Genomic DNA, 72,089 nt, shown 5'->3' with positions numbered 1-72,089 from the left:
GACAGTGGAGCGATATGTTGACATTTGCTAAATTAAGCTTCAGATATAACCTCCAGTGTCCTCTGTTGCAGAGGACAAAATAGGAATCATAGAAAGTTACAGCTCAAAATGAGGCCATTCGGCACATCATGCCTGTGCTCGCTCTTTGAATGAGCAGTCATGCTTAGCCCCAACAGCCACCATTTTGTTATCTAACCCTGGAAGTTCCTCATCCCCAAGGACCTGTCCAACTTCCTTTTAAAATTATTTATGGCATCAGCTTCCACCACCTTCTCAGGTGAGCGTGTTAGATCCTGACAACTCTCTGAGTGAAAAGGTTTCTCCTCATCTCCCCTCTAGATCTTTTGCTAATTATTTTAAATCTTGTTATTGACCCACTCACCAGAGGGAATAGCTTTTTTTTAAAATTTACTCTATCAAATCCTCTCATCATCTTGGAAACCTCTCTTCAGTCACCATTTTCCCTTCTCTGTTCCAAGAAAACAGTTCTAACTTTTTCAACCGCTGCATAAATGAAGTCCCTCATCACTGGTAATATCCTGGTGAAGCACCTCCGTCCCCTTTCTAGGATCATTCCATCTTTCCTGAAGGGTGGTAACCACAATACTCTAGCTGTGGCCTAACCATTGATTTAGAAATTTCCAGGGTGATCTGTTTGTTTTTGCATTCTATGCGTCTATTTATAAACCCAAGTAACCCATATTTTTTTGTAACCACCTTATCAACTTGCCTTGCTATCTTTAAGGAATTGTGTATTGGGACATCAAGGACTCCCTGCTCATTTACACTTTCAAAATCATGTTATTTACAGTGTAATGCCTTTCTATATTAATCCTCCCAAAGGGCATCACTTCACACTTCTCTGCATTGAACTGCATCTGCTCCATATCTGCCCATTTCACCAAAATACTAGAAGTTTTCTACACAAAAGTAGATTGAATGCAGTAGCAGATTTAAGGGTTGAAACTACTGGAGGCTTTTCCCAGCACCTTTGGGCCCCTTGACTTTTAAGTCAAAATGAATTCATCATGGAGGAGTTACAGACATTTTAAATATAAAATAAAGTAAGCAGGCAGAATCCAATACAGGGTCCAGTTATTTAACCCAGACGCACAATGATAATTTGTGAGCAGAAAGTATATGACCTGCAAAAAAACCTTTAAGATGCTTGAAAGATGGTCTCAGCTCCAGACTGATTTCAACAACAAACACCAACAAAACTTTGTAAAAGTACAGGGGTAGTGAGGTACCTGCAGATATAAAGTAAAGAATGGAAGACTTGCATTTCTATAGCAACTTTCCTGACCTCAGGATGTCCCAAAGCACTTTATAATCTGTCACTCTCACAAGAAGTGCAGCGATGAAAATACAGAAACCAAACTGAAGAGTTATAGAGAGATACAGCACTGAAACAGGCCCTTTGGCCTAACTGTGCTGACCAATAACCACCCATTTATACTAAATCCTACATTGAACCCAACCACATCCTCACCTTCCCTCAATTCTCCTACCACCTACCTACACTAGGGGCAATTTACAATGGCCAATTTACCTAGCAACCTGTAAGTCTTTGGCTGTGGGAGGAAACCGGAGCACCCGGCGGAAACTCACACAGCCACAGGGAGAACTTACAAACTCCACACAGGCAGTACCCAGAACTGAACCCAGGTCACTGGAGCTGTGAGGCTGCGGTGCTAGCCGCTGCACCACCCTTGTAAATGTTGACTTTTCCTTTAAAAAAATGGACAATGTACTGGAAAATGGCTGCTGAAGGACAAACAACCTGGCCCTGTACTTTAAAACTGTCTTACTGTCTGTTAAGGACAGAAGATACATTTCAAGCTACGAGGTGTCAATTACACCCATCCTGAACCTGTCAAGAGACATTTTTGAATTGAATGGATTCTTCTGAAACAAAGAAGGTGGTCCACTGTGGGTCACCACGTCCCTTAACAGAGGCAACGGGCTGGATTATACTGATCGCCCGGTGTCGGGCTTCATATTGCCAGTAGTGACAACATCTCGATGCAGTCCCCGCCACCACTCGCCAGCGGCATCAAAATTTAAATATGCAATTGTATTTAAAGTAATGAAATAAATACTTACCTGCTCCCGCAGTTGGTCCCGGTGCCATATTGGTGACGGCGGCCGGCACTTCGCATCTTCAGATTTCCGTTCGGAGATTTGTCTGGGGGTGGTGGGAAGGGGTAAAGTTCATAGTTTGTGAAATTTGGTGGGGGGGGAAGGTCGGGAGAACAAGGTAAAAAATCTTTGTGGGGGACAGGGCAAGTAATAAATTTGATGGTTATGGGAGGGGAGGTGGGAGAGGGTCGGGATAATTTTATTTAATTTTTTACACTCATGTTTCTTTCAAAATTTAAATTACATTGAAGGGCTGGAAGCCCTTTAAAAATGGCATTGGCGCCTGCGCAGTGGCACCTGACTCTGTCGCAGGGGACAGACCGTCTGCCCCCTCCATGTCATTGGGAGGGGGGGTGGGTGATTCGCCCCAGCCATGTAAATGAGCCGCTGCATTTAGTATCGCGGCGGCTCAGCGGAATAAAGCCTGTGCGTGCGGGTCGCCATCTTTGTAGCTCGCTGCCGAGATCGGCAGCCAGCTTTTAAAATGCAGCCCGACATGTGGGAGATTTTGACCTTAAAAGGTAGCTCTCTGGAGAGAGAGGGAGAGAATCAGAGCAAACATCACAAAAGCCTGTCCTGTTGAGAACTGTAAGAGATCCAGCAAAAGCCAAAGAAGGAGACCTGCTGTGAATTCTACACTTCAACTTGTGCAGCAGAGAACTGGAAGTAATCACAGCCTCCTGAGTGGAGCCTCAGCCACCAGAAAAAATCTACAAACAACCCAGGTCTGCAACTTTAAAAAATAAATTGTCCTCCGAGAAGATTCAACAGGTTTACCGTGAACCCTGAATGCCTACCTCACTTCAAACCACTAACCCTTTTCCTCTCTATCTATCTATTCTTGTGTGTGTGTGTGAATCGGTGCATGGGTGTGGTTGCGATCATTTCGGGAATGAATATTGCTCAATAAATAGTTAATCTTCTGTTTTAAACCTACAAGAAAACCCGTCACTGTTTGTTTATTTGACCCTAGTAACAAAAACACTTGGTGCAGTCAGTTGGTAGGTGAACAGTGGGAACCATCCACACCCCTTTCCACATGGCTGTAACAAGCCAATGAAGTATTTTTGAAGTGCAGCTCTTATTGTGATGTAGGTGATGAATGAAAGGGTTGTTTGTTCTTTATTTTTTTTCAATGCTTGGAAATAAGTTGTACTGTTTGAAAACTTTAAATCTGAGCCTCCCAAAATAGCATTTCCTGGTGCATATTTATCTGATTTCCACACCTGTGAAATGCTCTTTCTGGGTGTAGTTAGTGCTGAGTCAGGGTAGTTTCATGAGATGGACCCTGAAAACTGGATTGCAACAGCCCAAAACAAAGGGGAAAGTGTTGGGAAATCAGGGATGCCATTAAAGGGTGAGTTTGTTACATTATCGTGCTTGGGATTCTTTTGTGGGTTGTTCGGAAAATGAACTTCTGCCAGAAACCGTAATTCTTATCAAGAACTATGTTGGCCTACACCTAACAGAATTCTTCACATTTATTGCAATTGTAATCTCCTACTGTGGCTCGGTATCATACTTGGTTATATAACGCTCCTGCAAAGTGCCACTACGTTGAAAGCGCTATATAAATATAATTTGTTGTTGTTGCTCTCAGGATATTTAATGAAAAGGACCATTGGGCAAGATGGGGGGTGCAGGTGGTTTGGTGGGATTGTGAAATCAGCCCCAGTTCCCGTTTCTAGTCATTGTCTATTCTTCTTCTACTTCTTTGGACTCCTTATCTCGAGAGACAATGGGTAAGCGCCTGGAGGTGGTCAGTGGTTTGTGGAGCAGCGCCTGGAGTGGCTATCAAGGCCAATTCTAGAGTGACAGGCTCTTCCACAGGTGCTGCAGAAAAATTTGTTTGTCGGGGCTGTTACACAGTTGGCTCTCCCCTTGCGCTTCTGTCTTTTTTCCTGCCAACTGTTAAGTCTCTTTGACTCGCCACACTTTAGCCCCGCCTTTATGGCTGCCCGCCAGCTCTGGTGAACGCTGGCAACTGACCCTGATGAATTGATCCCTGATGAAAGGGCAAAGGCGACATCAGGCTTAATTCAGACCTGCAGTTAGATGCCCTATTCAAATGCTGGCGTCAGAGGGTACATACTCCAGGCTGTTCTGGAAAAGAAGTGAGAAAAATGAGCAGAGAAAATAAAAGTCAAGGTTTTTATCAGCAGTGAATTAACCTCTTGATTGCTGGTAGATCCTGGGATGTTTCAAGTTCCATGGACCAGACATTCCGTGAGCTCATACAGCGTGACACTGAAGCAGAACGTTCTAACTGTAATGAAAGTGTGAAAAGAATCAGCCTGGATTTGTTCCTGCAATATGAAGACTGTAAATCTAATGGAGCTGTTATCCCATTCATGCCATGTGAGAGTAGATTGTCCTTGAATGCAGAAGAAGCTGACATGGGAGGGACCTGCTACCCCCCAGAATGCCATTAATTTGCATCTACCCGATGCTGCTGCTACTAACAGATGCTGGTCTTCTGATTTAGGCAACAATGCTAAAAACAACTCTTCCTCAATCTCCAGGACCTTGAAAACAGGACAAACCAATGTAAGAAATAAACATAACAACATAAGAAATAGGAGCAGCAGTAGACCATATGGCCCCTCAAGCCTGCACTACCATTCAATATGGTCATGGCTGACCTTCAGTCTCAACTCCACCTTTCCACCCGTTCCCCATAATCCCTTGACTCCCCGAGAGAACAAAAATATGTCTATTTCAGTCTTAAATATATTCAACGATGGAACATCCACAACTCTCTGGGGTAGAGAATTCCAAAGATTCACAACCCTCTGAGGGAAGAAATTTCTCCTCATCTCAGTCCTGAATGATCGGCCCCTTATCCTGAGACTGTGTCCCCAAGTTACAGATTCCACAGCCAGGGAAACAACCTCTCAGTGTCTACCCTATCCAGCCCCTTCCGAATCATATATATTTCAATTAGATCACCTCTCATTCTTCTAAACTCCAGAGTGTTTCGGCCCAATTTACTCAGCCTCTCATCATAGGACAACACTCCCATCCCGGGAACCAATCTACTGAACCTTCACTGTATTGCCTCCAATGCAAGTGTATCCTTCCTTAAATATGGAGACCAAAACTGTGCACGGTATTCCAGGTGTGGTCTCATCAAAGCCCTGTACAACTGTAGCAAATATGAAGAAGGAAAAGGGGGGCCAGGGTAGATTTACCACAATGATACCTGGAATCCAAGGGTTAAATAACGAGGAGAGATTATACGAAACAGGTTGTATTCCCTGGAATTTAGACGGTTAAGACGTGATTTAATCAAAGTTTCTTTGATATTCAGGGGAACATTAGAAGAAACTATTTTCACTGGTTGGGGAGTCTAGGACTAGGGGAATAGTGTAAAATTAGAGCCAAACCTTTCAGGAGTAAAATTAGGGAACAGTTCTACATACAAAGAGTGATTGAAGTTTGGAACTCTCGCGCAAATGGCAATTGATGCTCGATCACTTGTTAATTTTAAATCTGAGATTGATAGATTTTTGTCAACCAAAGGTATTAAGGGATATAGGACACATATGGGTATTGGGGAATTAGACCAGCAATGATCTCATTGAATGGTGGAACAGGATCGAAGTGCAATTCACCTCCTCCCCTTCCTATGTTCCTGTAAAAAAACTTGCATTTATATATCACCTTTCACAATCCCAAAGAGCTAAAAGCCAACAAGATGTGTTGGAGTGTAGCCGCTTTTGTAATATAGGGAGAAGCACAAATAAGACTAAGTTACCTGGGTTCCTTCGACCAGATTGCTGGGGGAATTGGGGAGGGGTGAAGGGAAGAATACTCAGCTCAAAGGTAAGATTACTGGAGACCTTTCTTCCCAAATAATAGTTACAGTAGTGTAATTATTAATCACAAGTCAACAACATCAACTTGCATTTATGTAGCGACTTCTATGTAGTAAACCATCCATAGAACTTCGTAAGAGTGATTATCAAATAAAATTTGACACTGAGCCACATAAGAAGATATTAGGCCAGTTGACCAAAAGCTTGATCAAAGAGGTAGGTTTGAAGGAACTTAAAGGAGGAAATTCCAGAGCCTAGGGCCCAGGTAGCTGAGGCCATAATTGGAGGAGCACAGCTACCTCGGAGGGTTGTAGGGCTGGAGGAGGTTACAGAAATTGCGAGGGGCAAAACCATGGAGAGAACAGAAAACAAGAATGAGAATTTTATAATCGAAGCATTGCTGGACAGGGAGTCAATATATATCATGTGTATAGGACAGTTTGTTTGATATTGTGAGGCTTGAGGAACAAAGATTTATGGCTATAGACTGAGTCAATTAATTTTGATTTCTGTCTATAGGATAGTAATTTGAAACATGATGTGGCTCGTACCCCTGATTAGGGAGGATAAAAAAAAAACAACAGCCATAGTTCATGCTCAAAAGATTAGGGCCGTTTTTGTTAGAACAAGAGGTTACGTAAGGTGATTTGATAGTGGTGTTTAAAATCATTAAGGGTTGGAACAGGGTCAATAGAAACAGACTTACCAGTGATTGAGGGGTTTAGAACAACAGGCCACAGATGAAGATTAAATGTAAGAAATTTAGGACAGAGCAGGAGGAACTGTTACACCAAGGATTGTGGAATAATCTAGTGGAGTTAGTGACTGAAACACAGACCATATCAACACTTCAGAATTGGTTAGTTAGATGGTCGAAGGAAAAGATAATAAAGGGATATGGGAACAGAGCAGTCAAGTGGGTTCGGCAAAATGCTTAAGTGGAGATTAACAATAACATGGACTAGTTGGGCCAAATGGACTGTTGAAGTACTATAATTTCTATGCAATGCTATTTGGTGATCGTAGCAGGCTTTGGAGTAACAGGTGATTTTGGACCTCCCATTCCTAAAGCTCTCCACCACTGGGGATTTTCTTCACCTCATGTCTGAGTCTCTTAGATCCTCGTTAGAGACTGATTGTTGTGATGAGCCACTATCTCCAGGATCTTTGTCTCATGTGACTATCAGGCTAGTAAAATGCGAACTGGATGAAGCTTGGTCTCTTTCTCACCCAGTAATTCCTATATGTTCTTATCAAATCCATCCTGATGCTCAAATGGAAAGGAAGAGGCAGCACGTGTTCAGTCTAAGTCCCTCAGTGAGTGCACACAGGCCGGATCTGGTCTGGTCTGGTCGGGGCAGGACGGAGCAGGATCATAGACCTGCAACTTCTGACTTTTCAGTCCCTTAAATCTCTAGACAGAAAATCAGGAGCTGCACTCTGGCGATTTCCACACCGCTGCTTGTTTCAAGTGCTTGTTCCACTCAATAAGTGAATCCGCCCTCTTATTTGCGCTCAAGTCCGGTAAGCCTAGAAATGGACATGAGGGATTTTAGGGGTGCAAGTAACACTGATGTTAGCTGGTCTGCCACCTCACTGGAGGAATCAACTCAATATGAGATCATGCCTCAATTAACATAGCAGTTTAAGGTCATGTTAAAGCCTTTCTTTTTGTCACGATTTTCAGGCTAATATCTCTTGGGATAGCATGAGTCTTCAGAGGAGATAATCCTTTGATATTACACTCAGGGCTGAAGCTGTTGGGCAACATCCTGGGTCTACAGCTCACCAAAACCCAAGCTTAGCATCATCTGACCTCATCATCTCTCCTACTCTTTTTGACCTTGGTGGAGACCCACATTGCTGGCCTCAACTTCTCAACGATAGAATGTTCCGCAGTGATCATCCCTGAGAAACATCAACAAAGGCAGCAACAGCAAAACGCAGAATGTCAGCGGTGGCTTTTATAATGAAGGGGAAATCCTGCAGCAAATTGGCCACGTTTACAGGAAGTTATTTAATATATCTGCTGATTAATTTTGTGGTCAAGTAATGAATTTGTTGGATTACATGGTATGACGGGAAAAGGTTGTATTATGAATTTGAGTATGGCACAGAATACTGCTTGGGTTCACCAGTCACTCCTTTAAGCGACCTGCTTGGCTAATTTTTTTAACTTAAGTTGACTTCCGTTCTCAAATCTCCTCTTGTACTATAGCAGAACATGTGAGTGGAATCACAAAAGTCCCTTGTAATTTGGACCTACTCTGCATGCCCTAGGTGTTGTTGGACGAATAATCACTTGCATTGGTATGGTATTAACTAACTGTGTTTACTGCCAGGCCCTCTTAGACATTCCATCAAAGAATGACACAGTGCAAATCATTTCCTCCAGACCCATCTTTCGTTTCTTTACTTTCTCCTTCTGCCTTGCAACATCATCCCTTTTGTCATTTAATCTCTCCTGCCTTCCAACCTATCACAACCCTTCCCTTTTGTCCTACCTAGCTTTCTTTGCCTCTGTGCCTGCTTAAAACCTATTACATTTGTAACTTTTTCCGTCAACCTGAAACATTAACTCTGTTTCTCTCTCCACGGATGCTTCCAGATCTGCTGAGTGTGTCAAGCATTTTCTGTCTTTTTTTAGTAATAAAAAAGAACTTCAACTCATTCAATTGTCTTGATTCAGTGTCCAATGATCATAGGCCTCTAACTCAAGGCTGTTTTTGGAGTGCTTGGCTTGTCTGGGGCTGATACAGCATTTTTTCGAAATAGCCTGTTAACTTCTCTGCATTTTGTAGCTTGGCATGTATGAAGGAAGTTGTCCAGCTTACCAACCATGCCCATTTTGTGCTTTTATCTGGTCTTGTTCCCACTAGGGCACACAGCAGCTGTGGTTGTATAATCTAGACCGGTGACTTCCTTTTAGTCTCATTAGCATTGTTTTGCATCAGCAGTAGGGAAATGCATCGGCAGCCATCCCAGACATTTTCTTACCTGTTTCTTTTTATTCTTTCATGGGATGAGAGCATCGCTGGCTATGCCAGCATTTGCTGTCCATCCCTAATTGCCCTTGAGAAGGTGGTGGCGAGCCGCCTTCTTGAACCGCTGCAGTCCATGTGGTGTAAGTATACCCTCTGCTCTTAGGGAGGAGGTTCCAGGATTTTGACCCAGCAACAGTGAAGGAACGGTGATATATTTGCAAGTCAGGATGGTGTTTGGCTTGGAGGGGAACTTGCAGATAGTGGTATTCCAGTGCGTCTGCTGCGTTTGTCCTTCTAGGTGGTAGAGGTCATGGGTTTAGAAGGTGCTGTCGAAGGAGCCTTGGTGAGTTGCTGCAGTACATCTTGTAGATGGTACACACTGCTGCCACTGTGAGCTGGTGGTGGAGAGAGGGAAAGTTTAAGGTGGTGGATCAGGTTCTGGTCAAGCAGGCTGCTTTGTCCTAGATGGTGTTGAGCTTCTTGAATGTTGTTGGAGCTGCACCCATTCAGGCAAGTGGAGAGTACTCCATCACACTCCTGACTTGTGCCTTGTAGATGATGGGCAAGCTTTGGAGAGTCAGGAAATGAGTTATTTGCCTCAGAATTCCCAGAATTCCAGCATTTATATGGTTACTCCAGTTACGTTTCCAGTCAATGGTGACCTCCAGGATGTTGATAGTGGGGGATTCAGTGATGGTAATGCCATTGAATATCAAGGGGAGATGGTTAGATTCTCTCTTGTTGGAGATGGTCATTGCCTGGCACTTGTGTGACGTGAACGTAACTTGCCACTTATCAACCCTAGCCCGGGAGTTGTCCAGGTCGTGCTGCATCTCGACATGAGCTGCTTCAGTATCTGAGGAGTCACAAATGGTATTGAACACTGTGCAATTGTCAGCGAACATCCCCACATTTGACCTTATGATGGAGGGAAGGTCATTGATGAAACAGCTGAAGTTGATTGGGCCTAAGACACTACCTTGAGGACCTCCTGCAGTAGTGTCCTGGGACTGAGATGATTGACCTCCGACAACCACAACCATCTCCTTTTGCACTACAATGGATGGTAGAACCCTAGGGAATAGAGAAGGTCAGAGGGACATTGGTGTAGTTTTTTTTGATTTAGATTTGATTTAGAGATACAGCACTGAAACAGGCCCTTCGGCCCACCGAGTCTGTGCCGACCATTAACCACCCATTTATACTAATCCTACACTAATCCCATATTCCTACCACATCCTCACCTGTCCCTATATTCCCCTACCACCGACCTATACTAGGGGCAATTTATAATGGCCAATTTACCTATCAACCTGCAAGTCTTTTGGCTGTGGGAGGAAACCGGAGCACCCGGAGGAAACCCACGCAGACACAGGGAGAACTTGCAAACTCCACACAGGCAGTACCCAGAATTGAACCCTGGTCGCTGGAGCTGTGAGGCTGCGGTGCTAACCACTGCGCCACTGTGCTGCCCATAGATCACTGAAGGCAGCAGCACAGGTAGATGAGGTGATTAGGAAAGCCTATGGGATAATTGCCTTTATTAGCCGAGGCATAGAATATAAGAGCAGAGAGGTTACGATGGAGCTGTATGAAATGCTAGTTAGGCCACAGCTGGAGTACTGTGTACAGTTCTGGGCACCACACAATAGGAAGGATGTGATTGCACTGGAGAGGGTGCAGAGGAGATTCACCAGGATGTTGCCTGGGCTGGAGCATTTCAGCTATGAAGAGAGACTGAAAAGGCTAGGGTTGTTTTCCTTAGAGCGGAGTAGGCTGAGGGGAGATATGATTGAGATATACAAAATTAATGGGGCATTGATATGATAGCTAGGAAGAAACTTTTTCCCTTAGCGGAGGGGTCAATAACCAGGGGACATAGATTTAAGGTAAGGTGTAGGAGGTTTATAGTGGATTTGAGGGGGAAAAAAATCACCCAGAGTGTGTTTGGAATCTGGAACACACTGGCTGAAGAAGTGGTAGAGACAGGAACCCTCACAACATTTAAGAAGTATTTAGATGAGCACTTGAAACGCCATAGCATACAAGGCTATGGGCCAAGTGCTGGAAAATGGGATTAGAATAGTTAGGTGCTTGATGGTTGGCACAGACACGATGGGCTGAAGGGCCTGTTTCTGTGCTGTATAATTCTATGACTCTATGACTCAACCAGCAGAGAGTTTCACTCCTGATTCCCATTGACTTCAGTTTTGCTAGGGCTTCTTGATGCCACACTCGGTCAAATGCTGCCTTGATGTCAAGGGTAGTCATTCTCACCTCACCTCTAGAATTCAGCTATTTTGTCCATGTCTGGACCAAGGCCATAATGAGTTCTGGAGCTGAGTGGCCCTGGTGGAGTCCAATTTGAGCATCAGTGAACAGATTGTTGCTGTGTAAGTGCCACTTGATAGCACTGTCGATGACATCCTCCATCACTTTACTGATGACAGAGTAAGCTGATGGGGCAGTACTTGGGCCAGATTGGATTTGTCCTGCATTTTGTGGACAGAATTCGTACTTTGGCAAGTTTCCACATTGTTGGATAGATGCCTGTGTTTTAGCTGTACTGGAGCAGCTTGGCTAGGGGCGCAGATAGTTTAGATTAGAGATACAGCACTGAAACAGGCCCTTCGGCCCACCAAGTCTGTGCCGACCATCAACCACCCATTTATACTAATCCTACACTAATCCCATATTCCTACCAAACATCCCCACCTGTCCCTATATTTCCCTACCACCTACCTATACTAGTGACAATTTATAATGGTCAATTTACCTACCAACCTGCAAGTCTTTTGGCTTGTGGGAGGAAACCGGAGCACCCGGAGGAAACCCACACAGACACAGGGAGAACTTGCAAACTCTACACAGGCAGTACCCAGAATCGAACCCGGGTCCCTGGAGCTGTGAGGCTGCAGTGCTAACCACTGCGCCACTGTGCTCTGGAGCACAATTCTTCATTACTATGGGCGGGATGTTGTCAGGGCCCATAGCTGTATCCAGTGCCTTCAGCCATTTCTAGCTATGACGTGGAGTGAATCGGATTGGCTGAAGACTGGCATCTGTGATGCTGGGGACCTCAGGAGGAGGCCGAGATGAATCATTCACTCAGCATTTCTGGCTGAAGATGGTTACAAATGCTTCAGCCTTGTCCTTTGCAATGACGTGCTGGGTTCCTGCTTCCTTGATGATGGAAATGTTTTTGGAGTCTCATCCTCCGGTTACTTGTTTACTTGTCCACCACCATTCATGTCTGGATGTGGCAGGACTGCAGAGCTGTCTGTAAATGAGAAACATCCTTAACAAATAATCTGACTGACCCATCCTTTTATAGCACTTTATCTGCTTATTCTGATGGTTCCACTGTGCAATGGCTAAATGGTATTTACCAGACAATGGGTTACCAATACCTCACCACATAGTTACCACAGCCAAGCATTGAGACTGTATTGAAGATCACTGGGGCAGGTGATGTCACGGGGCAGCTGATATCATGGGAGCATGTGGCACCATGCAAGCTTCTCACGTTCCAATAATAGTCCTCCACTGGCCCCAAAACAGAAACTGAACGAAGAAAATGATTGAAAGTAAACTTAAGTAATGGACAACTTTTCAGCTTAGCAACAGCAACCATTAGTTTAGTTTAGTTTAGTTTAGAGATACAGCACTGAAACAGGCCCTTCGGCCCACTGAGTCTGTGCCGACCATCAACCACCCATCTATACTAATCCCAAACTAATCCCATATTCCTACCTATTGTCGGTAAACAAAAACCTCCCCTATATTGTATGAACATTGCCTATTAAGCAGGAGAACAAAGGGAAGGAGGTTGAGTGACAAAGGAGTGGTGAAAGAATGGTATCACCAGATAACTTTTAGTTTTGAGCCACAGTGACATGTTTAATGATCTAAAGCTGCCAAGCAAGTTCATTCACTATGGCTAACTCTGATAGGCTACAAAAGAATGATTGTTCTGTTTCAGTTAAAAAAAGTAATTGAACCTAGTCCAGAACTGAGGTAGAATGCTGCTCCATTTCAAAGAGAGCACTGATTTAAGTGTCCAAAATTCTTCCAGATATAACTCAAAACGTCAACACCATGTTATCACTTTTGATGAACTGAAAGAAATATTCCGAGGAGCTTGAACACTGTCCAAGAAATATCTTTCAACAAAATTCCAACAACCTTTTGTATCTCAGTTTCTGGCAGCAACCATCCATTTGGACTATTGAGCACGATATAGAGACAGAATGCTAAAGTACAGAAGGAGGCCATTCAGCCCATCATGCCTCTGCCGGCTCTTTGAACGATCTATCCAATTCGTCCCACTCCCACCCAGTCCCCACTCTTTCACCATACCAGCAATTCTTTTCCTGTTAAAGGGGATGGTAGCATAGTGATAATGTTATTGAACTATCATCCAGAGGCCTGGACTAATAGTCCTGAGATATGAGTTCAAATCCCACACGGCAGCTGGGGGAATTTAAGTTCAATTAATTAATAAATTTGGAATAAAATGCTAGTCTATTTAAAAATGATCGTGAAACTACTGGATTTTCATAAAACCCATCTGGTTCACTAATGCTTGTCAGGGAAGGGAATCTGCCATCATTACCTGGTCTGGTCTACATGTGATTCCAGACCCACAGCAATGTGGTTGACTCTTAACTGCCCTCTGAAATGGCTTAGCAAGCCTCTCAGTTGTATCAAACTGCTACAGATAGCACACTGGATGTACCTAAATCACATGGACTGCAGTGGTTCAAGAAGGCATCTCAACACCATCTTCACAAGGGCAATTAGGATGGGCGACAAATACTGGCCTTGCCAGCGATGCTCACATTCCAAAAACCTATATAAAAAAAGCACTTTGCTCCTTTCAAAGGGTTAAAAACTTACAAGGTGAGTGCCGCTTGACATAGACAAATGACAGCTCAAAATGCAAACTTTAATAATCACGCCTTCCTCATATTGCCACACTATTTATTTTTCACTGGAGTCCCTCCAAACACTTTCAAATTAAAGGAGCAAAAAATACAGAAATAGATTTGCGGTGAGAGCTTCGTGACAGCTTTGACTGTTTGTTTTAAATTCAAGAAGCACTTTTGTTAGAACCTTGAAAAGGAGTCCGGAGTTCTCAGAAGCTTTTGTGCTTTATTAATATTAGAACAAAATCCCATTCCAAAGATTTAAATGAATTTTTTTTTTTGGTCATTTGCAAAGTGTTAAAAAAAGAACAGTTTTGGGCTGAATTGTTCTGAATCTACTTCCATCATTTGAGTGTTTTTCTTAATCACCAGGGTGTAGTTCCAAATTTGGTTTTGACATTTCATTCTCCTGTAACCCACGCTCTTAATGCGCGGATCCATCATGGATACGAGCACAGCAGAGCCAACAAGAACAACATTTTCGGCCTGGGATTATGTCCTGTTTGCTGGGATGCTCCTGGTTTCCACTGGGATTGGCATATTTTTTGCTACTCGCCATGGGGATAGACAGAAGAAAGCGGACGATTTCTTCACTGGGGGTCGACAGATGTCAGCCCTGCCCGTGGGTCTGTCCCTGTCAGCCAGCTTCATGTCCGCAGTTCAGGTGCTAGGAGTTCCAGTTGAAGCATACAGCTACGGGATCAAGTTTGTACAGATGTGCCTGGGGCAAACACTGAATGCTGTACTGACTGCCTACTTCTTCCTGCCTATCTTCTATCGCTTGAAATTGACCAGCACCTACCAGGTAAGCCTGTTTAAGAGCTGATGGAATTGGCAATTGTTTGAGTCTTGATTACAAATTCCTGCATGAGAGTTACTTCTACAAACCCATCAGCATATATGAAAGAAAGAATTTGTATTTATATCATGCTATTCATGACCTCAGGAGTTCCGGAAGCCCTTTACAGTCACTGAACAACTTTTAAAATGCAGTCGACGTTGTAATGTAGGAAACACAGCAGCCAATTTGCGCACAGCAAGCTCCCACAAACAGCAGTGCGATAAATAGTTTGAGCAACTGTTTCAGGTGTTGGTTGAGGGATAAATGCTGGTCAGGGACAGTGTGGAGAACTCCCCTGCTCTTCGCCGAATTGTGTTCTGTCCACCTGAGAGGACAGGCGGGGCCTCAGTTTAACATCTCACATGAAAGACGGTATGTCCGACAGTGCAGCACTCCCTCAGAGCTACAGACAAGTGTCAGCCTAGGTCAGGGGTCTACAACCTGGGGCTCTGGATCCACATGTGGCTCTTTAACATCTCAGTTGCGGCTCACAACCTTTTCCAGTTAAATCCCATTAACATGAAAAAAGCCTAAAAAAAAATTAAGTCAAGAAAAGTAAAGTGGTGTTTTTATTGTGGGATTAAAAGGTTAATCATTATAATGCACGTTACAGTTTCTGATGATTATTTTAATGAAAAACATCATTGTTCTCTAAATAAACTGGTTTGAGTGGGATAGATGGTTATAGATAATGCCTTTGATTTGAGGAACAGGTTTCATGGCTGTCACCAATATTGTTTGTAATATAGCGGAGATGATAAATTATTGTGAATGTGCTATAAGAAGCTTTTTTTATCATGAGAATCAATAGCTGTAAAAATTGTCTTAATTCTACACATCTTAAGTTAAAGTTTGTTTTAAAGGTGACTTTAGTGACAAAATTATAGTTAAAAAAGTCAAAAATGTGATAATTCAGTTATGTCTATTTTAGTTTTGATTTTTTTTCTATTGATACATAAATTCAATACATGTATTTTATTTATTATGTATGAAAATTATGCATTCTACTGTAGACACTTTGCAATTTGCCAAGTATTTGTTTTAGAAATGCTGAATTTTCGTCTTGTGGCTCCCGATAGTTTTTTTTATTTTAGGCAATTTTTTTTTTAAAAAGAGCTCTTCAGGTTCTGTGCTCAAGACTCTGGGAGTAGGATTTGATCCCACGAGCTGCTCAAAGACGCAAAAGTTATTATCAGGTTTCACAGATCCAGCATATAACTGAGAAAAAAAACTATATTTTATTCACCGATTATAACATTTCCAGCCCATTAATCAGTTTACTATTGACTGTGAAAGATTAATGTTATTTTGCTGAGCTCTTTTGTGTGTGTTTGGCTAAGACATAGTGTTGAAGCGTGGATATAATGATTTACTTTCATAGTACCTGGAACTGCGTTTCAGCAAAAGCCTCCGGCTGTGTGGGACCATACAATTCACAACTGCCACGGTAAGAGTTTCACCGCGTCTTCTTTTTAAAATGGCTCCGACACTCCCCTGGGGAACTGAGGCTGAGGCTCGGAGGGTTCTGAGTTCAGTCCTGCAGATCACACTGTGGTTTCTTAGAATGACTACCAGCATTGGTGGAGAGGGGCATTTGGGAGACATGGGGAGAATTTTAACCCACCAAAACTGGTAGGTCTGGGTCAACTGGCATGTAAAATGTAAAAGGAAATCGGAAACCCACCCCCCAAACTGCCCACTTCTGGTTTAACCTGCTGGATGCCGCTTAGCTGCTTTACCCATCCAACGTGACCTTACACCCCCACAGCCCTTCCGAACACCCCACAACCTTTCCAATTCCTCCCTCTAACCCTTCCAATCTTCCCACAACATTTCTGAACTTCCCACGACCCTTACGATCTCCTCTCCACTCTTCTGATCTCCCATACCCCTCCGATCGTTCCCCTGTTTCCCCCCGGCTCTTCTGATCTCCCTGGCCTTTCAATATTCCCCGACACTACAGATTTAAAGTGATTGCCAAAAGAGCCAGAGGCGACATGAGGAAAAACTTTTTTTAGTTAGGATTTGGAAGGCACTGGCTGATGGGGCAGTGGATACAGATTCAACAGTTGGCTTCAAAAGGGAATCGTATAAATACTTGAAGGAGAAAGAAATTGCAGGGATATGGGGAAAGAGTGGGTGATGGGACTAACAGGATTGCTGTTCAAAGGAGAAGCACAGAATCGATGGGCTGAATGGGCTTCTTCTGTGCTGTACCATTCTGTGGAGTGTTAGTAGGGCTGGAATGTTGTCAGTCTTCCAACATAGCTCTGCTGGAAGACCGGACGAGCCCCCAGGAATGCAGAAAAAACTGGTCATGTTAGATCTCCACCAACACCAACAGATTCCTCCTTGCATTGTGGGTGGCAGTATTTCCACAGGTTTCTTAAGGTGCAACTAACAGCTGATGGCAGATCTAAGGGTCAGGGACTCCCCAAGATGGAAGTTCCTGCTCCTGGACCAGGAACAGAACCCAACATGTTGGTGTTGGTGAGAGTAAAGTGAGCAGAGATGTACTTACGGCCTCCATAGGGATGTCTGCAGGTTCCACTGGTGCTGTCTAGGCCAGATGCACCCAAAATGATGCTTTGCCCCATTCTAATGAGCTGCCCCAACCCCTCACCCCACAAAATTCAAATGGGTCAGTGCTCAATGACATTATTGGACATGATCCCAATACAACCCTTCAAATCATAATCTGAGAAATTTTGGGGTCGGTCTTTGTCCCTGTTCTTTTTCTGAGCAGTTTCTTTTGAATTGATATAATGCACATGGACCACACCCTTCCTTACACTCAGATCGATTTCCTGATCTTACAATGAGCTCATTAAGTAAATGCATTTGACACATAGGAAGCTGACAGAAAGTTGGTTGTATAGGAACATTTAAAGGGCAGAGTCATCATGAGAAAGTGGAGAGTGTTCTTTTGAGGTGAGGGGACTGAGGTGCACATTATTCTGACAGCCTGGCTCTATATCTAAACTGTGCGATAGCTGATTTGGAAGTGATTGTTGCTGATTCTGTGTCAATAGAACAGGAAGTGGCAAAGAGTGATCTTAACTCAAGATGTAACTGGATTGAATGTTCTGATAACAATAAGGGTAATGAAAAAGTACCAAACAGTTGTGTATCAGAAAATACAGTGAAGTGATCAGAAGCACACTGTATTGCAATGTACAGCACCACCAACCAGGTTTCTGCCCAAATCCTTCACGTTGCGAGTTCCTATTGCCATGTGAAGGTTGGGTAGAAGTCAAGCTCTTCCCAACAGGGGGATAGAGGAAAGAGAAGTGAAAGCTTTTCAGGGCATTCATCTGCACTTCAAAGGCATGTTTCAGAAGAGTTTTGACGGAGGTTTAGAAGGAGATTGCCCCTGACCCTTGTCAGATGATGAAGGTGCACATTGCAATGACCAGAGAGATGGGCTTCAATAGGTCATCTGGACTCTTTCTCACCACTGATTTATCTTTTGCCCTCCCCTCTTCTTAAAACAAGCTCTTGCTAACAGAACTTCACACCATCGAGTCTCTATCTGTTGAAACCCCAATACCATCCATACCTTTTAATTCCATCGATTGACTCTTGATTTTCTTCTTAACACTGCAGGTCCTGTACACTGGCGTTGTCATTTATGCACCGGCACTGATATTAAACCAAGGCAAGTAGTCACTCCTTTGTTCCTCTTTTGTGGAACTTGCAAATGCGTGTGAGCTGTACTGGGCTCTTCAAACCCTTTTCTAATCAGATAGGGATACGGTGGGGTATCTGTTCCCTGACAAATCCCTTCACCTCTCCACCTCTCCTCTGGGCCTATCTCTTTGGCCAAGCTTTTAGGTCACCCCTCCTAATATCTCCTTTGTCTCAGCATCCATTTTAGTTTGAATGCGCCTCTGTGATGCGCCTTGGGATGCTTTTGCACATTAAAGGTCCTATATAATTGGAAATTGTTGCTGAAACAAATCCAGTGCCAGCAGAACCTATTGGTCTGATTCAAAAAACATTCTCGGGGATGTAAGCATCACTGGCAAAGCCGTCATTTATTACCCATCTCTAGATTCCCTTGAGAAAGTGTTGTCGGGCCTGCTTCTTGAGCCACTGCAGTCCATGTGGTGAGGGTGCTCCCACAGTGCTGCTAGCTCAGGAGTTCCAGGATTTTGACCCAGCGACGATGAAAGAACGGCCGATTTATGTAAAGTTTTTGGAAGAAAATAACCATTATCTAAACCTCTATTTTGGTTCTGAAGGCTAGTGAAAACAGATAGACTTTTATGGATAGTTCCCTACATTAGGGGAAGAAAGCTGGGGTGACAAAACTGGCATGGAAGGCCATTATATGTAAGGTTGTTCTATAAGGAAGTGCGATCCATTGTTTAATTTGTTGTTTGGACTGTGCTGAGCCATTAATATCTGGTATAGTCTCATCCTAATATGGCGTGTTGTCTTTCAGTTACTGGTCTTAATATCTGGACATCTCTGTTATCCACTGGAATCATCTGCACATTCTACACAACTGTGGTTAGTACAGAACACTTACTCCAAAATCAGCAGCGCTGTGTTAATGGTCCTGATATTCTGCTACTCTCACACTTTTAGATCCTTGTTTAACCTAGCACCTTCATCGTTGACTCTGTAAATTGCAGGCGCCCTCGAAATAGTCTTTAAAGAGATCAGCAATTCTCAACCAATGGTACAATGGATTCAAAATTAAAATCTTTCACTGTGATGTAACTATCTAATGTCATGGCCCCACTATTCTTCCTCTTTTCCCTCAATTTGTTCCCTCAAGTATTTATCCAATTCCCTTATGAAAATTACGATTGAATCTGCTTCCACCAGCCGTTCAGGCAGTGCATCCCAGATCACTAAATACTCATTGTATAAAATAAATTCCTCCTTCTCTCCCCTCTGGCTCTTTTTCCAACTGTTATCACTCTGTGTCCTCTGGGGTTACTGACACTGTAGCCAATGGAAGCCGTTTCTAACAGTTCAATAGTTTTTATTGATTCTGAACTGAATATGTTGGCCTTAGCCATCAAGAAATGTAGAGGTGTTACTTTGTCACTACCCATGTTCTCATGTTTAAAGGCTTCCACTTTTGTGCCTGCAGGGAGGGTTGAAAGCTGTGATCTGGACTGACGTCTTTCAAATCATCACCATGATGTCTGGCTTTGTTGCTGTCATCATCCGGGGCACCTATTTAGCTGGAGGAACTGGTAGAGTCCTGGAGAATGCATATAATGAGTCCAGGATCAATTTTGGAGAGTAAGAAGATGTCTTTGCTATTGAAGGTCATTACTGGGGCACCTACCATCCCAGCAAACCCTAAATCTCCACAGTCATTGAACTTGGCTGAGCAAGTTTCATCACTTCTTGACTGGCACAGAAATCAAAGTTGAGGAAAAAGGGCTGTTTTGGCACTGGATGTCCTGCTTTTAAGAATTTATTTTGTTCATTTGCTTTTTTCTCTATCTGAAGGCAGCATCTCTTGTTGGGTTCTAGAAAACCTCCAGTACCTCAAGCAACTGATAAAGGACCACATGGTAGGCTCATGTAGTGATTCACTTTGGTAGGAAGAACAAAGAGAGGCAATATAAAATAAAGGACACAATTCTAAAGGGGGTGCAGGAGCAGAGGGACCTGGGGGTATATGTGCACAAATCATTGAAGGTGGAAGGACAGATTGAGAAAGTGGTTAATAAAGCATATGAGATCCTGGGCTTTATAAATAGGGGCATAGAGTACAAAAACAAGAAAGTTAGTTCAGCCTCAACGGGAGTATTATCTCCAGTTCTGGGCACCACATTTTATGAAGGATTTGAAGGTGTCGGAGAGGGTGCAGAAAAGATTCACAAGAATGGTTCCAGGGATGAGAAACTTCAGTTACATGGATAGATTGGAGAAGCTGGGGCTGTTCTCCTTGGAGAACAGAAGATTAAGAGGAGATTTGATAGAGGTGTTCAAAATCTTGAGGGAACTGGACGGAGTAGATAGAGAGAAACTGTTCCCATTGGCGGAAGGATCGAGAACCAGAGGGGAATTTAAGGGGAATGGCAAAAGAAACAATGGCAACAGGGGGAAAAACTTTTTCATGCAGTGAGTGGGTTGGGATCTGGAATGCACCACCTGAGAGTGTGGTGAAGGCAGATTCAATCGAGACCTTCAAAAGAAAATTGGATAATTATCTGAAGAGAAAAAAGTTACAGGGGTACGGGGAAAAGGTGGGGGAGTGGGACTAGTGGGCGGTTCCCCACTAGTGGGGGAAGAACCCCCTTCCCCCTCGCCAGAATCTGGCTGATTGGCCCTGGTGAGACCCAACCCCACTTACCTTCTTCTCCGGCCTCAATAACAACAACTTATATTTTTATAGCGCCTTTACCATGATGAGATGTTGCAAAGCGTATTATAGAAGCATTATAAAACAAAGTGTGACAGGAAGCCACAAAAAGAGATATTAGGTCAGATTACCAAAAACTTGATCAAAGAGGTCGATTTTAAGGAGTGTCTTAAAGAAGGAAAGTGAGGCGAAGAGTTGTAGGGAAGGTATTCCAGAGCTTGGGGCCTAGGCAACTGAAGGCATGGCCACCAATGGTGGAGCAGTTATAATCAGGGATGCACAAGAGGCTAGGATTAGAGGAACACATATATCTCAGAGGGTTGTGGGGCTGGAAGAGATTCCAGAGATGGGGAGGGGGAGGCCATGGAGGAATTTGCAAACAAAGATGAGAATTTTGAAATCACAACGTTGCTTTACCGGGAACCAATGTAGGTCAGCGAGCACAGGGGTGATAGGGGAATGGGATTTGATGCGAATTAAGACACGGGCACCAGAGTTTTGGATGACCTCAAGTTTAGGGAGAGTAGAATGTGGGAGACCAGCCAGGAGTGCATTGAAATAGCTAGGCCTCCGTGGCTGGCTGGGTCCAGGGCCTGCTGCAGTCCCAGTGGTGGCCACCATTCCAGATGGCGCCGCTGAGACTGAAGAACTGCCAGCCCTCTGATTGACCAGTCGCTCAGCAATTAATTGCCTGAGGCACACAAAATAGTGTCACGACTTCCATGACTTTCCAGCCGGAGTGCTGGGCCACCACCTCCTCATTAACCCCCATTATGTCAATTGTTGCAACTCAACTGAGATTAGCCCAGGAGAGACAAGAAATTGAAGCTGAGACATTGTCATCCATATGGCTTGCAGCACATTGCACAATGCTGTTACCAATCAGCCAATGAGCGAAGGCTCTTAGAAACGCTTAGCATGTTTCATAAATTGAACATGCGACAGCTATTGACATCTAGTGTTAGAACATGAGTATGGCGCCAATTTTTGTTTGCATTGTATTGACAGTTTGCCTAATGTGGAAATTCTCTGTCAGTTTCTATGGTATCTGATTGGAAAGGTAATTGTTTGTTAGACACTTGAGCATTTAATTAGAGTGAAGGATGCTGCATGCACTGCAAAATATCCTGTTATTTAGTGTTGTACTATTTGGCTGTTGTACGACTTGGGGATAAAGCTTGTCACCAAATAGATGAACCTCTTTCACCTCTAGCCTCAAATTTCTTGATCTCCCTCCATTACAAATTTTCCTGTTACAACTATCAGCGTTACTGTGATAAACTTTCCTCTATTGTTCCTGCTCAGAGGAATACCGTCTGTCTACAGCCTCACTGTGTTGAAGTCAAGTCTCATGGCAACTTGTGTTCGAATTCATTTCTTCCCAAAGCTCTTGAAACTCTGTAAATCCATATCTCATTTGGTCGTTCATTCCTCTTCCAATCCACAGGCTTTCTGAACCCAAGCTTGGAGGATAATTTTAAGCCTAACTTGCCAAGCAGGAATGTGGTTGGTTCGTGTGTGATGCTCGTTCTATACCTCACCTGATTACTCCAATTGAGAGTAAAATCCGATAGGACACAAAAATTGGCATCAAATCTGAATCTGCCCTTGTTCTCGCCATGCGGGTTAGGCTAAAATGATCATCTCAAACCCAATTTGGTTCATACTTTATTTCACTGATTTCACTGGCTGACTTGAGCACTCCCTTGACTATGCACATCTTGGCTGCAATGTGTGCTATCTACACGATGCACTGCAGGGACTTGCCAAGACTTCTTCATCAGCACTTCCAAAACTCACAACTTGCACCATCTAGAAGGGAACACCATCAGGTCCAGGTTCCCCCCCCACCCCCAGGCCACACACCATCCTGACTAGGGCACATAATCGACCATCCTTCATCAAAATCCTGGAACTCTCGGCTTAACAGCACTGTGGGAGTACCTCTGCCACATTGACTGCAGCAGTTCAAGAAGAGGCAAAGTGGCAACCAGGGACGGGCAGTAAACGCTGGCCTTGCCTGCGGTGCCCACATCCCGAGAATGGATAAAACAAATCCTGGAGAGGTCCGATGCTAGGGGTCCTGGCTCTTCCCTTGAAAGATGAAAAGAAAGTTAACATTGGGTGCAACTGTCCAAATTGTTGTTGCTGTTGGAAAACCCTATTATGTTAATTTAATTTTGCACTGTATATTGATGGAAGTTCTCTATTTAGTTTTGATCCAGATCCCAGGAAACGCTATACATTCTGGACGCTTATTATCGGGGGGACTGTGTTGTGGCTGTCCATGTATGGAGTCAATCAGGCTCAAGTCCAGCGCTACATCGCTTGCAGAACCGAGTCTCAAGCACGGGTGTAAGTTTGAATGAGAACCACAAACTGAGCTGAGGGAAGCTGTTGAATGCCATGGTTGGGGAGGTGAAGGGAAAGACGTATTGGAGTCCAACGAAAGGGCAGCCATATTCCTCTCACTTTAATCGGCTAGTTTGAGAGATTTAGTGCCAGGGGATATTGGTGCTCATTAACTCATTTACCACAGTTCTTGTGCAAGCTTCTGAAGGGGAAGGACAGAATATTTTTGTTCAGGGTTGACATATAAAGTTCCGCAAGTCAAACCATCCCAAAAGGTGTCCTGTGCGTTGGAAGAAGGTTCCGGAAAAGCCTGGTGGGGCAGTCACTCCGCTTCTCAAAACAATAGGTGCAATTGAGAGTCAGCACTCGGTTTAATGCTGAAGACATGGAGTCCAGGATGCAGCTACAGTGCTCCTATGTCATGACAAGCTGATATGGAGCATGGGAACAGGTAAGTAATTTTGACCATCCCATGAGCAACTGCATGAATTACCTTATAAATAAGTTTTAAGCTCACTTTAGTGCATCACCCGATGTGGGAGTGAACCATCAGGACCCCAGTCTGCAACCCAGAGTTGTGTTGGTGGATCTCAGCTTGGGTGGCAGTTGTGTGACCCTGGGGCAAAGAGGAGAGGAATCAGCCATGGTTCTTTCTTCTGGTTCCGAGTGGAAACTGTAAGGGGGAATTTTAACTGGGAGAGGGATTTTGGAAAGTGGGTGGTGAGCCAAGCGTTCTGGAGGTTGAAAGGTTTGTAAGAAATCTAAGACGAGATAACAAACTTCTTCAGACAAAGGGCAGTGGAAATCTGGATCGCTCTCCCGCAAAAAGCTGTTGATGCCGGGAGCTAAAACTGAGATTGATAAATTTTTGTTGGGCAAAGTTAGTAAGCATTATGGCACCAAGGCAGATAGATGGGGTTAAGACACAGTTCATCCATGATCTAACTGATTGGCAGAAACAGGTTTGAGGGGCTGAATGATCTCCTCGTGTTCCTATGTTTCTGATTGGGGTTACGATCTGACTTAAGACCAGTTGGCCTCGGACTGATCCAGGATGGCACAACGATTATGTCTTGTGCCTTAGAACAGGCAACAACACTTCACCTACACTTCCTATGGGGATTCTCCTGATCCACTGCCGTAAACTTCAGGGGAAGTCCAAAGGATTCCCTGGAGAAATGGTGCAGGAGATGGGGCGAACCTCTTGTGGGAAGTCATATCCACACAAACCAGAGCAACACCTTGACCTACCCAACACAGTGCCTTGGCACACTCTGCCAGTTCTCAATGTTCGGAGAGTGTGTGCTAAAGAAAGAGAAAGCGAGAACTTGCATTTATATAGCGCCTTTCATGACCTCAGGATGTCCCAAAGCAATTACAGCCAATGAGGTACATTAGAAATGTAGTCACTGTTGTAATATAGGAAATGCAGCAGCCAATTTGTACACAGCAAGATCCCACAAACAGCAATGAGATAACTACATAATCTGTTTTTTTTAAGTAATGTTGGTTGAGGGATAAATGCTGACTGGGACACTGAGGAGTTGTTCTTCTTTGAAATAGTGCCATGGGATCTTTTACACCCAATGGAAAGGAAAGTTGGGGTTGGAGCATCTGTTCTGCCCCAATATTAAAAATATTCCATGTAAACTTTTGAAATCCAACTTCGCAGCAGTTGGGAGTTGCAGTGCAGTCACTAGGAATCAAACTCAGAGGATGAGATGGTCTCCCATCAATGTTGCCCTATGAGATGAGGAGAAATTTCTTTACTCAGAGGGTTGTGAATCTTTGGAACTCTCTACCCCATACTCAGTCATTGAGTATATTCGAGACTGAGATCGATAGATTTTTGAACACTAAGGGAATCAAGGATAGGGCAGGAAAGTGAAGTTAATGTAGAAGATCAGCCATGAACTTATTGAATGGCAGAGCAGGCTCGAGGGGTCAAATAGCCGACTCCTGCTCCTATTTCTTATGTTCTTATAACTGGAAGCAGCAGCAACACGCTGGCTTGTGACACTATCCAGGTATTACTCATTCTCTGTATAAAATGCTGACAAAGTATTCCTTCAAAGGCTGGCTGGGCTGTTCTCCTTTGATTCGCTTTTGTTGCTAACTCTCACTGAGCAGGGCCATTAGCTCCATGTGTGGGAGAAGCTGTCGAGGCCAGCAACGTTTGACCTGTGCATCAAGTGTCAGTCTAGGACTAAACACTGAAGTTAGTGGAGGGAAACGAGCTGCAAAAAGCACTTGCCTGTCTCAGCAGAGACCTCTCTTTAATTCTCTGAGAGAGTCCTTGCTGCTTCCTCAACCGTCACCTTGGGCTATGATTTAAAAGCATTGCAAAGAGCATGGAAACAATTTGTCTCTTCAAGGGAACGTGACTCCCTGTTTCCATTTGCCTCCTCGTCTTTGAGAAGGGAATGAATAACAATTTTAACAGAAAGTATCCCCTTATTGTCTCCTTTCTCTCTCATGGGACGCAAACAGGAGCAAACAGCGATCCCATGGCTATAGACTCTGGGGTGAGCAGATGCCTCGACCATGGCTGTAAGGTCTGGGGGTGCAGACATCTCGAACAGGACAGCAATACAATCAAAACCATTTATCTTAGACAGTAATAATACTGTTTAAAAAGAAGAATAATTGCGCTGCTCCTTATTAGACGAGGAAGAAGAACTAGTCACAATCAAGCACTGGTGTGCAGAGGCAAAGTCCAGGAGCACTGTTCCTGACGTCACCTCGAGAGCAACCCACAACTTGTTTCTTTTAAGATGTCAATCGGAGGTTCATTTTTGAGCTGTGCCCTCGTTCACCGCGGCTGATGGGAACTGTAAGTGGATCTTGAAGTGCGGAACAATTTGAATGCCTGACTCTGCTTGCGTTGATTTACAGTGCTATGTTTGTGAACCAAGTCGGTCTATGGATGATTGTAACGAGTGCAGGAGCCTGTGGAATCATTATGCTTGCCTTGTACAGGGGCTGTGATCCCGTCAAAGCTGGGCACGTCTCCGCACCTGATCAGGTGAGTCAAGCGCAAAACGAAATGGCTGAATGAGCAGCAGAGAGAGGAATGGTTTTCTCCAGAGTGTTCGAATGTTTACATAAGAATGAAACTTGCATTTATACAGCACCTCCCCCCACCAGCTCTGCTTCATAACCTCTTCATCAACCAAACCCACCCCCCCCACCCCCCTTTATGTCAAGTTGTGCAAAGGAATGTATGGTCACTTTGGCAAAGGACAGGAGGGCAGCCGATGCCCACAGAACTCTACCCCAGCTTCAGGGGCAATGCCATCAGGGGAGGGGTGCATAAATGGGAGGAAATTCACAACTATATATATTATACACACAGATATACGTAGACACACACTATGAATCTTCTATGCACGCGATGAGTCAAAACATGCCGAGTTTTCCTTTTCTTCAAAGTGACGTGTCTCTTGACAACCTTCCCATAAAACATTGTCTAGCGTTGTGTGTCCTTGATGCTACTTTATGTAAGACTCTCTTTCTACTTTCAGTTGATGCCATACATGGTGCTGGATATTTTTCAGACGTACCCTGGAGTTCCAGGCTTGTTCCTTTCTGCTGCTTTCAGTGGGACATTGAGGTACTAATGGTGGGATTTAGGGGCTGCTAAAATTATTTGTTATAGATGGAAGAATTTATATTAAGCCTCATAATGGTCAGCCCTCTTGAAATTCATTCACACATTGTGGCTGATGCTGGCAAAGCTGGCATTGAGTGCCCATCTCTAGTTGCACTGAGAAGGTGGTGGTGGGCTGTCGTCTTGCTCCTCTGCAGTCCTTGTGGTGATGGTAGGCAATTCCTGGATATTCATCCAAAATGTATGAAGACTTGGAAGGGATTAGTCTCCCCATGATCTTGCTGCTCTGCTCCACAGTGGTAGAATCTGCGAGGAACGAGATGGTAATGCTCACATCAATGGGTAGGAAGGTTGTAGCCCCACTCCCGGACTTGAGCACACAATCTAAGATGACAATCCAGTAATGTACTGAGGGAGCGCTACATCACAGGAGGTTCACATTAACTGAGAAAAGCAGGGAGGTCTCCCAGTGTCCAGGTCAACAATTTTTCCCTCAACCAACATTATCAAGAACAGATTCATTTCATTGCTGTGTGTAAATTGGCTGTACTGTTCACCTCAAAGAGTGACTACATTTCAAAAGTAATTCACTACATGTTAAGTAGTATGGAATTATCTGAGATTGCGAAAAGTATGATATGAATGTCAGATTTTTTTCTGTCCGCATGCCAGATACTTCATTTGAAGCACAAAAACTGTTCTATTATGCAGCCAATAACATCCCGCAAAAAGCCAGGAGGTGAATGACAATTCTGGTGCTGTAGATTGAGGGATGAATGTTGTCCAGGACAGCTTCTTGTTCTTTGAATTGTCCCATCTGATAGTTAGCATTCACCTGACCAGCTGACAGGATCTCAGTTTCACACCTCATCTGAAGGACTGCTTCTCCAATATTCACACTGGGACATCTGCCTATTTTACTCACTCACATGCTTCACAGCCAAACGCTCATGACCCAAATGTGCTATTAGCCAAAACAGGCCAGCACTACATAAGGACCACAGCTTACAATGCCATCTATTTTACAGCACAGCCTCCACTAGCATCAATGCAATGGCTGCAGTCACATTGGAGGACATCATCAAACCCAGGATGAGAATAATGTCTGAAAAGAGGCTGATCCTAATATCGAAAGGATTGTGTAAGTATCTGTCCGTACGTTCCGATGTATCTAACCTGTAGCATCCCAGGTAATGCCAATAACTAACGACCATTATTTGTAATGGCAGATCTACTTACCATCACTCTGTAGTGCAGTATGCTGCATAAGAACATAATAAATAAAAGCAGGAGTGGGCCATGGAGCCCCTCGGGCCTACTCCAACATTCAATAAGATCGCAGCTGATCTTCGACGTCAACTCCACTTTCCCACCCAATCTCCATGGACCTTAATTCCCTTAATATCAAATATTTATTGATCTCAGTCTTGAAAAACCTCTTCGAATGAGCATCCACATCGTCTGGGATAGAGAATTCCAAAGATTCACAATCCTCTGAGTGAAGACATTTCTCAATCTCAGTTCAAAATGGCAGACTTCCTGTCCTTTTTTTATTCATTCATGGATGTGGCGACACTGGCCAGGCCAGCATTTATTGCCCATCCCTAATTTCCCTTGAGAAGGTGGTGGTGAGCTGCCTTCTTGAACCGCTGCAGTCCATGTGGGGTAGGTACACCCACAGTGCTGTTAGGAAGGGAGTTCCAGGATTTTGACCCAGTGACAGTGAAGGAACGGCGATATAGTTCCAAGTCAGGATGGTGTGTGACTTGGAGGGGAACTTGCAGGTGGCGGTGTTCCCATGCAACTTGCCCTTGTCCTTCTAGGTGGTAGAGGTGGGTTTGGAAGGTGCTGTCGAAGGAGCCTGAGTTCTAGACTCTTCAACCAGGGAAAACAGCCTCTCAGCATCTACCATATCAAGCTCTCTAAAACTGTTCTACATTTCAATGAGATCACCTCTCATTCTTCTAAATTTCAGAGCATATAGGCCGATTCTTCTCAATCTCTCCTCATAGGACAAGCCTCTCAACCCAATAATCAATCTAGTGAAGCTTTGTTGCACGCCCCCTAAGGCAAGTACATCCTTCCTTAGGTAAGGAGATCAAAAAGGTACACAGTTTCTCTGAATTCCTCAGCGCAATCCTCTAGCAGGACATTGTTTGAGAGTATGAATGCCTTTGAGGGAGTCTCCAGCACCTCCAGCCTTATTATGCTAAGCTTGGCCTCACGTCATCACTATTACTTCATCTACTCATCTACTTTCTTGCTTGTGCCTATCTTGATGATGTTCGTGCGATGGCCCATGACCCTTCACCTAAGTTCCTCAACCATAAGAAGAACTACCTTTCTTTCCAATTTTCTCCCTCTTTCTTTCCTGACAGTGGCAATGTATACAGGAGCGTTGTACCTGCCCTGGGAGTGTTTGATGGGGCAGTGCAGAGGGAGCTTTATTCTGTATCTAACCCCGTTTTTTTTTTTTGGAGCTTTACTCTGTATCTAACCCAGGACAGTGTAGAGGGAGCTTTACTCTGTATCTAACCTGTTTTTTTTTGGGAGCTTTACTCTGTATCTATCCCCTTTTTTTGTTAGAGGGAGCTTTACTCTGTATCTAACCCCGTTTTTTTTTTTTTTTCCCAGTTATCAACAGTTTTATTTGTTCTTTTTTTATTATGACCTTTTATTTTCTCAAAAGTAACTCACTAAATTGTGCCTAACGTTTTATCATTTTAAAATTATCCCAAACTCAAATAGCAGTGTTGTTGGGCTGACAGGTTTTCTCAATGTTCAATTTGTTCTCCCAAAAGAACCCTTTTTTTTTTGATACTTGAGAACCACCTAGACTGCTTTTCAATAGTTTTTTTTCCAGTCAATATTTGATTATTCCCTTTAACTGCAGGCAAATTTTCCCTATGAGTGCTTGAAATGGCAACTCATGTCACTTTATTTTACTGATTCAAATGATGCCCAGGCTTGGTGGTTTTACATGGTGTTTTACATCACGACAGAAGTGCTAGTTTAGAAATAACTTCTACATCTCTCCTTCTCAAGCACTTTGTCTTGGAAGATAACAAATGGCCTGAATGGGTTAAAGGCAAGTCTTTTAAAGGCAAAACATTTCATCCAAATCATCACCATGCTGTGACATTTGATGTCCGCAGATAAGTTCATCAATTCTTGAAAAACCTGCTGAATTTCTTGCTGCAGTATCAGTACTCATGTGGTCCTAGAAACCATTGTCACCTGAAACATTAACTCTGTTTCTCTCTCCGCGGATGCTGCCAAACCTGCTGAGTATTTCCAGCACTTTCGGCCGCGCCGCCCTCTGTCACGGTTCAGGGCCGGAGAGCTCTAACCCCGTGCTGTACCTGTCCTGGGAGTGTTTGATGGGACATTGTAGAGGGAGCTTTACTCTGTATCTAACCCCATGCTATACCAGCCCTGGGAGTGTTTGATGGGGACAGTGTAGAGGGAGCTTTACTCTGTATCTAACCCCCGTTTTTTTTTTTGTTTGTTTTTTTTTGTAGAGGGAGCTTTACTCTGTATCTAACCCCATTTTTTTTTAGTGTAGAGGGAATTTTACTCTGTATCTAACCCCCGTTTTTTTTTTTTTGCCATTCACATCTCATGCCACGTTGTTTGTAAATGTTTGATGGGACAGTGTAGAGGGAGCTTTACTCTATATCTAACCCCATGCTGTACCTGCCCTGGGAGTGTTTGGTTCTGACACTGACTGAAATGAGAATGTGTATCATTTCCCAGCACTAACATCTCTCATCTTGAATGGCATTAAACAAAACCTTCCACAAGTACTCATCAATATTCACAGCACACAATGTTCTAGTAGTCCTAGTCTTCAGGAATGAATAGCCAACACCTAGCAAAATGGCAACATTCCAGGAACTTTTCTAAGGCCACTGTATAAAATATTACTAAGATTTTGGCTCAAACCTATGTTATTTTCTGACACAGTGGTGAAAATATGGGACTCGATTATGAAAGAAAACACCCAATTATACTTTAACTGTAAAAAGGATAAAGAGGCATTCGAGAGAGTGCAAAAAGATTCATAAAGATGATACCAGAATTATCAGGAAGGATTGAACAGCTATAGAGTCATAGAGTCATTTACCGCACAGAAGAAGGCCATTCAGCCTGTCGAGTCCAAGCCGGCTCTCCACGGAGTTATGCAGTCAGTCCTACTCCCCGGCTCAATCCCCTAGCCCTGCACGTCTATCTCTCCTGGGTGATCATCCAACTTCCTTTTGAAGTCATTGAGTGTCTCCGCTTCCACTGCCCTTGTGGTCAGCGAGTTCCAGGTCATTATCACCCACTTCGTAAAAAAGATTTTCCTCATATTCCCCCTGCATCTTTTGCCCAAAACTTTCAATTTGTGTCCCCTAGTCCTTGTACCATTTGTTAATGGGAACAGTTTTTCCTTGTCTAACTTATCTAAGTCCTGGGCCCTTTTCTTTAGAAAAGGGAACAGCGCGGAGTGATCTGATAGAGGCCTTCAAAATTTTGGAAGTGTTTGATAGAGTAGATGTGGAGAAGATGTGTCCACTTGTGGGGGAGATCAGAACAAGAGGCCATCAACAGAAGATAGTCACTAATTAATCCAGGAGGGGGGATTCAGGAAAACTTCTTTACCCAGAGAGTGGTGAGAAAGTAGAACTCACTACCACAGGGAGTGGTTGAGGTGAGTTAAGGGGAAGCTGGATAAACACATGAGAGAAAAAGGAATAGAAGGATGGGAGGAAGGCTTATGTGGAGCCATAAACACCTGGTTGGACCAGTTGTGCTGTAAATTCCTTGTAATTCGGGGTGAGTATACAGGTAAGCTTTTAATTTAATTTAACTTAAATCAAACATAGCATCAAACATCACAGGCAAGCAGGTAGGTGATTGGTTTGGGAAGAAACTACCTGTTTGCTGAGTATCTGGTAAGTGATTAAGGTCCATTCTAATCCTAACATTTAAAATAGTAAAGGAATGAGTGGTAGGCTTAATAAAATATATATAAAGGAAAATAAAATAAATAATTGAATAAAACAATTAAGTAGTTAATTAAAACACATTAAGGATGGCAGGGCAGGTGATGTGTAACGGCTGCAGCATGTGGGAGCTCCTGGACCCCAGTGTGATCCAAGGAAAACACGTCTGCAGTAAGTGTTTGCGGCTCGAAGAGCTTCGGCTCAGAGTCATTGAACTGGAGTCCGAGCTGCAGACACTGCGACACATCAGGGAGTGGGAAAGTTACCTGGACATTTTGTACCAGGAGGCGGTTACACCCCTTAGGATAGGGTCTTCTGATTTGGTCAGTGGTCAGAGACAGGAGAATGTGGCTGCAACTGAGGCAGGTAAGGGGACCCAGAGGACAGGAGTGCAGGAGCCTCAGTCTTTGCAATTGTCCAACAGGTTTGGGTGAGAGTGGGGGCTGCAGGGTGGATGAGTAACCTGACCATGGCAACATGGTACAGGAAGCCATTCAAGTGGAGGGAGAAAAAAAGGAATGTAGTGGTAGTAGGGGACAGTATAGTTAAGAGGATTGACACTGTTCCCTGCATCAAAGAGCAAGAGTCCAGACGGCTGTGTTGCCTGCCCAGTGCCAGGGTTCAGGACATCTGCTCAGGGCTGGAGAGGAACTTACAGTGTGAGGCGGAGGATCCAGTCGTTATGGTCCATGTAGGTACCAACAAAATAGGCAGGACAAGGAAAGAGGTTCTGCATAGTCAATGTGAGGAACTAGGTGCCAAATTAAGAAGCAGAACCTCAAAGGTAATAATCTCTGGATTATTACCTGAACCACATGTAAATTGGCATAGGGCAAATAAGATTAGAGAAGTTTATGTGTGGCTCAAAGACTGGTGTGGTAGAAGTGGGTTCCAGTTCGTGGGGCACTAACACCAGTATTGGGCTGTACCATTGGGATGGTTTACACCTGACCTGTGCCGGGGCTGGTGTTCTAGTGAGCTGCATAATTAAGGAAGTAGAGAGAGTTTTAAACTGAATAGTGGTGGCAAAGTGATCAAATTTGAGAAGATATGGTAAATCAAATAGAGACAAGGCCAGACAGAAAGGTATTAATATGGGAAATGATAAACAGACTGTGACAGGAAGGGACAGAGTGTACAACTCTAAGAGTAAATCAGTAGATAAGGCTTGCAGTTACAAAAATAATAAAAGGACAAACTAACGGCTCTGTATCTGAATTGCACGTAGCATTTGAAACAAAACAGATGAACTGAGAGTGCAAATAGAAATAAATAAGTACGATCTGATAGCCATTACAGAGACATGGCTGAAGGATGACATAGTTTGGGACCTGAGTATTGAAGGGTACATGACATTTAGAAGGACAGGAAGCTAGGAAAAGGTGGAGGGGTAGCTCTGCTAATTAATGATGGTATTAGGGCAATAGAGAGAGATGACCTAAGTTCAGGAGATCAGGATGTAGAAGCAGTTTGGGCAAGAAGTCACTTGTGGGAGTGGTGTACAGGCCACCTAATGTTAACCACACTGTAGGATGGGGTATAAAGGAAGAAATAATGGCAACTTGTCAGAAAGGTACAGCGATAATTATGGGGGATTTTAACCTACATATAGACTGGAAAAATCAGATGGGTAGAGGTAGCCTAGATGGGGAGTACATAGAACGTTTTCGGGATAATTTCTTGGAACAATATGTTCTGGAGCCAACCTGAGAGCAGGCTATACTAGACCTGGTATTGTGCAATGAGATAGGATTAATTAATGACCTCATAGTTAAGGTGCCCCTTGGTAGCAGCGATCATAATCTGATTGAATTTTACATTCAGTTTGAGGGAGAGAAGAGTGGGTCCAAGACTAGTATTTTAAATTTAAATAAGGGCAATTATGAGGGCATGAAAGCAGAGCTAGCTAAAGTGAATTGACAAATCAGGTTAAGGGGTAAGGTTAAGGAGATGCAGTGGCAGACATTTAAGGGGATATTTCAGAATACACAGAATAGATACATTTCGATGAGAAAGAAACATTCCAAGGGTGGGACCTGCCATTCGTGGTTAACTAAAACAGTTAAAGATAGTATCAAACTTAAAGAAAAAGCCTATAATTGCGCAAAGATGGGAGGCAGGTCAGAAGATTGGACAGAATATAAAAAAACAGCAAAGAATGACTAAAAGATTGATAAAGGAAGGTAAAATTAGAGTACAAGAGAAAGCTAGCTAGAAATATAAAGACAGATAGTAAGAGTTTCTATAGATATTTTAAAAAGAAAAGAGTTAACAAAGTGAGCATTGGTCCTATAGAAAGTGAGTCTGGGGAATTAATAATGCATAATAAGGAGATGGAGGATGAATTGAACAGATATTTTGCATCGGTCTTCACTATTGAGGATACAAGTAACATCCCAGTATTAGCTGTAAGTCAGGAGATGGAAGGGAGGGAGGAACTCAAGAAAATTACAATCACCAGGGAAGTGGGACTGAACAAATTATTGGAGCTGCGGGCTGACAAGTCCCCGGGTCCTGATGGACTTCGTCCTAGGGTGTTAAAAGAAGTGGCTAGTGAGATAGTTGATGCGTTCGTTTTAATTTTCTAAAATTCCCTATGTTCGGGGAAGGTTCCGTTAGATTGGAAAATAGTGAATGTAATTCCTTTATTCAAAAAGGGAGGGAGACAGAAAGCAGGAAACTACAGACCAGTTAGCTTAACATCTGTCTTAGGGAAAATGTTAGAAGCTATTATTAAAGACATTATAGCAGGGCGAATTCAAGGTAATCAGGCAGAGTCAACATTGTTTTGTGAAAGGGAAATCATTTTTAACCAATTTGTTGGAGTTCTTTGAGGGAGTTACATGCCCTGTGGATAAAGGGGAACCGGTGGATGAATTGTACCTAGATTTCCAGAAGGCATTTGATAAGGTGCCACATCAAAGGTTATTGCAGAAAATAAAAGCTCATGGTATAGGGGGTAAGATATTGGTATGGATAGAAGATTGGCTAGTTAACAGGAAACAGAGAGTAGGCATAAATAGATCATTTTCTGGTTGGCAAGATGTAATGAGTGGTGTGCCACAGGGATCAGTGCTGGGGACTCAACTTTTTACAATTGATATAAATGACTTAGATGAAGGGACCAAAGGTATGGTTGCTAAATTTGCTAATGACACAAATATAGGAGGACATAAGCGGGCTACAAAGGGACATAGATAGGTTAAGTGAGTGGGCAAAGACCTGGCAAATGGAGTATAATGTGGGAAAGTGGGAAATTGTCCACTTTGGCAGGAAGAATAAAATAGAAGCATATTATCTAAATGGTGAGAGATTGCAGAGCTCCGAGATGCAGAGGGATCTGGGTGTCCTAGTGCATGAATCGCAAAAGGTTAGTATGCAGGTACAGCAAGTAATTAGGAAAGCTAATAGAATGTTATCGTTTATCGCGAGGGGAATTGAATACTAAAGTTGGGAGGTTATGCTTCAGTTATACAGGGCATTGGTGAGGCCACATCTGGAGTAGTGTGTACAGTACTGGTCTCCTTATTTAAGGAAGGAAATAAATGCGTTGGAGGCAGTACAGAGAAGGTTTACTAGACTAATACCTGGAATGGGCGGGTTGTCTTACGGGGAAAGATTGGGCAGGCTAGGTTTGTATCCACTGGAATTTAGAAGAGTAAGAAACGACTTGATTGAAACATATAAGATCCTGAGGGGTCTTGACAGGGTGGATGTGGAAAGGATGTTTCCCCTTGTGGGAGAATCTAGAACTCAGGGTCGCTGTTTAAAAATTAGGGGTCGCCCATTTAAGACAGAGATGAGGAGAAATGTTTTCTCTCAGAGGGTCGTGAGTTTTTGGAATTCTCTTCCTCAAAAGGCGGTGGAAGCAGAGTTTTTGAATATTTTTAAGGCAGAGGTAGATAGATTCTTGGTAAGCAACGGGGTGGAAGGTTATCGGGGGTAGGGGGAAATGTGGAGTAATCAGTTCAGCCATGAACTTATTGAATGGCGGAGCAGGTTTGAAGGGCCGAGTGGCCTATTCCTGCTCATAATTCGTATGTTTCTATGTTCATAAGGTTGCCTGGTAAGAGCTGGAGACATTGGTTAATGCCTGAATTGCAGGGCATCAGCAGATGATCAAGTGCTTTTCTGGAGCCATGGAATATTATCTGTGGAATGTGACTGGCCACGGTTTAATAATACACTGTCAGATTGATATTCTTGAGATTTTGCAATGTTTACCCTAAAGGACAGAGAGCGTTTTATCTCATTCGATATTTTCCCTCTGCTCATTCACCTCCCTCAGAAGATTATGTAGTTAGGTAAAGTCTATGTCGAAGCAGCAAAATAGACTCGGCAAGGAACAGGCTTGAGGTTCAAAGGTCCTTCTCAATAATGGCAGAGACCAGGATGCGAGTGCAGAAGTCAAGGTTGAAGCATTTGCAACCATCTTCAGCCGGAAATGCTGATCCATCTCGGCGTCCTCCTGAGGTCCCCAGATCACAGATGCCAGTCTTCAGCCAATTTGATTCGCTTCACATGATATCAAGAAACGGCTGAGCGCACTGGATACAGCAAAGACTCTGGTCCCTGACAACAACACAGCTGCAGTGCTCAAGACTTGTCCGCCAGAACTAGTCATGCCTCTAGCCAAGTTGATCCAGTACAGATACAACATTGGTATCCACCCAACAAAGTGGAAAACTGCCCAGATATCTCTTGTTTACAAAAAGCAAGCCAAATTCAATCCGGACAATTACTGTTCCATCAGCCTTCTCTCAATCATCAGTAAAATGGTGGTTGACAGTGCTATCAACTGCCACTTACTCGCTGATGCCCAATTTGAGTTTTGCCAGGACCCCTCAGCTGCAAACCTCATTACAGCCTTGGTCCAAACATGGGCAAAATAGCTAGATCCTAGAGGTGAGGTGAGGTGAGGATAATATCAAGGAGCCCTAGTAAAATTGAATTCAATGGGAATCAAGAGGAAAATCCCTGCTGGTTGGAACCATACCTAGCATAAAGGAAGATGATTGTAGTTGTCGGATGTCAATTATCTCAGTCCCAGGACATCACTGCAGGTGTTCCTCAGGATAGTGTCCTAGGCCCAACCATCTTCAGCTCCTTCATCAGTGACCTTCCCTCCATCATAAGGCTGGAGGTAGGGACGTTCGCTGATGATTGCACAATGTTCAGCACCATTCACGACTCCTCAGATACTGAGGCAGTCCATGTCCATATGCAGCAAGACCTGGACAACATTCAGGCTTGGGCTGATAAGTGGCAAGTTACATTCACACCACATAAGTGCCAGACAATGACCAGCTCCAACAAGAGAGTGGGCCCACCATCTTCATACAGATTGTTGATTATTTGATACCATCTGGCATGGATTGTTGCAACAGAAGAAACCAAGCCTTATCTGAAAAGGTTGCCTCTGTTGTGTGTGCTGGGGATTTATACAACCATCATCAGCTCTCTTATATCCCAGTATTGGATTCCTGATGAGCAACATAAAGTGGTGCAGTGGTTAGCACCACAGCCTCACAGCTCCAGCGACCCAGGTTCGGTTCTGGGTACTGCCTGTGTGGAGTTTGCACGTTCTCCCTGTGACCGCGTGGGTTTCTGCCGGGTGCTCCGGTTTCCTGCCAAAGACTTGCAGGCTGATAGGTAAATTGGCCATTGTAAATTGCCCCTAGTGTAAGTAGGAGAATTGTGGGGATGTGGTAGGGAATATGGGATTAATGTAGGATTAGTATAAATGGGTGATTGATGGTCGGCACAGACTTGGTGGGCCGAAGGGTCTGTTTCAGTGCTGTACCTCTCTATGATCTAAGAGAGAATCTAACCATCTCCCTTTGGCATTCAATGGCATTACGATCACTGAATCCCCCACTATCAACATTCTTCGGGTCACCATTGACCAGAAACCCAACTGGACCAGCTACATAAATACTGTGGCTACTAGAGAAGGTCAGAGGCTGGGAATTCTGTGGCGAGTAGCCCACCTCCTGACTCCCCAGTGTTTGTCCACCATCTACAAGGCACAAGTCAGGATTGTGATGGAGTACTCTCCACTTGCCTGGATGGGTGCAGCTCCAACAACACTTAAGAAGCTCAACACCATCCAGGACAAAGCAGCCCATTTGATTGGCACCCCATCCACCACCTTAAACATCCATGCCCTTCACCACCAGTGCACAGTGGCTGCAATGTTTACCATCTACAAGATGCAATGCACCAAGGTTCCTTAGAAAGCATCTTCCAAACCCGTGATCTCCACCACCTAGAAGGATGAGGGCAACAGATGCATGGGAACACCACCACCTGCAAGTTCCCCTCCAAGCCACACACCATCCTGCCTTAGGAATATATTGCCTTTCCTTCACTTTGGATCAAAATCCTGGAACTCACTCCCTAACTGCACTGTAGGTGTACCCGCACCAGATGGACTGCAGCGGTTCAAGAAGGCAGATCACCACCACCTTCTCAAGGGCAATTAGGGATGGGCAATAAATACTGAGCTAGCCAGCAATGCCCACATCCCATGAAAGAATTTTTAAATACTGCAGCAACTTGCCAAGGTTTATTCAACAGCACCTCCCAAACCCAGGACCTCGACCACCTAGGAGGATGAAGGTAGCAGGCCCACAGGACTACCACCTGCAGGTTCGCCTCCAAGTCACACGCTGGGCCGGATCTTGTGCTCGTCCAGAAGGCAGGTTTCGTGGCAGGAGAGGCTAGAGCATCGGAGTGGAACTGCCCGCCACGGAATCCGATGCCAGGATTCCCGGTTCCGATCTTCTCAGGGGTGGGATAGACTGACAATGACCTTTCCACCCAGAAGCCAATTGAGGCCCTTAAGTGGCCTGTTAACGGCCAATTAAGGGACTCTTCCCGCCACCGCTGGTAAGTTCCCAGTGGTGGGGGGGGGGCCACGCGGGGAGGATGCCTTGTAAAGTGAGGAGCCCTCCCTGTGGGCTTGGAGGGTTTCCCTCCTTCGTGGGCAATTTGTAGCCCACAGAGGGCCCCCCCGGGAATAACTGTACGCCCAGGGTCCCCCCCCTCTCCCTAGACCGAACGATCACCCCCTTCATCCCCCTCACTGGGGTTTTCCCGACTAGCCCCAGAGACCCCACCTCACCTACTAGTATTCCAATCCGGGGATCCACCACTGAGCCTTGGTCCAGGGCCTCTCCGCTCCTGGTGGCGCTGCCAGTACTGTTGAGCTGCCGGTCCTGTGATTGGCTGGCAGCTCTTGGAGACGGGGTTCCAGTCCCTATAAAATCTTCAAAGGGACGGGGATCCCACCTCCTAAAACCTTGACCCCAAAACACCGGAGGATCGTTCTGGGGGGCCAATAAAATGCAGAGATGAGGTTACCCCTGCCTTTTCAGCCTGGTGCTGGGGGCCCTACTTCCAGCACAAAATCCAGCCCACCATCTTGACTTGAAACTATCAACATTCCCTCACTCTTGCTGTCAAAATCCTGGTATTCCCATCCGAACAACACAATGGGTGTACCTACACTTCATGGATGGCAGCAGTTCAGGAATGCAGCTCATCACCACCTTCTCAAGGGCAATTAGGCAAGGGCAATAAATGTCGGCCTTGCCAGCAATGCCTGGGTCCCGTGAATGAATAAAAAGAACTTATCAATGTCAACTTAATGAGGCAGCAGCTTCTCTGCTGGTCTCACCCTCCCTATCTCTTCCCCAGTCCTACAACCTTCGAAGATTTGTGCATTCATAGGAACATAGTAGCAGGAGTAGGCCATTCAGCCCATTGAGCCTGCTCTGGCATTCATTTAGATCATGCTGATTGTCTACCTCAATGCCTCTTTCCTGCGCTATCCCCATATTCCTTGACATCATAAGTATCCAGAAATCTGTTGATTTCTGTCTTGAACATGCTCAATGATTGAGCTTCCACAGCCCTCTGGGGTAGAGAATTCCAAAGATTCAACATCCCCCGAGTAAAGAAATGCCTCCTCATCTCAGTCTTAAAGGGCAAAGGGCCTCCCCCTTATTCTGAGATTAAGTCCCCTGATTCTAGACTCACCAGCCAGAGGAAACATCCTATCCACATCCACCCTGTCACGCCCTGTAAGAATTTTGAAAGTTTCAATGAGATCAGCTCTCATTCTTTGAAACTCTGGAGAATACAGGCCCAGCTTCCACAATCTCTCGTCATAAGACAATCCCGCCATCCCAGGGATTAGTCTGGTAAACTTTTGTTGCACTCCCTCTGTGGCAAGTATATCCTTCTTTAGATAAGGAGACCAAAAATGTACACAATACTCCAGGTGTGGTCTCACCAAGGCTCTATACAATTGAAGCAATACATCTTTACTCCTATACTCAAATCCTCTTGCAATAAAGGCCAACATACCATTTGCTTTCTTAATTGCTTACTGAACCTGCGTACTAGTTTTTAGTGACTCATGAACAAGGACACCCAGGTCCCTTTGGAATTCAACACTTCCCAATCTCTCACTATTTAAGAAATACTGTCTTTCTGTTTTTTTCTACCAAAATGGATAACTTCACATTTTTCCACATTATATTCCAACTGCCATGTTTTTGCCCACTCACTTAGCCTGTCTAAGTCCTCTTGAAGCCTCCTTGAATCCTCCTCACAACTTACATTCCCACTATTTTTGTGTCATCAGCAAGTTTAGCAATATTACGTTTGGTCCCCACAGCCAGATCATAGATTGTGAACAGCTGTGGCCCAAGCACTGATCCTTGCTGCACCCCACTAGTAACAGCCTGCCATCCTGAGAATGACCCATTTATTCCTACTCTCTGGTTTCTGTCTGTTAACCAGTTCTCAATCCATAGCAGTATTTTACCCCCGACCCCATGTGCTCTAATTGTGTTTACGAACCTCCTATGTGGGATCTTATTTAAAGCCTTCTGAAAATCCAAATGCACCACATCCACTGGTTCTCCTTTATCTTTGCTACAATTAACATCCTCAAAAACCTCCAACAGGTTTAACAAATATGATTTCCCTTTTATAAATCTATGTTCACTCTGCCCAATCGTATCATTATTTTCTAAGTGTCTGGTTATCACATCCTTTATAACAGATTCTAACATTTTCCCTATTACTGATGTCAAACTAACAGGTCTGTAGTTCCCTGTTTCCTCTCTCCCTCATTTCTTAAATAGTGAGGTTACATTTGCTACTTTCCAGTCTGTAGGAACCTTTCCAGAATCTATAGAATTTTGAAAGATAACCATTAATGCATCTGCTATCTCTAGCCACCTCCTTCAACACTCTAGGATGTAGCTTATCTGGTCCAAGGGATTTATCAACCTTCAATCCAATTAATTTTTCGAGTACTACCTCTTTCTTAATACTAATTTTTTTCAGTGCCTCATTTTCACAAGTCCCTCGGTTCCCTAGTATTTCTGGGAGATTTTCTCCACGAAGATAGGAACAAAGTAATTGTTTAGCTTCTCCACCATTTCCCTATTCTCCATTATAAATTCTCCTGTCCCCGCCTGTAATAGACCCACATTAGTTCTTGCTAATCGTTTCCTTTTCACATATCTAAAGAAGCTTTTACAGTCCACCTTTATGTTTTGTTGCTAGCTTGTATTCGTATTCTCTTTCCCTTTCTTTATCAGTTTCTCCAAAAGTCACCTCTTGCACATCCCTGATTTAAACAGCTCCCCCAGTGGCAGCCATGCCATCAGCTGCCTTGGACCCAAGTTCTGGAATCTCCTTAAACCTCTCCTCCTCTCCCTCCTCCTTCAAGGTGCTCCTTAAAACCTACTTCTTTGACCAAGTTTTTGGTCACCGGTCTTAATAGTTCCTTATGTGGCTTGTTGCTATATTTTGTCTGCTAACGCTCCTGTGAAGTACCATGGGACTGTCTGCTATGTTAAAAGTGTTACATAAATGCAAGTTGTTACTGTTGTTGTAAGCATCTCTTTTTTTACAGCTCTGTTTTACGGTTCGGCTTGTGTTATTTTTGCTGCGTTGTCCTCTTTGCTTGGAGGAGGAGTCTTACAGGTATGTGGCATCCAGGTGGGCCAGGGATTGGCTGCCGTTATCGAAGATGGGACAGCTTCAGCTTTGGGACTGGTGGTGGTGGGGGGGGGGGGGGGGGGTGCATGAGGGAGGGGGGCTGGAGGCTTGGGGGAGGTTAGATTTAGAAGTCCAAACGTCTCTTTGCTCAACGCAAACCCAATGTAGCAAGCTCTCTACTCAGGGAACTGGCAAACTAACGCACAGCATAGTGGCTCGGTTTTTAATTCATTCTTGCGATGCAGCTGCCACTAGCAGGGCTGGTATTTATTGCCTAGCTCCTAGTTTCTCCTGAGTGGCCACTTAAGAGGGTAGTTAAGCACCAACCACATTGGAGTGGAGTCACATATAGACCCAGAAGGTGCATGTTTCTGTCCCTGGAGAGAAAAGGAAGAAATTGCAGGGTGCATGTGGGTTGGGGAGGGGAGGGATGAAGAGGAGAGGAGCACACCTGTTGGGGGTTAATTTTGGCTTCGGATGATAATGCAAACACCTTGCCCAGTTTCTGCTTCAATGGAAACAAAAGTTGTGAGAGATGTTTAGCAGGTATGCCAACCAATATTGTTCATTTTATGTGAGCAGTAAAATTCAAAATGACCCATCTAGTCTCCGTACGAGGTTTACTGTAAAATATTCAAACTTTGCTCTAGGGCTCTTTCACAGTGATGAGCGTCATCAGTAATCCTTTGTTGGGAGCATTCATCCTCGGAATATTTCTACCTCCTGCTAACACCACCGTAAGTATGGGCTAAGACTGTTTGAGAAGGTGGCTTTTTCGAGATAGCTTGTACACCCACTTGCATCAATGTGTGATCCTTGAATGGCTCTGTTGCAGGGAACTTTGGTGGGAGATCTTCCAGCTAGTTTGCACGGGATCCTGTCCCATTTTATTTCTATTTAAAGCTATCCCGACCTACCTCTCACCTTGCACACTCCAGGAACCTGAGCTCATCCAGAACTCTGCTGCCCGTATCCTTCCACACACCAATACCCATTCACCATCACCCCTGACCTACATTGGTTCCCAGTCCAGCAACCCCACAATTTTAAAGATCTCATCCTTGTTTTCAAGTCCCTCTATGGCCTCGCCCCTCCCTAGCTCTGTGACCTCCTCCAGCTCTTACAGCCCTCCGAGAACTCTGTGCACCTCCAATTCTGGCCTCATGCGCATCCCCATTTTGATCACTGCACCATTGGTGGCCGTGCCCTCAGCTGCCTGGGTCCCCAGCTCTGGAATTCCCACCTAAAACGCTCTATCTCCCTATCCCTCTCTCTCCACCTTTAAGATGCTCCTTAAACCCACACTCTTTGACCAAGCTTTTGGTCACCAGTCCAAATATCTCTTTATGTGGCTCAGTGTCAAATTTTGTTTGATAATCACTTCAATGAAGAACCTTGGAGCATTTTACTACATCAGGGGAATAGTTTCTCTCCATCTACCCTAATAAATCCTGCAATCATCTTAAACACCTCTATTAGATCACCCCTTAATGCTGAGCTTGTATTGCAGAATTTATTTGAGGATAGGCTGCTCTTCAGGGATATCTGCCTTTTAGGATTTGTAAGGCATAGTTTTAAACTGGAGCTAAATACTGTTAACTTGAAGGTATGAGCAGCTTCAACTTGTTTTGCTTGAATTTAAGACTAACAAAAGTTAAGATATGATGCATTTAGGAGAAGCTAATTAAACACATGACAGAGAAATAGGATATGCTGATAGGGTGAGATGAAGTAGGGTGGGAGGAGGCTCACGTGGAGCATAAACCCCAGCACAGACCAATCCGCCAGCACAGACCAGTCAGGCCGAATGGCCTGTTTCTGTGCTGTACACTCAGTTTAATTCTATGTGAAAGGCTCTACATAAATGCAACTTGTTATTGTTGATGATGTCCTGTTTATCCTGTCTCCTTCAATGTCGGCAGACAGAAGCATTGGCCTACTGTGCCTGCCAGGAAAACCACAGCAAGATTTGGGGGCTTCTGGTTTATGTTGCAGAACAACTGCACAAACTATAGCCACAAATGACAACAATGTAGTGCAGAATTCAGCATTACACTTCATTTAAAACTGAGTGACTTGTCCCTTCTTCCCACTAAATACAGGAGGGAGAAAGGAATAGAAGGTTATGTTGATAGGGTGAGATGAAGGAGGGTGGCAGGAGGCTCGTGTGGAGCAAGAACACCAGCATGCATTTGTGGGGCCGAAAGGCCTGATTCTATACTATACATTTTATGCATTGTGTTCCTTCAAATTAATGCGTCAATCCTTTGGTTCCCTGAAAGACATTGCTGGGCTCTTCTTATTTAAGTGTTTCTCCAGGTCCATTAACCAGGGGACCATTTGGATTAATTACTCCTCTGTGTTGTCTCTTTTTTCAGGGTGTATTTTCAGGCTTGGCAGCTGGATTTGCAATTTCTCTCTGGGTGTCTATCGGGGGCATTCTCTACCCACCCACCCCTGAGATTATGGGGGTTTTGCCATTCAACACAGACAGCTGCCATGCTTCATACAATTCCAACTCTACGGCCAATGACACTGCTGGGCTTGTTGACGTGATAGCACAGACTTCTGCGCTGAGGGAGAGGTGCGAATGAACTCTGCTACATCACAAAGCTTAATAATCTCTGTTTAATGCTGATGTTATGTGCTGCCATCTTTGTATTTTGCACTCCTTCCTTGGCCTCTCCTATCTCAGAGCGAATCCACAATTGGATTTTTTCATTCAAGATCTGGAGTTGGAAGAAATGGCTGCAAAAACATAGAGACTGCACATCTGAGGCCAGGCTGGGAGAGGCGACTACACATTTGAGTCAGGTTATTGACATCTCTGAAAGATTTGATGTAATTTCCTTTATAGGGCCACCATTGCGGATGAGTTTTATGCTTTATCTTACCTTTACTATGGAGTCCTGGGAACATTAACAACCGTGATTGTTGGAATTGGAGTCAGTTATTTAACAGGTAATTGTGTTAAATTTCAGGCTGTGTCCTGGGCATGAAGGTCATAAAGCAATTGTACTATTTTACCAAACCAAACTAAATCCTTACCAAACTTTAAAACAACATTGGAAAAAAGGAAGACTTGCATTAATATATATCAGGTGCAAGAGGGGTGGGCTTTGATGAGAGAGTTAGTGCAGTAGGGGGATAGGCTTGAATGGGAGTTAGGGTACTAGAGGGATGGGCTTGAATGGGAGTTAGGGTACTAGAGGGATGGGCTTGATTGGGAGTTAGGGTACTAGAGGGATGGGCTTGAATGGGAGTTAGGGTACTAGAGGGATGGGCTTCAATGGGAGTTAGGGTACTAGAGGGATGGGCTTGATTGGGAGTTAGGGTACTAGAGGGATGGGCTTTGATGGGAGTTAGGGTACTAGAGGGATGGGCTTTGATGGGAGTTAGGGTACTAGAGGGATGGGCTTGATTGGGAGTTAGGGTACTAGAGGGATGAGCTTTGATGGGAGTTAGGGTACTAGACGGATGGGCTTGATTGGGAGTTAGGGTACTAGAGGGATGGGCTTCAATGGGAGTTAGGGTACTAGAGGGATGGGCTTGAATGGAAGTTTGGGTACTAGAGGGATGGGCTTGAATGGGAGTTAGGGTACTAGAGGGATGGGCTTTGATGGGAGTTAGGGGAATAGAGGGATGGGCTTGATTGAGAGTTAGGGTACTAGAGGGATGGGCTTGAATGAGAGTTAGGGTACTAGAGGGATGGTCTTCAATGGGAGTTAGGGTACTAGAGGGATGGTCTTCAATGGGAGTTAGGGTACTAGAGGAAAGGGCTTTGATGGGAGTTAGGGTACTAGAGGGATGGGCTTGAATGGGAGTTAGGATACTAGAGGGATGGGCTTGAATGGCAGTTAGGGTACTAGAGGAAAGGGCTTTGATGGGAGTTAGGGTACTAGATGGATGGTCTTCAATGGGAGTTAGGGTACTAGAGGAAAGGGCTTTGATGGGAGTTAGGGTACTAGAGGGATGGGCTTTGATGGGAGTTAGGGTACTAGAGGGATGGGCTTGAATGGGAGTTAGGGTACTAGAGGGATGGTCTTCAATGGGAGTTAGGGTACTAGAGGGATGGTCTTCAATGGGAGTTAGGGTACTAGAGGAAAGGGCTTTGATGGGAGTTAGGGTACTAGAGGGATGGGCTTGAATGGGAGTTAGGATACTAGAGGGATGGGCTTGAATGGCAGTTAGGGTACTAGAGGGATGGTCTTCAATGGGAGTTAGAGTACTAGAGGAAAGGGCTTGAATGGGAGTTAGGGTACTAGAGGGATGGGCTTGAATGGGAGTTAGGGTACCAGAGGAAAGGGCTTTGATGGGAGTTAGGGTACTAGAGGGATGGGCTTGAATGGGAGTTAGGGTACTAGAGGAAAGGGCTTTGATGGGAGTTAGGGTACTAGATGGATGGTCTTCAATGGGAGTTAGGGTACTAGAGGAAAGGGCTTTGATGGGAGTTAGGGTACTAGAGGGATGGGCTTTGATGGGAGTTAGGGTACTAGAGGGATGGGCTTGAATGGGAGTTAGGGTACTAGAGGGATGGTCTTCAATGGGAGTTAGGGTACTAGAGGGATGGTCTTCAATGGGAGTTAGGGTACTAGAGGAAAGGGCTTTGATGGGAGTTAGGGTACTAGAGGGATGGGCTTGAATGGGAGTTAGGATACTAGAGGGATGGGCTTGAATGGCAGTTAGGGTACTAGAGGGATGGTCTTCAATGGGAGTTAGGGTACTAGAGGAAAGGGCTTGAATGGGAGTTAGGGTACTAGAGGGATGGGCTTGAATGGGAGTTAGGGTACCAGAGGAAAGGGCTTTGATGGGAGTTAGGGTACTAGAGGGATGGGCTTGAATGGGAGTTAGGGTACTAGAGGGATGGGCTTGAATGGGAGTTAGGGTACTAGAGGGATGGGCTTGAATGGGAGTTAGGGTACTAGAGGGATGGTCTTCAATGGGAGTTAGGGTACTAGAGGGATGAACCTCAATGGGAGTTAGGGTACTAGAGGGATGGGCTTGAATGGGAGTTAGGGTACTAGAGGGATGGTCTTCAATGGGAGTTAGGGTACTAGAGGGATGAACCTCAATGGGAGTTAGGGTACTAGAGGAAAGGGCTTTGATGGGAGTTAGGGTACTAGAGGGATGGTCTTCAATGGGAGTTAGGGTACTAGAGGGATGGGCTTGAATGGGAGTTAGGGTACTAGAGGGATGGTCTTCAATGGGAGTTAGGGTACTAGAGGGATGAACCTCAATGGGAGTTAGGGTACTAGAGGAAAGGGCTTTGATGGGACAGTATTGGTACTAGATGGTCTTTTCTTTTCCTCTGTTCTTAGGGCCAACTAAGAGAGAAGCCATTGCTGATGGTTTACTCTGGTGGGATCTTTCAAAAGAGAAATCAGTTTCTGAAGAGACTGAGCAACTGAGAAACAAAGAGGTAAGTTCAAGCAGTGTTGAATTGACCATAACACAGGGGAGCAGATAATATTAGTCCTGTCTCTCTTGCTCACCCCTGCTCACGCTCACAGCACATTTGATGGGTTTGGAATTTTCGAGCATTAACTTCTTTCCACTCACTCTGTGGCACAGTCAGGTCTTTGATTAGCATCAGGATGACCCATTACCTTAAAGGCAAAGGATGGGCAGCAACTTCAAGTGGCATCCATTTTGACATAGAAGTATCTACATGGAGTCAATAACTGGAGACTGTCCTTACTCCAATTTGATTTATTTTAAATTGTGAAAGGTATCTCATTCCTCCGTCCTTTGTTCCATGTAGGGCTGGCTTCCTAAGAATTGCCCTATCTTGATTCCTGCAAATCTATGACACCTCCCTCGCACACCCCTGCCCCACAACACATAAATCCCAAATTCTATTTCGCACACTACCGGGCAAGTGGGGAGGGGAGGGAGGGGGGATACCTAGCTCTTCGGTGGATTGGCTGATCACCATTGCTTCAAATTACCTGACACAATTGACACACAACTAAGATGAACACCTCATTACCAATTCTGCGGTAATCTTGTTCACCAAAAAAAACCATGAACCTATGTACTACCTTTCATGACCATGTCCCAAAGCACTTTACAGCCAATGAAGCACTTCTGAAGTGTAGTCACTGTTACAATGTAGCAGTCAATTTGTGCACAGCAAGCTCCCACAACAGCAGTGTGATAATGAACAGACAATTTATTTTTTGTGACATTGATTGACAGATAAATATTGACCATGACACCAAGCATGACTCCCTGCTCTTCTTCACTATAGTGTGGTGGGATCCTTTACAACCAGCTGAGAATGCAGATAGGGTCTCAGTTTAGCAGCACTTCCAACAATGTACCACTCCCTGCGCACTGCGATGGAGGGTCAGCCTGGATTTTGTGCTCAGGCCCTGGCAGGACACTTGAACCCAACCTTCTGACTCAGAGGTGAGGGTGCTACCAACTGAACACAACTGACAACACCACTTGTAGATATACAAACAAGAAACATGTAAGTAATGCAACTTTGAATCTGTTCTATTATGGAAACTTCAGCACATAATCTGGGCTGACATTTTAGTGCAGTACTGAGGGAGGGCTGCACTGTTGGAAGTGCTGTCTTTAGGATGAGAGGTAAAACTGAGGCCCCTTGTCAGGTGGATGCAAAGATCCCATAGCGCTATTTCAAAGAAGAGCAGGGGAGGCTTCCCTGACGTCCTATTTATTTTTAATTTAGAGATACAGCACTAAAACAGGCCCTTCAGCCCACCGAGTCTGTGCTGACCATCAACCACCCATTTATACTAATCCTACATTAATCCCATATTCCTCCCCATCCTTCCTCAATTCCCCTACCACCTACCTATACTAGGGACAATTTATAATGACCATTTTACCTATCAATCTGAAAGTTTTTGGCTGTGGGAGGAAACTGGAGCACCCGGCGAAAACCCACGCAGTCACAGGGAGAACTTGCAAACTCCGTACAGGCAGTACCCAGAATCGAACCCGTTTCGCTGGAGCTGTGAGGCTGCGGTGCTAACCACTGCGCCGCCCTGGCCAATAACTATCCCTTAACTAACACCTAAAACAGATGATCTGGTCATTATCATTTTACTGATTGAGGGATCTTGCTTGCTCAGATTGGCTTCTGCATTTCCCTGTCTTACAGCAATGATTACACTTCAAAAGTATTTTGTTCGCTGGGGATGTCCTGAGGTTGTCAAAGGCGCTATATAAATGCAAGACTTTCTTTCATTACCCCATCATCCTCCAACTAGCCATTCTTCACAGTGGCCTTTATTGTGGAGATTACATTCCACCTTATCTCACTCTCCACTTGCTTCCTTATCCGTAGGGTCCTGTATTGGAAAACTATCGTTCCTCACCGAAACAGAAAAGCTTGACAACATCAATTCTTCCTGTCCATGACAAAACAGGCCTCAATAAATCACAAGTCCAGGCCAAGGAAGCCACTCAATGGAACTCAATCATGGATGAAAACAGCTCCTCGTTTGTGGTTGCAACTTATTTGCCTCCACTGAGAGAAACCTGCGTTTGAATCTCACAGGAGATCCAATGCAACCATGTCCAGCAATGGTTGTCAGTGTGGCTCCTGGTTCCGTTGTTCATTGTAGAGTCACATCAGATACTTCTATTTTGTAAATCCAGTCTCAATTCAGTTCCTGCTAGTGGTGGGACCATAAAACAAAACTAACACTAATTCAACACTAAAAGGTTCTAAAACTGATGAAGGGTCACCTGAAACGCTAATCTGTTTCTCTCTACACAGATGTTGTCTGATGTTTCCGGCACTTCCTGTATTTCACTAATTCAACATTAGTTGATATTGTATTGGTAATCTCCTCCAGAGGGGACTTTGGGATGTAGGAAATATCCTGTAAATGTAGATGATGGGAGCATTCTTCTAGAATTTGAGGGTGAGCCCTTTTGTCACAATGGTACAGAGCAATGGCTGATTACCATTGCTTCATGTATCTGAGTTTGAAGGTGTAATGGACATTTGCTCTGATCTAACCCCTGCTGTACCTGATTAGGGCAAACTACATGGGGCAAGACAGAGAAAGTTTCACTCTGTATCTGATTTGGGAGTGCAAAGGGAGCTTACTCTGTATCTAACCTATGCTGTTCCTGCCCTGAAGAGACAATGTAGAGGGATCTTTGCTCTCGTTAACCTGTGTTCTACCTGCGCTGGGAGTGGTTGACGGAGACATTCCAATGGGCCCAATATTTTGAGTTAGATGCGGAGTTTCGTCTGTTGCGTGTTACACAAGCTACACTTCCCCCGCTCTCTTGATAGTTTACTGAGTGAAATCATCGTATGGGACAGGACTCCGCCAAACTTCCAGACGGTTCCTGGTCTGATCTCTTTGATGCTGCTTGGATTGGCTGGGACTCTCGAGCCCTGCCCACTGACAGATTTGACACTTTTTTTGGCAGTTTGACGAATTTATTAGAATTTTTTGAAGATGTAACTAATAGGGTAAATAAAGGGAACCAGTAGATGTAGTATACTTGGATTTCCAAACGGCATTCAATAAGGTGTCACACAAAATCTCAATGCACAAGATCAGAGCTCATGGAGTTATATTAGCATGGATAGAGGATTGGTTTACAGACAGAAAGCAGAGAGGAAAGATAAACAGGGATTTTCAAGTTGGCAGGCTTTAACTAGCGGAGTGCTTCAAGGATCAATGCTGGGGCCTCGGCTATTTACAACCTATATTAATGACTTAAGCAAAGAGACAGAGAGCAATGTATCTAAATTTGCTGACAATACAAAGCTAGGTGGGAATGTAAGCTGCGAGGGGGACACAAAGAGGCTGTAAAGAGATATAGACAGGTTAAGTAAGTGGGTAACAAGGTGGTAGATGGAGGAAAATGTGGAGAAGTGTAAGGCTATTCAATTTGGTCGTAAGAATAGAAAAACAGAATATTTTTTTAAAGATGTTAAATTTCTAAATGTTAATGTTCAGAGAGACTTGGGTGTACTCACACAAGGGGCACAGAATATTAGTATGCAGGTACAGCAAGCAATTAGGAAGGCAAATGGCATGTTGGCCTTTATTGCAAGGAGATTGGAGTACAAGATTAAGGAAGTCTTGCTACAATTGTATCGGGCTTTAGTGAGATCACACCTGGAATACTTTGTGCAGTTTTGGTCTCCAAATCTAAGGGAAAGATATACTTACATTGGAGACGGTACAGCAAAGGTTCACTAGATTGGTTCCTGAGATGACAGGATTGTCATATGATGAGAGGCTGAGTAAAATTGAGTCTATATTCTCTGGAGTTTAGAAGAATGAGAGGTGATCTCATTGAAATATACAAGATTCTGAAGGGTTTGACAGGGTAGACACTGAGAGGTTGTTTCCCCTGGCTGGGGAATCTAGAACACAGGGCGCTGTTTCAGTATAAGGGGACGATCATATAGGACTGTGATGAAGAGAAATTTCTTCACTTAAAAGGTTGTGAATCTTTGGAATTGTCTATCCCAGAGGGTTATAGATGTTCCATCATTGAGTATATGTAAGATTGAGATAAGACAAATATTTTGATCTCTCAGAGAATCAAGGGATATGGGGAATGAACGGGAAAGTGGAGTGGGGGCAGAAGATCAGCCATGATCGTATTGAATGGCGGAGCAGGCTCGATGGGCCATATGGTCTACTCCTGCTCCTACTTGTGTACCATATACAAGATGGACTCCCCAAGCTTCTTTTGACAGTATTGAATGGCAGAGCAGGTTTGAGGGGCCATGTGGTCTACTCCTGCTCCTTTTTCTTATTTTCATATGTTCTTACAATCTCTGATGGAAAGCAGATGTGTGTGTGGGTGTAGGGATGAGGACAGGGTCAGGCTCATTGGTTGTGAAGCACACCACAGTTGAATAATCTGCCAACATTTTGCTCCCTATACTGACATGTGATGAATGCTTCCTTGATTCAGGTCCCAGAGGGCTATCAACACGTACTGTACTATTGGCATATTCAATTGCCGATCAATCCCAGAGGGATGGTTTGACAATTGAATTTTGGGTCCACCTTCAGTAAGGTGTGGTTCCAAGATCCTCTCAGATGTTCAGGGTGGGTGCCCCAGATTTGTACAGAACTCTCCCTATCTCTGTAACCTCCTCCATCCCTATAATACTCCAAGATCTCTGTGCTCCTCCAATCCTAGCTTCAAGAATTCCCTTTCAAAACCTTTCTACCTCTCCCTCCTCCCTCAAACCATTCCTTAAAATCTACCTCTTTGACCAACATTTTGGTCACCCTTCTTTATCGCATTGTGTGCTCAGTTTTAAATATTTGATAACGCTTCTGTGAGGTGCCTCGGGATGTTTTTAACTGTGCTACAAGTGCTATGTAAATACAAGTTGTTGTTACCGATGGTGATATTGAGTGGCACATAAGGTTTTCCACGGTCAGGCTGGTATCTAACTTGCGTCTTCTTCAGACTGATTGTGACGCCAAATTTCTGCCAATCCAAGAAACGGGCCATGGAGCTGAAGCTGGTTGTGTTGGTAAACTGTCAATCGGATTCACACTTCTGATAACTGCTTTTCCTGGAACAAGGTGCAGCTTCTGCCTGTGTTGCACAACTTCACACAAGAAGAGGTCATGGGTCCTAACAGAGTATGATGAAGTCAGATGCTGGAGCTCCAAGGAGTGGCAGCTGCTCAGATAGCGAGTGCAGTCGAGTGGCACGTTGGACAGTAACACTGTGTTGTGCCAGAGCTAGGAGGAGATGGAGGCATCAGGGAAAACAGCAGAGGAGGGAGAAGGAATTTGGAGAGAGTGATAACTGTAAGGTGGCAGAGCCAGTAAGAGGTGGGCAAGAAATCAGAGGAGGCTTAATGTGGTGATAAGAGTCCAAGAGACTTCAGGCTGGAAAAATAAAGTGTGAAATTTTTTGTTTTAAGAACTAATACAAAATATCGAAACCAGAAATACCAACGATATTTGCATTTATAAAGCATTTTAAAATAAATTAATGGATCAAGCCACTTGACAAAGGTGAAGAGACATTGAACAACAGCAGGAGAGTTTGGGGCGGTGACTGAAGGCACAAGATACAATGGGAGGAGGTTCTTCGAGACGGAGGAGAGTGGGTAAGGCAGAGATGTTTGGGAGAATGTTCCAGTGGATGGAGCTGAGGCAGCAAGAACTAAAGTATTCTAGAAGGGGCATTAAGAGTCAAACATACAATATGGGACTGGAGTCATGTGTAGGATGGCAAGTTCCCTTTCCTGAAGGACATAAGTGAACCAGTTGGGTTTTTGTAGCACGATGGCAGCTGACATATTAACTTTCCTGATGCCCAGCAGAAAATAACTGATTTATTGAATTGAGGCTCACAATTGTGCCACGGTGGAAGACTAGTCCAGTATCAAACCCTTTACACTACTGTGCCCATTAATGTTCGGGAGTACTTTCGAGGCAGGTTTGGGCTCTCAAAAAACATTCTATACATTAACCATCCGAACCCCTAGATTCAGTTCCCTCATTCTCAGTGTAACCACCCTCCCCGTATCCCTCGATTCCATTCCACTGTTCTATATATAAACCTTTATTTTGTTTTTGGAACAACTTCAGTTTGAATGTCTACTTTTTTCTTCGCCATTCTGATTATTTTTATCTGTTGCTAATCTTCGTTGGTTTTGGTTTTCTCAAGATTTCTGAGCTAAATTGTGATAAATGGGAAAAAAAGTCTATTTTTATTGTGAGTTAATTAACTTTGAAATGCCTTTTGGAATGTTCATTGCAGCCTGTGAAGTGATATTTAATGGCAGTTATCACATTTAATGTCATTGCAATTAATTATCAATGTACTGTGAAATTAATATAAATATCACGAGAATAAAACAAGGCTGTTAAGAAACCTATGTGAAATGAGTTTGCTAGTCTCAATCCAGTGTTTTCCTAATTCATTCCCATTCATTCATTCGCTGGCAAGACTGGATTTATTGCCCTCCAGTTGCCCTGGAGAAGTGGTAGTGAGCCTTCTCTTTGAACCATTGGCAGCAGTTTGAAGCAAGTGAGTGTCTTTCTTCGCCACTTCAGAGGGCACCACATTGGTGTGGGACTGGAGTCACCGCTAGGCCCAGACCAGGTAAAGACAGCAGGTTTCCTTGCCTGTAGGGGCATCAGTGAGCGGGTTGGGAATATATGACAATCCGACAGCTCCGCAGTCACTTTTAATGAGACCAGCTTTTCATTTCCAGATTTTTTGAAACTGAATTCAAACTCTTAAACTTCCATGGTGGGATTTGAACTCTCATTCCTCCTATATGACAATCCGACAGCTCCGCAGTCACTTTTAATGAGACCAGCTTTTCATTTCCAGATTTTTTGAAACTGAATTCAAACTCTTAAACTTCCATGGTGGGATTTGAACTCTCATTCCTCCTGAGCATTGTCCTATAGTACAAAACCAGCTGTAATCTAGCACAAATGGGTGGCACAGTGGCGCAGTGGTTAGCACTGCAGCCTCACAGCTCCAGCGACCCGGGTTCAGTGTTGGGTACTGCCTATGCAAGTTCTCCCTGTGACCACATGGGTTTCCTTCGGGTGCTCCAGTTTCCTCCCACAGCCAAAGACTTGCAGGTTGATAGGTAAATTGGCCATTGTAAATTGCTCCTAGTGTAGGTAGGTGGTAGGAGAATGGTGGAAATGTGGTAGGGAATACGGGATTAATGTCGGATTAGTATAAATGGGTGCTTGATGGTCGGCACAGACTCAGTGGGCCAAAGGGCCTGTTTCAGTGCTGTATCTCTCTAACTCTAACTAACAAATTGGTTAACTGACTCAGTGTAGTCACAAGATGGTTGGTGTTGGAAGTATGTGACATTACGGTTGTCACACATCCTGCTATTTTGAAGAGAACGTCTAATTTTTATATTTAAGAATTCTGTTGCCTTTTTCCCCAAATTGCAGCAGATGTTCTTCAACTCAACATTATGGGGTTTGCATTAAAATGAGGCAAGGGGGCGATTTAAACCGTGCCAAGGCAGAGGGTAGGCTGCAAAAGCATGAGGATCCGGAACTGAAGCTCAGCGTCTCCTGCAATGGGAGAGGCAGCACTGAAATACATCAATAGACAACTGGGAGTCTGTCCAAGCTACTTGGTGAGTGTGAGAGCAGGTATGGAAACTAGCCCCATGCTTCTGGATGAGGTTTCTGGCTCCTCTCCCAGCACCGCTCTGTGTGATGATCTCACAGGGAAGGACCAGTAATCTAACTGCTGTCATTTGTTTACAGGAGGAACAGGTCATACAGAAATGTACATTTCAAACCTGCCTGTCAAATCCCAAGATGTATAAGTCCTCTTGTGAGACTCAGTTTTACTTTGAAGTCACACTTCTTATGATTATTGCTCCTGTCTGCAACTGCATGCCTTGCTAGGCCTGAGTAGGCCATCTCAGAGCCAGTCATATTGCTGTGCGTCTGGAGTCACATGTAGGCCAGACCAGTTAAGGATGGCAGATTTCCTTCCTTAAAGGACATCAGTGAAGCAGATGGGTTATTTTGACAATGCAGTAGTTCCATGGTCACCATTACTGATACTAGCTTTTTATTCCAGTTCACTTAATTAACTAATTTAAATCCTCTCAGTTGCTGTGGTGGGATTTGAACTCATGTCTCTGAATCATTAGGCCAAGCCTCTGAATTCCTAGTCCACGAACGTAATCACAATGCTATCGTTCCTTAAAGTTTGGCCACAACTGCCTGAAGTACAAAGTGTTCCCCCGCAGCAACATCCCTCATCCCAGGGAGCACAGAATTTCTTGGAAAAAGTCATTTATTAAATGTTTATTTTCTCTCATTGCAAATCCAGCCAATGGAGAGGGGGACAAATGTGCCCTCTCTGCAATGAGTACTAGATGGCACAGTGTTTTGGACAGTGTCGGGCTGTCTAAATGTCATGGGTACATTCAGCCCCTGACCCCTGGCAATCTGACCCCTGACCTTTGACAATCTGACCTGGGCAATCCGACTCCTGGCAATCCAGTGCCTGACCCCTGGCAATCTGACCACTGACCCCGGTAATGTAATCTTACCCTGACCCCTGGTAGTCCGACTCCCGACCCCTGGCAATTGAACCCTTGAATCCAAGCAATCTAGCCCCTGACCCCTGGCAATTCAGCCCTAGAATTCAGACAAATTGACCCCACGCCCTGGTAATCCTTTACTCACTGACTTACACTGGATCCCGGTTAAACAATGCCTCAATTTCAAAATTCTCATCCTTGATTTCAAATCCCTCCATTTCCTCCCCCCTCCCTATCTCTGTAATCTCCTCCAGCTCTACAACCCTCCAAGATCTCTGCACTCCTCCAGTTCTGGCCTCTTGCCCATCCCTGATTTTAATCGCTCCACCATTGGTAGCCGAATCTTCAGTTGCCTGGGCCCTAAGCTCTAGAATTCCATTCCTAAACCTCAGCCCATCTCTATCTCTCTCCTCCTTTAAGACGTTCCTTAAAACCTACCTCTTTGACCAAGCTTTTAGTCACCTGTCCTAATATCTCCTTATGTGGCTCAGGGTCAAATTTTGTTTGATAACCCTCCTGTGACATGCCTTGGAATGTTTTACTACATTAAAAACGCTATATAAATGTAAGTTATTGTTATTGCTGTTGTTGTGGTTTGGTCATTTTTTGACGATACTTTCGTGTAACATTTGTGCCTAACACTTTTTGGCAACATTGGCTACAGCTGATCGAAAATAAGTCAGTCTGCGTCAAGTTTAATGTGCTTCTCCGATGATAATGTGTTTCTTTAGCACAGAACGGAGGGAGTCTCCTCGAGCAATACGGTCATTGTGGTTCTAATGCTGCCATCAAGTGGAAGACACAGAAAATACAATGGCAATCTCCTTAAACAGACACTGGGCTGAAATTTACCAACACGCTACCATTCACGGGGGGCGCGATCCGATATCGCCAGCCCTCCAGCGCGAATGCGCCATCCCTAAGCCCCCGTGATATTTCCCCCAGGTGCTCATTTAAATGGAGGGGGGCAGAGCTGCTACCCAGTTGATGTAGAGGGAGCAGCAGCTGCCTCCTCGGCAAAAGCGTCTGGCATCACCGCGCAGGCGCCATTTTTAAAGGGCTTCAAGCCCTTCAGGTACTATCAGATTTTTAAAGGTGCCAGCGCCCAGAAATTACAAATAAAATGTCAGAAAAACTTACCATCCCCTTTCCACCCACCTCCCTCAACTGAGTTATCAATTAATAAAATAACCCATCCCCTGAAAAAACAATTTGTAAAACTACGAACTTTCACTGCCAACTTCAGCACCTTTGACCCTCAACCCTTTCCCACCAGCCCCACACCCAAATGGAGCAGTTTCCCCGCCCTGAAATTTTCACTCTTCTCCCCTCCCCACCAGTGTCGCACCTCGGAACTCCAAACAGAGTTCCGAAGGCACGCGGGTTGTGGGCGGCAGCCAGAATATCGGCGCAGGACGGTCGTCGGGACAAGGTGAGTTAATTTGCATTTATTTAACTTCATTTTAATATTTAAATGAAGGCCTTGCGGCCGTCGCTGGTAAAATGCAGAGGGGCCTTCTTGGCATTGGGGGTCAGAGCAGGCCTCTCCTGGAAGAATTTTCCGGCCCCTTCCCCCCCACCCCCACACCCCTGCCATGACCCCTGCCATGACCCCTGACGCTGGAGGCCTCATAAAATTCAGCCCACTGTGTTCCTCACTGTACTGATTGACAAGCTGAAGGAAATGTAGTGGTGCTGAACCGTATAATCCATGGGGACAATTTCAGCTTTAAGACCAAGTGTACTTATTGAAATAACTGGAATATCTCAATCCTGTGTTTATGGATTTGGGTTTAATGCAATTCAGGAGGAAAACGTCATTTTGTAAAGATCATTGGTCCTCAGTCGCTACATTCCAACCTGTTGAACCAATTGCAGATGCCGAAAGGAAAGGGGGAGCTACAGCGATGATGATGTAACATTATAGCACAAAATCAAAGCGAGAAACTTGGCCGATGTGTCACCTTAGTAATTGCAAAAGAGAGCCACATTATTCTCTCCTTCATTTTCCTCTTCCCATTCCTTTAAAGTTCCACCCATTCCCTCTCCCATTCAATGCTGTCTATTCCCCCTTCCCTTTCCCCTCCCTGCTACTGTCCCAAGTGTTGCTGCGAATGGTAGTGAACATTGTTGGTTATAGAGTCGGTGGGGGAGGGAATCTCCTGTCCTTCCAAGAATCTGGCTTTCAGTATGAAGACACTGCTATTAATGGTAGTGTTCTGTATTGCTGTTAAGGTACTTGGAGCATTGCTTGCAGACGTCTCAGAATCTTGTATGGCTAATTAGTAACTCGTTTATTTTATATATATATAACTATTTACATTCTCATTTAGCCTGTCCAGCTAACACCTCTCATGATGCTTCTAGCTTCTTCCAAGTGTAATACATACATGACTACTACATCATCATCACTACATTGGGAGGGGTTACTCTCACTGTCTCAAACATTAACCCTTTCAGACCCTTATACTACAGACGCTGGTAGGAATGGAGATGGGGGAAGAGGGACCTGGTTGGCACTGGTTCCTGAACCCAGGCTTGAGCTGAGGAGGAATTTCTTCACTCAGAGGGTGGTGAATCTTTGGAATTCTCCACCCCAGAGGGCTGTGGAGGCTCAGTCATTGAGTATATTCAAGACAGAGATTGATAGATTTCTAGATATTAAAGATATCAAGGGATATGGAGATCGTGCCGGAAAATGGTGTTGAAGTCGAAGATCAGCCATGATCTCATTGAATGACGGAGCAGGCTCGAAGGGTTGAATGGCCTACTCCTGCTCCTATTTCTTATGTCAGTATCTACTTTGAGATCAGCTAACAGTACATAGCCGATGATAATTCTAGCATCTTCTATGGCTCAGTGAAGTGTATTCCTACTCAAAATCAGAAGGCCCTGAGTTTAAAACCCATTTTAAAGCCTTAAATTAAAAAATCTCAGCTGACACTCCAGCGCTGAGGGAGTGCTACATTGGTGGAGTTGTTATCTTTTAGATGAGATGTTGAACTGAGGCCCTATCTGCCCTCTCAAATGGATATGAAAGATTCCATGGTACCCTGTCCAATATTTATCCTCAACCAACATCTTTCTGACAGAAAGCACCTCAGCGCTTTTTATGGGACCTTGCTGTGCGCAAATTGGCTGCCGTAATTCCCTACATGACAACATTTCAAGAAAGCCCATCACTGTCTAAAGGCACTTAGGTAATGAGGTAATGCATTTGTGGAGGGCAAACAAAGCAAGGGAATACACAATAAACAGGAGGATATTGAGAGGGGTAGAGGACATGAGAGACCTTGGAGTACATGTCAACAGGTCCCTGAAGGTGGCAGGACCGGTAGATAGAGTGGTGAAGAAGGCATATAGAATGCTTTCCTTTATTGGTCGACATATAGAATACAAAAGCAGGGATGTAATGCTGGAACTGTATAAAACGCTGGTTAGGCCACAGCTGGAGTATTGCGTACAGTTCTGGTCACCACATTACAGGAAGGACATAATTGCTCTGGAGAGAGTACAGAGGAGATTTACAAGAATGTTGCCAGGGCTTGAAAGTTGCAGCTATGAGGAAAGATTGGGTAGGCTCGGGTTGTTTTCCTTAGAACAGAGGAGGTCGAGGGTGACTTAATTGGGGTGTACAAAATTATGAGGAGCCTAGATAGAGTAGACATGAAGGACTTGTTTCCCCTAGCAGAGAGGTCAGTTACCAGAGGGCACAGATTTAAGGTGATTGGTAGAAGGATATAGGGGACATGAGGAAAATCTTTTTCACCCAGAGGGTGTCTGGAATTCACTGCCCGGATCAGTGGTGGAGGCAGAAACCCTCAACTCATTTAAAAGGTACCTGGACCTGCACCAGCAGTGCTGTAACCTGCAAGGCTACGGACCAGGTGCTGGAAGGTGGGATTAGATTGGGTGGCTAGTTTGTTTTCAGTCGTGCAGACACGATGGGCTGAAGGCCTCTTTCTCTGCTACATCTTTTCTATGGTTCTAAATGTCCTGAGGTTGTGAAAGGTGCAATATAAATGCAACTCTGTCTTTCTACGTGGCTCATTTCCACACCAGACAGCGTGCATACCGATTGAGCCATCATCAGGGGAGCTTTAAAGTCAATCTTAACCAGAAGTTTAAAAAACCCAGGAGGGGGAAATCATGCAGCTTTAATGTGATGTAAATAAGGCCCAAAAATAATTAATTAATATCGACTTGTGATGGATTGACAGTGGAATGGGCAAATGCTGCACTCTTAGATAATATCTCATGATTATTCAGGCTGAATATTCATCCTGATTGATCACGCTATCGAACACACATCTGTGTTTTTTGTGGAATTGAAAGGAGCTCCCATTTTTCATCCAGAAGACAACAGGACATGGGGGTCAAAGGTGAATCGGGCCCAAAACCTGAGGTGATTAAAACCTAAATATCCCCAAAGCTATTAAATGGCTAGACTGCCTTTAATTCATTTAGCAAACAACAAATGGCTGCTCTTGAGCTCCAAGAGGTCAAGTGTCAGAGCTCAAATGTCAAAGAGCAGGTGACCAAGGTCATCATCCCTTAACATCTCAATTATGAAGCTCAGGTGGCCAGACCTAATGGCGTCTGCTTTGGCAGTTATTGCATGTGATGACCAAATGTTTGCAGACAGACAAGCAAGTGATTCCAACATGATCTAGCCAACAGAAAGATAAAATCAAAACTACATTTATAAACATGGCTCCATTAATTGCAGCACAGATGAAGGCCATTCTACCCATCATGCCTTTTCTGGCTCTTTGAAAGAGCTATTCAACCAGTCCCATTCCACCATGCTCTTTCCCCATAGACCTGCAAAGTTTTCTCGTCCAATGCCCCTTTTGAAATTACTATTGAATCTGCTTCAACCTCCCTTTCAGGCAGTGCATTCCTGATCATCACAACTTGCTGCGTAAAAAATGTTTTCCTCATGTCGCTGCTGGTTCTTTTGCCAAGTGCTTTAAAAACGTTATTTCACAAATTCCTTAAACAGCATAAAAATAAATCGTTATGCCTGTTCCTTGCTTAGATCTTTTGAGGTACCTACTTTGTGACACTGACCTCGTGGCGATATCATTGTATATATAAATGACCATGAGAGGTCAGTGTGTGAGTGCAGCCCAAGAGAAATTTGGATCAATGATGTTGATAGGCTGAAGTAGGAGAGATGGATTTTAACGTAAATAAATGTAGTGTAATGCACGTAGGAACAGGTAATAGCAAGCATATGCTCAACATGAAATTTCTCAGTGGCAGAGGTCAAAATGGATTTAAGATTGACCAACAACTTGCATTTATATAGCACAAAGAAACATCCCAAGGCGCTTCACAGGAGTGTAATCCAAGACAAATATTGGCAGCAAAGTGAAAGAAGGAGACATTGGACGTGTGGTCAAAAGCTTGATTTAAAAAAAGGAAGGTTTTTAGGAGAATCTTAAACGAGGAGAGAGAGGGGAAAAGGTTTAGGGAGGGAATTCCCGCACTTCGGACCTAGAGTGAAGGAAGGGCCTATTTCCCTTCGCAGAGAGGTCAATAACCAGGGGGCATGCATTTAAAATAATTGATAGAAAGATTAGAGGGAAATTGAGGAGAACTTTATTCACTGGAGTGTGGTTGAGGTCTGGAACTCACTGTCTGAAAGGGCAGTAGAGACAGAAACTCTTGTCACATTTAAAAATTAGTTGGATATGCACCAAAGTGCAGTAACCTACAGAGCTACGGAGCCACAGCTGGAAAGTGGGATTAGGCTGGATAGCACTTTTCAGCCAGCACGGACACAATGGGCCGAATGGCCTCCTTCTGTGCCATATATTTCTATGATTCCCCGAAACCAGCATTAATCTCTGTGATGCCCCAAATTCCCCTTCCCAAGAGCTTCTTTTTAGAGTCACCAATTCCCCTCAATCATTTCCTCTCCCAGGCAGTCTGTCCCACTATCCTGAGGGGGTAAACCTTGCTCAAGACTTGTCTGTTTTATCCAGTACCCTCTAATCTTTGACTCATTGTCCATGTTAAATTGCTTTGGCTTTACCTCCACCTCTTCTCGAACACCTGAATTATGTTCTCTCTCAATTTGTTTCTTTTGTGAAAATACGGTTAATTGTTTGTGTCTTTTTTGATTTCCCCCGAGGCCTGAAACTATCCCGGTTACTCTTCCTCTCTGGGCCCTTCTGAGTACCCTGATTGAGATAAGGTGGCCAATACTGCGCAGCGTGGTCTGGTGTTGCTTTCACTATCAATCTGTCAGTGACTTGTGCTGACAGGCAATCCAGTGCTGTTCAGATCCACCTTAGTGACTGATTTGCTCACACTGTCCAGATGCCCCTTTGTTCCCTGACCTACTTGGCTCTAGAGTCAACAGCACCTAGATTTTAAAATTCTCATCACGTTCAGATCCCTCCATGGCCTCTCCCTCCTATCTCTGTAATCCCTTCCAGCCCTACAGCCCTCTGCTTTCTTTATGTTTCTTCAGTTCTGGCCTCCTGCACATCCCCGATTTTAATTGATCCACCATTGGCAGCTGTGCCTTCATCTACCAAGACCCGAAGTTCTGGAATTCCCTCCCTAAACCTCTCCGCCTCGCTACTCCTCTCTCCTCCTTTAAGAGCTCCTTAAAACCGACCTCTTTAATTAAGTTTGTGATCACCTGTCCTAATATTTCCTGATGTGGCTTGCTGTCAAATTCTGTTTGATAACGCCTCTGCGAAGTGCTTTGTGATATTTTACTATGTTAAAGGTGCTATATAAATGCAAGTTGGTGTTGGAGTGGCACTGGTGGGCTGAATGGCCTCTTCTTGCTTTAGATTTTGTGTTCTCTTCTGGCTGTTGCTAAGATGCCAATTCTCCCATCCTACACAATCTTCCTACAGCTGGCATCCTCGCTGGATTGAAATCACATCCTCTGTTGTCTTTTTCCTTCTTTCCCACAATCCCAAAGTAGCTGAGCTCCTCACCTCTCTCAGTTTTTCTCTCTTCAAACCTAAGGCCTGGCTCTCTTTCTCTCTCCATCACTTTACCTCAGCTTTTCTTCTACTCTTTTTGCCCTTGGGGTGTCCAAACACTAAAACTGAGGGCTGAAATCAGCAGTGGACAAAAACAATGCAGAGCCTCCGCGGTATTAAATGTGGTGGCTCATTTAAATGGCTGGGGCGCCCACCCCCCGCCACGATCCCCGATGTCAGGGGGGGGGGCGGGGGGGAGGGTGCTGTGGCTCAGTTATAGCACTCTCACCTCGAAGTCACATAAGGTTCTTGCTTCAAGTCCCGCTCAAGGACTTGTGCACAAAAATCAAGACTAGTACTCCAGTGCAGTACTGAGGGGGTGCTGCACTGTCAGAGGTGCTGCCTTTCAGGACAGACATTAAACCGAGGAGCCCATCTCTCAGGTGGATGTAATCAGTCCCACGGCACGAACTCGAAGAAGAGCAGGGGAGTTCCCCCCAGTGTCCTGGTCAACAAATTAGCCGGTCATTGTCACATTGCTGTTTGTGGGATCTTGCTGTGTGCAAATGGGCTGCTGTATTTCGTACCTTACAACAGTGACTGCACTTCAAAAGTTAAATGTTTTGCGGCATCCAGTGATGGTGAAAAGTGTTATATAAATGCAAGTCTTTCTTTCTCCAATGATTTAACGATTATGTATTTGCCTGGCTCATTGGTTGATGGCTGCCTAATTCTCGGCATCAGATCAGAGAACAATATTGCACAGGTGGAGGCCACTTGGCCCATTGTGACTGTATCTGATTTGCAGCCCAATAACCAAGGCATATGAGAGAGGGTTAAACTGTCTAATGTATTACTTGTCATTACATGGGAATTTAGTGAGTGAATAGAACGACAGTGTAATGTCCAGTAAATCAGTAATATTGTGTTAAGAATATTCCAGAATCATTGTACCTTGTCCACCAGTTCAATTGGTAACTAACTGGCTTTATGTATCAGACACAAGTATTTGGAAAGACAGTACAGAAAGTAGACAGTTCAGGATTTACCAGAAGTGGGAGGAGTTTTCCTCTGGTCGCTGTGTGTGTGTTAGTGACACTGTGAACACGAGGGGAGAGTTCCTCTGGTCGCTGTGTGTGTGTTAGTGACACTGTGAACACGAGGGGAGAGTTCCTCTGGTCAGTGTGTGTGTGTTAGTGACACTGTGAACACGAGGGGAGATTTCCTCTGGTCGCTGTGTGTGTGTTAGTGACAATGTGAACACGAGGGGAGAGTTCCTCTGGTCAGTGTGTGTCTGTTAGTGACACTGTGAACATGAGGGGAGATTTCCTCTGGTCGCTGTGTGTGTGTCAGTGACACTGTGAACACGAGGGGAGAGTTCCTCTGGTCAATGTGTGTGTGTTAGTGACACTGTGAACACGAGGGGAGATTTCCTCTGGTCGCTGTGTGTGTGTTAGTGACACTGTGAACACGACGGGAGAGTTCCTCTGGTCAGTGTGCGTGTGTTAATGACACTGTGAACACGAGGGGAGAGTTCCTCTGGTCGCTGTGTGTGTGTTAGTGACACTGTGAACACAAGGAGAGAGTTTCTCTGGTCAGTGTTTGTGTGTTAGTGACACTGTGAGCACGAGGGGAGAGTTCCTCTGGACACTGTGTGTGTGTTAGTGACACTGTGAACACGAGGGGAGAGTTCCTCTGGTCGCTGTGTGTGTGTGTTAGTGACAATGTGAACACGAGGGGAGAGTTCCTCTGGTCAGTGTGTGTGTGTTAGTGACACTGTGAACACGAGGGGAGAGTTCCTCTGGTCGCTGTGTGTGTGTTAGTGACACTGTGAACATGAGGGGAGAGTTCCTCTGGTCAGTGTGTGTGTGTTAGTGACACTGTGAACACGAGGGGAGAGTTTCTCTGGTCAGTGTGTGTGTGTTAGTGACACTGTGAACACGAGGGGAGATTTCCTCTGGTCAGTGTGTGTGTGTTAGTGACACTGTGAACACAAGGGAAGAGTTCCTCTGGTCGCTGTGTGTGTGTTAGTGACACTGTGAACACGAGGGGAGATTTCCTCTGGTCGCCGTGTATGTATTAGTGACACAGTGAACACGAGGGAAGAGTTCCTCTGGTCAGTGTGTGTGTGTTAGTGACACTGTGAACACGAGACGAGAGTTCCTGTGGTCGCCGCACGTGTGTTAGTGACACTGTGAACATGAGCGGAGAGTTCCTCTGGTCGCTGTGTGTGTGTTAGTGACACTGTGGACACGAGGGGAGAGCTCCTCTGGTCTTTGTGTGTGTGTTAGTGACACTGTGCACATGAGGGGAGATTTCCTCTGGTCAGTGTGTGTGTTAGTAACACTGTGAGCACCAGGGGAGAGTTTCTCTGGTCAGTGTGTGTGTGTCAGTGACACTGTGAACACGAGGGGAGAGTTCCTCTGGTCGCTGTGTGTGTGTTAGTGACACTGTGAACACGAGGGGAGATTTCCTCTGGTCGCTGTGTGTGTGTTCGTGACACTGTGAACACGAGGGGAGATTTCCTCTGGTCGCTGTGTGTGTGTTAGTGACACTGTGAACACGAGGGGAGAGTTCCTCTGGTCAGTGTGTGTGTGATAGTGACACTGTGAACACGGGGGGAGATTTCCTCTGGTCAGTGTGTGTGTTAGTCACACTGTGAACACGGGGGGAGATTTCCTCTGGTCAGTGTGTGTGTTAGTCACACTGTGAACACGAGGGGAGATTTCCTCTGGTCGCTGTGCGTGTGTTAGTGACACTGTGAACACGAGGGGAGAGTTCCTCTGGTCAGTGTGTGTGTTAGTGACACTGTGGACACGAGGGGAGAGTTCCTCTGGTCGCTGTGTGTGTGTTAGTGACACTGTGAACACGAGGGGAGAGTTCCACTGGTTGCTGTGTGTGTGTTAGTGACACTGTGAACACGAGGGGAGAGTTCCTCTGGTCGCTGTGTGTGTGTTAGTGACACTGTGAACACAAGGAGAGAGTTCCTCTGGTCAGTGTTTGTGTGTTAGTGACACTGTGAACATGAGGGGAGAGTTCCTCTGGTCAGTGTGTGTGTGTTAGTGACACTGTGAACACGAGGGGAGAGTTCCTCTGGTCGCCGTGTGTGTGTTAGTGACACTGTGAACACGAGGGGAGATTTCTTCTGGTCAATGTGTGTGTGTGTTAGTGACATTGTGAACACGAGGGGAGATTTCCACTAGTTCCTGTGTGTGTGTTAGTGACAATGTGAACACGAGGGGAGAGTTGCTCTGGTCAGTGTGTGTGTGTTAGTGACACTGTGAACAGGAGGGGAGAGTTCCTCTGGTCAGTGTGTGTGTGTTAGTGACACTGTGAACACGAGGGGAGATTTCCACTAGTTCCTGTGTGTGTGTTAGTGACAATGTGAACACGAGGGGAGAGTTCCTCTGGTCAGTGTGTGTGTGTTAGTGACACTGTGAACAGGAGGGGAGAGTTCCTCTGGTCAGTGTGTGTGTGTTAGTGACACTGTGAACACGAGGGGAGAGTTTCTCTGGTCAGTGTGTGTGTGTTAGTGACACTGTGAACACGAGGGGAGATTTCCTCTGGTCGCCGTGTGTGTGTTAGTGACACAGTGAACACGAGGGAAGAGTTCCTCTGGTCAGTGTGTGTGTGTTAGTGACACTGTGAACACAAGGGGAGAGTTCCTCTGGTCGCCGCACGTGTGTTAGTGACACTGTGAACACGAGGGGAGAGTTTCTCTGGTCAGTGTGTGTGTGTTAGTGACACTATGAACACGAGGGGAGATTTCCTCTGGTCTGTGTGTGTGTGTTAGTGACATTGTGAACACGAGGGGAGATTTCCTCTGGTCAGTGTGTGTGTGTTAGTGACACAGTGAGCACAAGGAGAGAGTTCCTCTGGTCAGTGTTTGTGTGTTAGTGACACTGTGAGCACGAGGGGAGAGTTCCTCTGGTTGATGTGTGTGTGTTAGTGACACTGTGAACATGAGGGGAGATTTCCTCTGGTCGCTGTGTGTGTCTTAGTGACACTGTGAACACGAGGGGAGATTTCCACTAGTTCCTGTGTGTGTGTTAGTGACAATGTGAACACGAGGGGAGAGTTCCTCTGGTCAGTGTGTGTGTGTTAGTGACACTGTGAACAGGAGGGGAGAGTTCCTCTGGTCAGTGTGTGTGTGTTAGTGACACTGTGAACACGAGGGGAGAGTTTCTCTGGTCAGTGTGTGTGTGTTAGTGACACTGTGAACACGAGGGGAGATTTCCTCTGGTCGCCGTGTGTGTGTTAGTGACACAGTGAACACGAGGGAAGAGTTCCTCTGGTCAGTGTGTGTGTGTTAGTGACACTGTGAACACAAGGGGAGAGTTCCTCTGGTCGCCGCACGTGTGTTAGTGACACTGTGAACACGAGGGGAGAGTTTCTCTGGTCAGTGTGTGTGTGTTAGTGACACTGTGAAAACGAGGGGAGATTTCCTCTGGTCTGTGTGTGTGTGTTAGTGACATTGTGAACACGAGGGGAGATTTCCTCTGGTCAGTGTGTGTGTGTTAGTGACACAGTGAGCACAAGGAGAGAGTTACTCTGGTCAGTGTTTGTGTGTTAGTGACACTGTGAGCACGAGGGGAGAGTTCCTCTGGTTGATGTGTGTGTGTTAGTGACACTGTGAACACGAGGGGAGATTTCCTCTGGTCGCTGTGTGTGTGTTAGTGACACTGTGAACACGAGGGGAGATTTCCTCTGGTTGCTCTGTGTGTGTGTTAGTGACACTGTGAACACGAGGGGAGAGTTCCTCTGGTCAGTGTGTGTGTGTTAGTGACACTGTGAACATGAGGGAGAGTTCCTCTGGTCGCTGTGTGTGTGTTAGTGACAATGTGAACATGAGGGGAGAGTTCCTCTGGTCAGTGTGTGTGTGTTAGTGACACTGTGAACATGAGGGGAGAGTTCCTCTGGTCAGTGTGTGTGTGTTAGTGACAATGTGAACATGAGGGGAGAGTTCCTCTGGTCTGTGTGTGTGTGTTAGTGACACTGTGAACACGAGGCGAGATTTCCTCTGGTCTGTGTGTGTGTGTTAGTGACACTGTGAACACGAGGGGAGATTTTCTCTGGTCAGTGTGTGTGTGTTAGTGACACTGTGAACACGAGGGGAGAGTTCCTCTGGTCGCTGTGTGTGTGTTAGTGACACTGTGAACACGAGGGGAGATTTCCTCTGGTCGCCGTGAGTGTGTTAGTGACACAGTGAACACGAGGGAAGAGTTCCTCTGGTCAGTGTGTGTGTGTTAGTGACACTGTGAACACGAGGGGAGAGTTCCTGTGGTCGCCGCACGTGTGTTAGTGACGCTGTGAACACGAGGGGAGATTTCCTCTGGTCGCTGTGTGTGTGTTAGTGACACTGTGGACACGAGGGGAGAGTTCCTCTGGTCGCCGTGTGTGTGTTAGTGACACTGTGGACGTGAGGGGAGATTTCCTCTGGTCAGTGTGTGTGTTAGTGACACTGTGAACACCAGGGGAGAGTTTCTCTGGTCAGTGTGTGTGTGTCAGTGACACTGTGAACACGAGGGGAGAGTTCCTCTGGTCAGTGTGTGTGTGTTAGTGACACTGTGAACACGAGGGGAGATTTCCTCTGGTCGCTGTGTGTGTGTTAGTGACACTGTGAACACGAGGGGAGAGTTCCTCTGGTCAGTGTGTGTGTGTTAGTGACACTGTGAACACGAGGGGAGATTTCCTCTGGTCGCTGTGTGTGTGTTAGTGACACGGTGAACACGAGGGGAGAATTCCTCTGGTAGCTGTGTGTGTGTTAGTGACACGGTGAACACGAGGGGAGAATTCCTCTGGTCAGTGTGTGTGTTCGTGACAATGTGGACACAAGGGGAGAGTTCCTCTGGTCGCTGTGTGTGTGCTAGTGACACTGTGGACACGAGGGGAGAGTTCCTCTGGTCAGTGTGTGTGTTCGTGACAATGTGGACACAAGGGGAGAGTTCCTCTGGTCGCTGTGTGTGTGTTAGTGACACTGTGAACACGAGGGGAGAGTTCCTCTGGTCGCTGTGTGTGTGTTAGTGACACTGTGAACACGAGGGGAGATTTCCTCTGGTCGCCGTGAGTGTGTTAGTGACACAGTGAACACGAGGGAAGTGTTCCTCTGGTCAGTGTGTGTGTGTTAGTGACACTGTGAACACGAGGGGAGAGTTCCTGTGGTCGCCGCACGTGTGTTAGTGACACTGTGAACACGAGGGGAGATTTCCTCTGGTCAGTGTGTGTGTGTTAGTGACACTGTGAACACGAGGGGAGAGCTCCTCTGGTCGCTGTGTGTGTGTTAGTGACACTGTGAACACGATGGGAGATTTCCTCTGGTCGCTGTGAGTGTGTTAGTGACACAGTGAACACGAGGGAAGAGTTCCTCTGGTCAGTGTGTGTGTGTTAGTGACACTGTGAACACGAGGGGAGAGTTCCTGTGGTCGCCGCACGTGTGTTAGTGACACTGTGAACACGAGGGGAGAGTTCCTCTGGTCGCTGTGTGTGTGCTAGTGACACTGTGGACACGAGGGGTGAGTTCCTCTGGTCGCTGTGTGTGTGTTAGTGACACTGTGAACACGAGGGGAGAATTCCTCTGGTCAGTGTGTGTGTGTTAGTGACACTGTGATCACGAGGGGAGATTTCCTCTGGTCGCTGTGTGTGTGTTAGTGACATGGTGAACACGAGGGGAGAATTCCTCTGGTCGGTGTGTGTGTTCGTGACAATGTGGACACAAGGGGAGAGTTCCTCTGGTCGCTGTGTGTGTGTTAGTGACACTGTGAACACGAGGGGAGTGTTCCTCTGGGTGCTGTGTGTGTGTTAGTGACACTGTGAACACGAGGGGAGAGTTCCTCTGGTCGCCGTGTGTGTGTTAGTGACACTGTGAACACGAGGGGAGATTTCCTCTGGTCGCTGTGTGTGTGTTAGTGACACTGTGAACACGAGGGGAGAGTTCCTCTGGTCACTGTGTGTGTGTTAGTGACACTGTGAACACGAGGGGAGATTTCCTCTGGTCGCTGTGTGTGTGTTAGTGACACTGTGAACACCAGGGGAGAGTTTCTCTGGTCAGTGTGTGTGTGTCAGTGACACTGTGAACACGAGGGGAGAGTTCCTCTGGTCAGTGTGTGTGTGTTAGTGACACTGTGAACACGAGGGGAGATTTCCTCTGGTCGCTGTGTGTGTGTTAGTGACACTGTGAACACGAGGGGAGAGTTCCTCTGGTCAGTGTGTGTGTGTTAGTGACACTGTGAACACGAGGGGAGATTTCCTCTGGTCGCTGTGTGTGTGTTAGTGACACGGTGAACACGAGGGGAGAATTCCTCTGGTAGCTGTGTGTGTGTTAGTGACACGGTGAACACGAGGGGAGAATTCCTCTGGTCAGTGTGTGTGTTCGTGACAATGTGGACACAAGGGGAGAGTTCCTCTGGTCGCTGTGTGTGTGCTAGTGACACTGTGGACACGAGGGGAGAGTTCCTCTGGTCAGTGTGTGTGTTCGTGACAATGTGGACACAAGGGGAGAGTTCCTCTGGTCGCTGTGTGTGTGTTAGTGACACTGTGAACACGAGGGGAGAGTTCCTCTGGTCGCTGTGTGTGTGTTAGTGACACTGTGAACACGAGGGGAGATTTCCTCTGGTCGCCGTGAGTGTGTTAGTGACACAGTGAACACGAGGGAAGTGTTCCTCTGGTCAGTGTGTGTGTGTTAGTGACACTGTGAACACGAGGGGAGAGTTCCTGTGGTCGCCGCACGTGTGTTAGTGACACTGTGAACACGAGGGGAGATTTCCTCTGGTCAGTGTGTGTGTGTTAGTGACACTGTGAACACGAGGGGAGATTTCCTCTGGTCGCCGTGAGTGTGTTAGTGACACAGTGAACACGAGGGAAGTGTTCCTCTGGTCAGTGTGTGTGTGTTAGTGACACTGTGAACACGAGGGGAGAGTTCCTGTGGTCGCCGCACGTGTGTTAGTGACACTGTGAACACGAGGGGAGATTTCCTCTGGTCAGTGTGTGTGTGTTAGTGACACTGTGAACACGAGGGGAGAGCTCCTCTGGTCGCTGTGTGTGTGTTAGTGACACTGTGAACACGATGGGAGATTTCCTCTGGTCGCTGTGAGTGTGTTAGTGACACAGTGAACACGAGGGAAGAGTTCCTCTGGTCAGTGTGTGTGTGTTAGTGACACTGTGAACACGAGGGGAGAGTTCCTGTGGTCGCCGCACGTGTGTTAGTGACACTGTGAACACGAGGGGAGAGTTCCTCTGGTCGCTGTGTGTGTGCTAGTGACACTGTGGACACGAGGGGTGAGTTCCTCTGGTCGCTGTGTGTGTGTTAGTGACACTGTGAACACGAGGGGAGAATTCCTCTGGTCAGTGTGTGTGTGTTAGTGACACTGTGATCACGAGGGGAGATTTCCTCTGGTCGCTGTGTGTGTGTTAGTGACATGGTGAACACGAGGGGAGAATTCCTCTGGTCAGTGTGTGTGTTCGTGACAATGTGGACACAAGGGGAGAGTTCCTCTGGTCGCTGTGTGTGTGTTAGTGACACTGTGAACACGAGGGGAGTGTTCCTCTGGGTGCTGTGTGTGTGTTAGTGACACTGTGAACACGAGGGGAGAGTTCCTCTGGTCGCCGTGTGTGTGTTAGTGACACTGTGAACACGAGGGGAGATTTCCTCTGGTCGCTGTGTGTGTGTTAGTGACACTGTGAACACGAGGGGAGAGTTCCTCTGGTCACTGTGTGTGTGTTAGTGACACTGTGAACACGAGGGGAGATTTCCTCTGGTCGCTGTGTGTGTGTTAGTGACACTGTGAACACGAGCGGAGAGTTCCTCTGGTCGCTGTGTGTGTGTTAGTGACACTGTGGACACGAGGGGAGAGTTCCTCTGGTCGCTGTGTGTGTGTTAGTGACACTGTGGACGTGAGGGGAGATTTCCTCTGGTCAGTGTGTGTGTTAGTGACACTGTGAACACCAGGGGAGAGTTTCTCTGGTCAGTGTGTGTGTGTCAGTGACACTGTGAACACGAGGGGAGAGTTCCTCTGGTCGGTGTGTGTGTGTTAGTGACACTGTGAACACGAGGGGAGATTTCCTCTGGTCGCTGTGTGTGTGTTA

General features: G+C 45.2%; 1 protein-coding gene across 1 annotated transcript; it reads left to right on the top strand.

Moving 5' to 3' along the window:
- Positions 1-14,180: 14,180 nt before the first annotated feature.
- On the top strand, positions 14,181-53,834 carry slc5a5 (solute carrier family 5 member 5). Its single transcript, XM_068016079.1, has 15 exons — positions 14,181-14,677; positions 16,095-16,160; positions 18,320-18,371; positions 19,161-19,228; positions 19,821-19,975; positions 23,262-23,402; positions 26,295-26,424; positions 26,924-27,012; positions 28,038-28,150; positions 41,935-42,005; positions 42,671-42,757; positions 44,399-44,604; positions 44,878-44,981; positions 47,339-47,439; positions 49,342-53,834. The coding sequence occupies exons 1-15, from the start codon at positions 14,300-14,302 to the stop codon at positions 49,543-49,545; spliced, it is 1,965 nt and encodes a 654-aa protein (XP_067872180.1). The 5' UTR covers positions 14,181-14,299; the 3' UTR covers positions 49,546-53,834.
- Positions 53,835-72,089: the final 18,255 nt, after the last annotated feature.

This window comes from Heterodontus francisci, chromosome 36, assembly GCF_036365525.1.
Source record: "Heterodontus francisci isolate sHetFra1 chromosome 36, sHetFra1.hap1, whole genome shotgun sequence".
NCBI classification, from domain to species: domain Eukaryota; kingdom Metazoa; phylum Chordata; class Chondrichthyes; order Heterodontiformes; family Heterodontidae; genus Heterodontus; species Heterodontus francisci.
This window is presented reverse-complemented; position numbering and strand designations above follow the sequence as displayed.

Coding starts and splice junctions, on each gene's coding strand:
- slc5a5 (XM_068016079.1), top strand. CDS start 14,300: ATGCGCGGATCCATCATGGATACGAGCACAGCAGAGCCAACAAGAACA. Junction 28,151..41,934: donor CCTAATATCGAAAGGATTGT/GTAAGTATCTGT, acceptor CTTTTTTTACAG/CTCTGTTTTACGGTTCGGCT. Junction 44,982..47,338: donor TGGAGTCAGTTATTTAACAG/GTAATTGTGTTA, acceptor CTCTGTTCTTAG/GGCCAACTAAGAGAGAAGCC.